At 35.7% G+C, this 72,089-nt stretch overlaps 1 protein-coding gene across 1 annotated transcript; it reads left to right on the forward strand.

Annotated features, from left to right (window-relative positions):
• The first annotated feature begins 44,446 nt into the window (after positions 1-44,446).
• LOC139873558 (histone H4) lies at positions 44,447-44,906 on the forward strand. Its single transcript, XM_071861479.1, has one exon. It carries the CDS (start codon positions 44,488-44,490, stop codon positions 44,797-44,799), a length of 312 nt encoding a protein of 103 aa, XP_071717580.1. The 5' UTR covers positions 44,447-44,487; the 3' UTR covers positions 44,800-44,906.
• Positions 44,907-72,089: the final 27,183 nt, after the last annotated feature.

Below are 72,089 nucleotides of genomic sequence, written 5' to 3' on the forward strand. Positions count from 1 at the left end.
GTTGTTGCATTGCTCTATCAACTGAAAAGGTAACACTCTCATCCTCTATACTTAGGGTCAGTTTCTTACCGAACACGTCTATCATTGCTTTAGCCGTGTTTAAGAATGGTCTTCCTAATATGAGAGGAACTTGAGAATCTTCTTCCATGTCTAAAACAACAAAATCTACTGGGAATACTAAAGTACCAACTTTAACTAGCATGTTCTCCATTATCCCTCTAGGATATTTTATTGATCTATCGGCTAGTTGTATGCTTATTCTGGTTGGTTTCAATTCTCCAAGGTCTAGTTTAGCGTATAGTGAATACGGCATTAGATTTATACTAGCACCTAAATCAGCCAATGCTTCTATTGAACTAAGGCTACCCAGAAAACATGGAATTGTGAAACTTCCTGGATCAGATAATTTTTCTGGTATCTTATTCAACAGCACTGCTGAACAATTAGCATTCATAGTAACAGCCGAGAGTTCTTCCATTTTCTTTCTATTCGTGATTAGATCTTTCAAGAATTTAGCATATCTTGGCATTCCTGAAATCACATCAATGAAAGGAAGATTTACATTTATCTGTTTAAACATATCCAAGAATTTGGATTGCTCGGTTTCAAGTTTTTCTTTCTTCATTTTACTCGGGTAAGGAAGTGGTGGTTGGTATGGTTTAACATAAGGTTTATCCTTAACTGTGTTATCTTCATTAACCTTTTCAACTACCGGTTCTTTTTCCTTATCTTGATCAGGTTGTGGTTCTTGTGTAGTAGGAATAGTTTCATCAGAAGTTACAGGTATTTCAGGTGGTTTAAGTGTTGTACCACTTCTTGTGGTAATAGCTTTAGCTGTTTCATTCCGGGGGTTAGCATTCGTATCACTAGGTAAACTTCCCGGTTTTCTTTCACCTATTAACCTTGCTAGGTTACTTACTTCTTGTTCCAGATTTTGAATAGAAGCTTGTTGATTTCTAAATGCTTGAGCATTTTGTTCATTGGTTTGTTTTTGAGATGTGAAAAACTGCGTTTGAGTTTCAACTAGCTTCGTCATCATATCTTCTAAATTCGGCTTTTTATCATCGGTTTGTTGTGGTGGTGTAACAACCCAAACCGTAACCGACCAAACACGACGAAATTGCAAACAAAAAAAAAAATTTTCTGGTGCAGCCCATCTGCGCGGCGCGCCATATGGCCGCGCGGCGCGCCAAATCCCCTGGACAGCCCGCTGTCCCCGGAAGTCTATTTAACGAAAATGTTTGACTAGTTCCCGACATTTTTAGCCAAAACGCTTTTAACCATACATTCATATATGTAAAACTAGCACATAACTAAGGTTTGAGCGAGTTTTACAAAGTGGGGCCCACACGTGCCCAAAACGCCACTAAGTTCAAAATACAATGTTTAATACAAATTAGAGTTTCGACCACAAAAAGTTTAATTGCCAAACGACACAACGAGCATGGTGTTTGGGATAAACTACCCAAGTCTCGGTCAAACTCCAAAATCATCACATCCCAAAAGCGTCACTAAACAAGACGGGATCTCTAATCCAACCGGATGCCCTTACCCTTGTCCACACCGGAACCTATAAAAATAGTAAACAACGAGAGGGTAAGCAAAGCTTAGTGAGTAAAACATATATATACATGCATATACAACTTACCCACACGCATCCACGATATCAAATAACACATAACAAATCTCGATAAGCAAGCTAGTATCACCAAACGTATCACTAGCAATAATCATAGCATAAATACTCATAACAATAATCAAATGCTAGTATGAACAACAATAAATCATGGTTAACCAATCTCTTCGCTAGGGAACGACTTCGCGAAACAAGTCATCGATGTTCATAACATTCGTTAGCTTCCAAAAACGGCTATGGCATGCTAACCCCCCGAGGTGTTCCAAAAACGGCTATGGCATCACCCCTCAAGTGTTCCAAAAACGGCTATGGCATCACTTGCTCAATGTGAGTAGAACACGGCTATTACTCACGCTTTCGTACACCAACACGGCTATGTGTACGGGTAACTCAAATAACAACGTGGGAGTAAAACACGGCTATTACTCGCCACTAAATGCACAAACACGGCTATGTGCCTTAATACAAAACATGGACTAATACGGCTAAGTCCCACAACCTTGGTCACAAAACGGCTATGTGACACCATCAACACGGTACATAAATCATATACATACATATATAGATATTCCACTCACCTTATGCCGTCGATGATTACTAAACCAAGCTTGAATTCCGAGGTAACGTACCTATTTCACAAGCACATAATCAATCAATCGACTTGGCCTAAACTCATAACACACATCATCCTAGGTCATCTTGACCCATTTTGACACTTAACCCTAATTTGGGTCATTCTTACCAAAAACCCTAACTCTTGGCACTCAAGGCCTTCATACATTTCAAATCACTAGATTTTAACACAAAACACTAACGTTAACCAATCTTGGTCCATTTTGACCCGTTTGACTCAATAAAAGTCAATACACCCATTTTGGGTCATTTATACCCAAATCACACCCATTTACACTTCCCTAAGGTGTTCTAGCAAATTATTAGCCAATTAGGGTTTCATAACAACAATTAACACTTCCAAAACCCTAGTTAACTCAATATTGAGTCTATATGACCCAAATTACCCAAGAATACCCAAATTAACCAAAAGTGGGTTTTATGTTCACCTTTGACTCAAACCCTAGGCCTAAATCAAATTAAACAAAGGAATTAAGATTAGAGCATACCACAACTACCAAAACGAAGATAATGACGAGATGAACAACTTTAGAACTTGGGCTTTAGCAAGAAACCCTCTTCTTCCTCTTCAAAATGAGCTTTCCCTCTCTAAAACTCACTCTCTCACTAAAATAAATTGGGAGGTGATAAGGTTGGTGAACAAGGGAGTAAATGAGCTCCCAAACTACTGAACCAAGCATTAAACTCGGCCTTGATGTGAATTTACCAAAATACCCACAAAATATCTAATTTAAAAGAAAGGGAGAATCTGCCAGTCATATGGCGCGGCGCGCCACCAATCCGCGCGGCGCGCAACCCTCCCAGTCCAGCTTCTTTTGCCTTTTTTAATATATACAACCAACCCCGATTCGAGTACCGCACAATACACTTATTTACACATATGTACACTTCAATTATTCGGGTCTTACAGGTGGTTTGTTTTGAAAATTCGGTCTTTGCTGATTGTAAGTATTATTGGATACTTGTTGATTGCTAGGACCTTGTTGGTTGTTGTATGGAATATTTCGGTTATAATTCTGGTTTTGATTGTAAATCGGTCTTGGCGGTTGATAATTATTCTGATAATTATTTCCAGGCCTTTGGTTTATGTATGAAATATTCTCTCTTTGTTCCATTGTTAATTCAATACTGAGACAATCTTTTGTCAAATGTGGTCCTCCACACTGCTCACAACTAATTCGTATAGCATGAATATCTTTAGTCATTTTTTCCATTCGTCTCTCGAAAGCATCTATCTTTGCGGAAATGGAATCTAAGTCATGGCTAGAATCGGCTCTAGCTGCTTTAGATGATCTAATGATGTCTTTTTCTTGGTGCCACTCATGTGAGTGGGAAGCAGTATTATCAATAATTTTGTAAGCATCAGTTTCGGTTTTCTTCATAATAGAACCACCAGCTGCTATATCTATGTCTTTTCTTGTAGTGATGTCGCATCCTTGGTAGAATATTTGTACTATTTGACAGGTGTCTAAACCATGTTGCGGACATCCTCTTAATAACTTTCCATATCTTGTCCACGCCTCATATAGAGTTTCATTTGGCTTCTGTGTGAACGTAACAATTTCTGCTTGAAGTCTTACGGCTTTAGATGCAGGAAAGAATTGTTTAAGAAATTTGTCAATTAAAACATCCCATGTATCGATCGCCCCTTCTGGTAACGATTCCAACCAATCTTTGGCTTCTCCCTTTAAAGTCCAGGGAAATAACATGAGATATATCTGTTCATCCTCGACTTCTCGGATTTTAAATAGTGTGCAGATCCTATTAAAGGTACGTAGATGTTCATTTGGATCTTCCTTCGGCGCACCACTAAATTGGCATTGATTAGTCACCATGTGTAGAATTTGTCCTTTGATTTCATAATCTGGCGCATTAATGTCTGGATGAGTAATTGCGTGACCTTGGCCAGTGCGTTTAGCTCTCATTCGGTCTTCCATACTTAAAGGTTCCAGATTCTCCATAATTGAATTTGTTGACTCGGTATCACTAGATGGTTCTGATTTAATAGTTCGTTCCTCAACAATCTCTGTTTGAATGATTGGTGGTTCCGGAGGAAAGTTTAATGGTTCAGGATCTATGAACCGTTCCTGAATATTCTCTGGATTCTCAATTGTGAGGTTGGGTTCAAAAAAATGGATTATCGGAAATTTGAACTGAAGTACTTGGTCGACTGGATGACGATTCTAAAGAAAAATCAACGGCGGTTATATTTGTTAAACGATGTCTTGATCGAGTTACAGGTGGTGAACGTACAAAAGGTGGTGAACGTCTTGCTCGGTGCATTCACAGAATATCCTATTAGTTTTAAAAAGGAAAGAAAAATTATAATAAGTTATCCAATCAATAGACTTTTCTGATTTTGCCCACGTTTCGAATAGCCAAAAGATGCAGCAGAGGGGCAGGATTCGTTTGGTCTCAATATAATTGAGGACTGTTTGGCTCCAATAACCCGGTCCACGTACAAATCCAACTATTACTACGAACCAGAAAATTTTGATGTCTATCAATTTAACCACTCAAAATAAATTTTCGTAATTTTAAGAAATTTAGATAAGAAGTAGAAAAACAATTCTAAGTCCTAAAAACTAGAATGGCGAGAAATAAGAGAGAAAAAGAGTTCGTCGAAAAAGGTTGAAAAAGAAAAATTGGTTGAAAAATAAAAGGCGACGGAAAAATAAAAGAAACTTATAAAAACTTAAAAATACTTTACTAATTTAACCTTATTACTACAACTAACTTAAAATTATAATCGCAAATTGAAATTACTAATTGGAATGATAATTGATACATAGTAAAGGTCTAAAAATATTAAAGCTTACAGGAAAAACTAAATCCCAAATGGAAATAACTTAAAAAGAAACTAAAACTTAAAAAGGCGTCGCAAAATTCTAAAGCACCTAAATCTTAGTCTAAAGAAAAAGCACTTAAGGAATTCTACGGCAAAGCCTAAAAATCTAGGAGTAAAAATAACTATAGCTAAAACTAAGTTTAAAATTAAATATGAGCTAAAAATACAAAAGTTACGCTACAACGATTAAAAAGGTACAAAATATAAAAATATACAAAAAGTTGTAAAAAGTACAATTTTTATAAAAATATTATTTTTATATTATTATTTAATAAAACTACTAATTTTACAATTTTAATAAAACTAATTAAACAAAATACATAAATATAAAGTAAAAAGTAAAAAATAAAACTAAAATTAATAATAATAATAATAATAATTAAGTTAAATAATAATAATAATAATTAAAATCCCGTAATTAATGCGGTTTTAGGGTTTTTGTCCGTGTGTCAGAAGCCCTCCGCGAGTCGCGGTAAAAAGAGAAGAAAACCCCGCGAGTCGCGGGGTTCAGAATTTGAGCTGACAGGTTTCACTTTTACGCGTTTTTCTTTATTTTTTTTTTTTTTCTTTTTATTTTGTTTTCTGTTTTTTTTTATTAAATAAAAGATATTAAAATTAAAACTTATATTTTTATAAACTAAAATAAAAATAAAGAAACTTATAAAACTTAAATATTTAACAAAATCTTAAAAATGCTTATATTTTTGTTTTTTATATTTTTGAATAATTAAAACGTATTTCTACAAAAGCAAATTTTTAATAAAAGTAACTAAAAATCTTGTTTTTTTTTTTTTTTTTTATATTAGCGTTGCGCTTCCGGCTTTTAAGATGTTCCCCGGCAGCGGCGCCAAAAATACTTGATGTGCAACGAGGTGTATATAAAATAGCTTATATTTTACTAGGAAATACTATTAAATACGATACAATTTTACACAAGATATTTATTTATTTATAGAATGGATATACTTAAACCTTGCTACAACACTTATAGGCAGTGTACCTAATCGTACAGTAGTGTAGTTTTTAGTAAGTCTGGTTCGTTCCACAGGGAAATCTTTAAACAAAGCTCAACGCTATATTAGTTTACTTTTATAAAAATACAAATATATATATAAGTAATATTATTATTATAAAGGGGGGTTTTTACCGTTTAATGACCGGTTTGTCGATTTTAAAACTTTTAGTCGCAGTTAAAACCTAATGTAAAATATAAAATAAATACAAGACTTTAAATTAAAGCGTAAAGTAAATAACGATAATGAAATTGCGAATAATAAAAATGCGATAAAATTAAATTGCGATAATTAAAAGTACGATAATTAAAAGTGCGATTAAATAAAATAACAATAAATAAAAGTGCGATAATTAGAAGTGCAATTAAATATAAAATAAAAGAAATTAAATATGAAATAAAAGAATTATGCTTATTTAAACTTCCGTAATCATGATGTTTGACGTGTTGATTTTAGTTTTATGCCCATGGGTTAATTGTCCTTTGTCCCGGATTATTCAATATGTCCGTCTGGTTTTTGTCCATAACAGTCCATCAGTCATAAATATAAATTGCAAGTGTCCTTGTCAAATTATTATTATACCCGAAGATAAATATTCCAACTAATTGGGGATTCGAATTGTAACAAGGTTTTAATACTTTGTTTAATGAATACACCAGGTTATCGACTGCGTGTAAACCAAGGTTTTACTACTTTGTTAACAATTACACCAATTACCCTTGAATGTAATTTCACCCCTGTTTTAATTATTCTAGTGGCTATTAATCCATTCCCGTGTCCGGTTAAATGAACGATTATTCGTACAAATAAATACCCCGCCCATCGTGTCCGATCGAGTGTATATGGTAATTTATAGGGACGCCCAATTGTAAATCTTTATATTAACATTAACAAACTTTCATTTAGTTAAACAAATATAAAGCCCATTAATAGCCCATAGTCTAGTTTCCACAAGTGTCGTTCTTTTGTCCAAACCCCAATTATGGTACAAAGCCCAATTACCCAATTTTAGTAATTAGCCCAACATCATGATTACTTCGTTTTAAATAAGCATAATAATAACTTAGCTACGAGACATTAATGTAAAAAGGTTGAACATAACTTACAATGATTAAAAATAGCGTAGCGTTACACGGACAGAATTTCGACTTACACCCTTACAACATTCGCTAACATACCTTTATTATTAGAATTATAATTAAAATTAAAATATAAATTATAAATATAAATATATTTACGTTGAAGAGGAAGAGAAAAAGGATGTTTAAAACTCGGCAGAAAACTGGCTTTATATAGGACCTGACCAGCAATCTCACACCATGCGACTCGCATGGTTTTGTGCCTCTGGCCATGCGAGTCGCATGGCCACCCTGGATTCAGCCAACTGCTTTTGTTTTCTTCTTTGTCGACGTAATATAATAATAATAATATATATAATATATAATTATATATAATTATATATATATTATATTATATTCTTGTGCATAGTAGACTAGATATTTTTGGTCCGTTGCGTCGGGCGTTTCTTCTTGGCTCAGGTCCCGGTTCCGGATTTTCGGACGTCCTCGCGTATTATTTTAAATCGCGTACTTTGTGTTCCGCAACTTGTACTCTTGTCATTTTGAGACGTTTCTCATCAATATTTTGAACCTTTTTAGTTGTATCTTGTACTTTTTAGCTCTTTGGACCTTTTTGTCTTCAATTTGTCGAATCTGTCTTTTGTCTTCACCTTTTATTATTTAAACGAATATCTCTTGTAAATAGAACAATTGCAACTAAAAGCTTGTCTTTCTTGAGGAATAATGCTATGAAATATATGTTCGTTTTTAGCATTATCACTTACATGACATACTTTTCAAGGAAACGTTGCATTCACCAAATTATCACCATGTATCTTATTTTGACTGCATTGTCAACGGAAGTACTATTGTAAACTATTATTTACGGTGATTGTCTATATGTAGAAATCCTCAGATGTCGAAAACCTTTGATTTAAATATTCATTTATGGTGTGCCTTTTCAAAAGAATGCAATGTTTACAAAACGTATCATATAGAGGTCAAATACCTCGCAATGAAATCAATGAATGACGTATTGTCCATATGGATTTGGAGCGATCGTCACAACCTTCTTCAGCCAGTCCATGCCAACTATTATATCAAAACTTCCTAACTCTACTGGTATCAAATCAATCTTAAATATTTCGCTACCCAGTTTAATTTCTCGATTCCGACATATATAATCTGCTGAAATTAATTTACCGTTTGCTAATTCGAGTAAAAATTTACTATCCAACGGCGTCAATGGACAACTTAATTTAGCACAAAAATCTCTACTCATATAGCTTCTATCCGCACCTAAATCAAATAAAACGTAAGCAGATTTATTGTCAATAAGAAACGTACCCGTAACAAGCTCCGGGTCTTCCTGTGCCTCTGCCGCATTAATATTGAAAACTCTTCCGCGGCCTTGTCCATTCGTGTTCTCCTGGTTCGGGAAATTTCTAATAATGTGGCCCGGTTTTCCACATTTATAACAAACTACATTGGCATAACTGCTCCGACACTACTTGCTCCACCATTACTCGTTCCGACACCATTTGTTCCTTTCGTTCTGTTAACCCCTGGTCCGTAGACCTCACACTTCGTCGCGCTATGACCATTTCTTTTACACTTGTTGCAAAATATGGTGCAGAACCCCGAGTTATACTTTTCACACCTTTGGCATAGCTGCTTCTGATTGTTGTTGTTGTTGCGGTTGTTATTGTTGTTGGGATGATTGTTGTAGTTGCTGTTGTTGTTGTTGTTGTTATTGTTGTTGTTGTTGTTGTTGTTGGGCCGTTTGGTGTAGTTGCGATTGATGTTGCGATTGTTGGGATAGTTGTTGCGATTATTGTTGTAATTGCTGTTGTTGTTGTATTGGTGATTCTTATCACCGTTTTCCTCCCACTTTCTTTTGACTTGCTTCACATTGGCCTCTTCAGCCGCCTGTTCTTTAATTCTTTCCTCAATCTGGTTCACTAGTTTATGAGCCATTCTACATGCCTGTTGTATGGAGGCGGGCTCGTGTGAACTTATATCTTCTTGGATTCTTTCCGGTAATCCTTTCACAAACGCGTCGATCTTCTCTTCCTCATCTTCGAACGCTCTCGGACACAATAGGCACAAATCTGTGAATCGTCTTTCGTACGTGGTAATATCAAATTCTTGGGTTCGTAACCCTCTAAGTTCTGTCTTGAGCTTATTGACCTCAGTTCTGGGACGGTACTTCTCGTTCATCAAGTGCTTGAATGCTGACCACGGTAGTGCGTAAGCATCATCTTGTCCCACTTGCTCTAGATAGGTATTCCACCATGTTAACGCAGTACCTGTGAAGGTATGTGTAGCGTACTTCACTTTGTCCTCTTCAGTACATTTACTTATGGCAAACACCGATTCGACCTTCTCGGTCCACCGTTTCAATCCGATCGGTCCTTCGGTTCCATCAAATTCCAAAGGTTTGCAGGCAGTAAATTCTTTGTAGGTGCATCCTACACGATTTCCTGTATTGCTAGATCCAAGGTTATTGTTGGTATGTAGCGCAACATGTACTGCGGCTATGTTTGAAGCAAGAAAGGCACAAAATTCCTCTTCGCTCATATTCAAGGTGTGTCGAGTAGTCGGTGCCATTTCCTTCAAAATAGTCAAATGAAACAAGTTAATCCTATACAGAATATTAAGAGTAGTCAATAGTATCTCGTAGCATAATATGAACTCATTTATAAAAGCATTTTCTTCATATTAGCGTTTTATAAGTTTAAATTCGGGTAGTACCTACCCGTTAAGTTCATACTTAGTAGCTAATATACAATTCAACTACTACAATTCTATATGAAAAACTGATTATAATAATATTTCGCGTTCAAACTTTTATACAATATTTTACAAACTTACAATACCGCTTATTTTGCATATAGCATGAAATATAGCACACAATAACTTTGATACAAGATAGTTGTGAAGATAATTCTAGCTAGTACACAAGTCGTTCAGCAAAGGCAATAAAGACACGTAATTCATACGTCCAGAAACAAGTCATGCATTCTGGTTTTACTAGGACTACTTCCCATTCTTGGTCTTGTGGAACATAACCGTTGTGACCGATAGTAAGACAATGTGTTGTAACGGCGTTAAAAGGATGAAGGTTACGTAATGACCAACAGTCTCGTAACAACCTAAAAACCTCATTTCTTACCCCAATTACCGACTCCGTCATATGTGGGAACATTTTGTTTAATAGTTGTAGCCCGATGTTCTTTTTCTCACTTTGGTGAGAAGCGAACATTACTAACCCGTAAGCATAACATGCTTCTTTATGTTGCATGTTAGCCGCTTTTTCTAAATCATGAAGTCCTATGTTCGGATACATTGAGTCAAAATAATTTCTTATCCCGTTGCGTAAAATAGCACTTGGGTTCCCCGCAATATATGCGTCAAAGTAAACACATCATAACTTATGGGTTTCCCAATGTGATATCCCCCATCTTTCAAACGAAAGTCTCTTATAAACCAAGGCATTCTTGAAACGTTCTTCGAATGTCTTACAAACTGATTTCGCCGTAAATAGTTGTGCCGAAGAATTCTGACCGACTCTAGACAAGATTTCATCAATCATGTCTCCGGGTAGGTCTTCTAAAATATTGGGTTGTCTATCCATTTTGTGTTTTTATACTGTAAAATAGACAAGAGTTAGATTCATAAAAGATACTTATTAATACAAGCAGTTTTTACATATATCATAAAGCATAAGCACACTATATTACATATATTGCACCGCACGAATACAATTATCTTATTCCGACTCACTCGTTTCTTCTTCTTCGAACTTGGTTCTTTTTGCTAAGTTTTTAGGAATATATGATGTTCCTCTAATACGAGCTGTCGTTTTCCACAACGGTTTAGAAAAACCTGGTGGTTTAGAGGTTCCCGGGTCATTGTTACAACTTAAGGACTTCGGGGGTTGACGATACATATAAAGTTCATCGGGGTTGGAATTAGATTTCTCTATTTTTGTGCCCTTTCCCTTATTATTTTCTTTTGCCTTTTTAAATTCAGTTGGGGTAATTTCTATAACATCATCGGAATTCTCGTCGGAATCCGATTCATCGGAGAATTGGTAATCCTCCCAATATTTTGCTTCCTTGGCGGAAACACCATTGACCATAATTAACCTTGGTCAGTTGGTTGAGGATTTTCTTTTACTTAACCGTTTTATTATTTCCCCCACCGGTTCTATTTCTTCTTCCAGTTCCTCCTCCTCCGGTTCCTCCTCTTCCGGTTCTGATTCTTCTTCCGGTTCTGAATCTTCTTCCGGTTCCTCTTCGGGAACTTGTGAATCAGTCCAATATATATTCGACTCTTCGTTATTATTAGGTGAGTCAATGGGATTTGTGCTAGAGGTAGACATCTATCACACAATATTAAACATGTTAAGAGATTAATATATCACATAATATATACATGTTAATAATATATAGTTTCCAACAAAAATGTTAAGCAATCATTTTTAAAGAAAATACGGTCGAAGTCCAGACTCACTAATGCATCCTAACAAACTCGATAAGATACACTAATGCAAATTTTCTGGTTCTCTAAGACCAACGCTCGGATACCAACTGAAATGTCCCGTTCTTATTGATTAAAAACGTTCCATATTAATTAATTTCGTTGCGAGGTTTTGACCTCTATATGAGACGTTTTTCCAAAGACTGCATTCATTTTTAAAACAAACCATAACCTTTATTTCATCAATAAAGGTTTAAAAAGCTTTACGTAGATTATCAAATAATGATAATCTAAAATATCCTGTTTACACACGACCATTACATAATGGTTTACAATACAAATATGTTACATCGAAATACGTTTCTTGAATGCAGTTTTTATACAATATCATCCAAGCATGGACTCCAAATCTTATCCTTATTTTAGTATGCAACAGCGGAAGCTCTTAGTATTCACCTGAGAATAAACATACTTTAAACGTCAACAAAAATGTTGGTGAGTTATAGGTTTAACCTATATATATCAAATCGTAACAATAGACCACAAGATTTCATATTTCAATACACATCTCATACATAGAGATAAAAATCATTCATATGGTGAACACCTGGTAACCGACATTAACAAGATGCATATATAAGAATATCTCCATCATACCGGGACACCCTTCGGATATGATATAAATTTCGAAGTACTAAAGCATCCAGTACTTTGGATGGGGTTTGTTAGGCCCAATAGATCTATCTTTAGGATTCGCGTCAATTAGGGTGTCTGTTCCCTGATTCTTAGATTACCAGACTTAATAAAAAGGGGCATATTCAATTTTGATAATTCAACCATAGAATGTAGTTTCACGTACTTGTGTCTATTTTGTAAATCATTTATAAAACCTGCATGTATTTGATATTGCTCAATAACATCATATATATCTATCGCAATATCATTAAAAACGCTCTAGAATCAAGGATGATGAAGGTGTTCTACAAATAATAAACCAAGATGCGCAAGTTTATATCGGAAGAATGATTTACAAAGAATTTTGATGATTTATGACATTGGTTGATCCCGATACGAGTTAGGGTCAAGATAGCACTCTAAAATGATAAAACAAAGCTTCCAAGGTGTTAGGCTTCGTCTAAATGAAGTAATATTGAAAAGAAAACGAAACAGTCAAAATTAGCACAACAGGACGCCGTCCTGGAAGGTGGGACGACGTCCTGTCTTTCAATTCGGGACGCCGTCTCGGCAATTGGGACGCCGTCTAGCCCTTTATACCGGGACGCCGTCCTTCCCTTTGGGACGACGTCCCGTAGTAGGTGTAGCCGACTTTTTAGCTTTTTACCTACTCTCTCCACTTTAAAACTTCAGTTTTTGAGGGACTGTTGCATCAGAATACGAACCAGAGAGTTTAGAGGCGATTTTCAGGAGCAAATTGGAGAACTCCAACCTCTTTGAAGAGGCTCAACATCAAGGCATCATCCATCAAAACCTTTTTCATCCAAGAACTCTTGTTCTTGTAGGTTATTTACTTGTTCTCAGCAATGATTTCAGTTAATAATTTGATTGTATTGTTGTCTGTTACAATGATTGTTGGCTAGTTTCTATAATGTTTGTCTAGATTAATAACCAAGGTATTGGATGTAATCTTATTGATTGTATTGTTGTCTGTTACCATGATTGTATTATGCGTGATAGATTGAAGCTTGAATTAAGAACCATGCTTATTGTTGTTAAAATCATTTGTATCTAGTTAATTGATATGTTGTTGATAAAGAGAACTCTTGTTGATGTATCATATTGATTTACAATCAACTTGTCTTAGATTGATTGTTTGCTAAACCGGACCAAGGGGTAAACTAGATTAAAACGGTTAAACAAAATAGGAATGAATTGTGTAGAGCGAACGCAAAGACAATTGTTATTCAAGTCTTTGATTTTGTTGATCAACTAGTCACAAACTAAAAGGTCTAAGTTATAGGGAGCCCTCGCTTAGTAATTCTAGTTTGAGTACTTGCTAAAGAGAACTCTTGGCGAGTCGATTTAGGTGATTAGCATGCTTATAGTTATTTGATTACAAATACAAGAACCATAGTGAAAAGGGAACCCTTGATCTTGTTATTGTATTTGCGTGTTTATCCGAGAGAACTCTTAGTGAACCTATTAGATAACTACACACATAATTATTCAATCAGGACTTAATATCTAAAAATACATCCAATACCGAGGGTAAAATATCTAGATAAATATTTCATCTCTTTGATTTAATTCAAAACTATCTTACTTGCTTTATTTGCATTTATTATCATTTCATAAACTTAAAAGACAAAAATATTGTTTTTACATTTAACCTTCTTTGATTTGGCTAAATCGTTAAATAGCCACCAAAACATAAAACTTGTACTTTTAACTTTCATTCACTTAGTTAATCATAATATAGTTTCTAATTTTAGTTTGACTGATATAACTGTCCTTGGAACGATACACGGAACTAAACCAGTTACTATACTACTACACGATCGGGTACACTGCCCGTTAGTGTGTAGCAATCTCTAAAACCGGTATTTTCCATACGATAATTCATATACCACTTTTCGCACATCAAGTTTTTGGCGCCGCTGCCGGGGACAGTTTTGTGTCAAAATAGAATTATTAACTGATTTGTGATTAAGTAGTTTCTTAATTATTTTAAATTTTTAATAATCTTTGATTTTTAAACTTATAGAATCGGTATGTTTAATAATTTTTGTTAGTTGTGTGATTGACAGTTTATAGGTCGCATATGCCACATACCCGAAGTTCAGAATCTCCATTACTTACACCGTTTACAGAACCTGATAGAAAGCTTGGTAGGATTTCAAAAGAAGTACTTGAAATTTTTGAATCTTCATCAAAGCAAGAAACCTTTGATTCAGAATCAAGTACGACCAAGCCTCGATATTCAGACTTTGGTAAACCCGTTCAACCCCCAAATTTTGAAATAGAAGGAGAAAGACCGTTGGTACCACGACAATCAATGGCAGCAAAGATGAAAGCAACCCGGACCGGACAAGGTAGTGCTATTACTCCACCTACTGGTGAGGTAACTTTTGAAATAAAAGGACCTATTCTTCAAATGATTAATAACAGGTGTCAATTTGGTGGTGGTCCAAATGAAGATGCAAACGAACATATTCGTCTCTTTCAAGAGATATGTCTTCTATTTAAACTTAAACCAGAAACTGACCAGGCCATATTATTAAGACTTTTCCCTTGGACACTCCAAGGGGAAGCACGAAGTTGGTTAGATTCATTGGCCGAGGCTACGATAGAAACGTGGGATGGTATGTTGGAAAAATTTCTTAAGAAATATTTTCCAGCATCCAAGTCCGCGAGACTCCAACACGAAATTACCCAATTCTGTCAAAAGCCGATGGAAACCCTGTACGAAGCATGGAATCGATTTTCCAAAATGCTAAGAGGTTGTCCAAACCATGGTTTGGATACCTTTCAAAAGGTCCAAATCTTTTACAAAGGTTGTGATGTAGCAACCCGAATTTCAATTGACCAAGCGGCCGGTGGTTCTCTTATGGACAAAACCGAGCAAGAGGCTTATGAGATAATCGAGAAACTAGCCGATTATTCTCATGAGTGGCATCAAGAACGCCCAATTACTCGAAATGCTCAAGTCCAAAGCGCCAGTGCTTATGATGACTTAAGCTCCCTAGGTGTAAAAATAGATGGTGTTGTCCGAAACATGGACAAAATCACCAAGAAAATCCATAGTATGAAAGTAGGTTGTGAATACTGTGGAGGTCTCCACTTAGGAAAAGATTGTGATGCCGGGTTAACCATGGCTCAAAAAGAAGAAGTGGCTTTCATAAGCCAAAGAAATAATAACCAGTTTCAGGGAAGAGCCCAATTTAACCGGAACTTTAACAACCCCTACAACCCTCAAGGTCAAACTTCCAATTTTCAACAAGGGTCAAGTAGTGGGTTCCAACAACAAACTCCGGGTTTTTACCAAAAACCCCAACAGGAAGAGAAAAAGTCAAATTTAGAGAGTATGTTGGAAAAGTTAATTACATCACAAACTCAGCTTGTCACAAATATAAACCAAACCAACGAGAAAAACGAACATCAATTTAGAAACCAACAAGCATCAATTCAAAATTTAGAAAAACAAATGAGTGGTTTAGCCAATTTACTGAGCGAGAGGAAACCAGGTAGTTTACCGGGCGATACCAGTAAAAACCCACGAAATGAGCACGCAAAGGTTATCACCACACGGAGTGGTCTGGCATACGATGCTCCAAAAATGCCCGAAAATTCTGATTTCAGGGTCCCATTGAACCAAAATGATGAACCGGTTAAGGAGCCGGAAAAAGTGGTTGAAAAGGAAGAACGGGAAAAACCCGTAGTAAAACCATATCAACCACCGCTCCCATACCCAAGAAAACAACAACAAGAGAGGCTAGAGGCCGAAAGGTCGAAATTCCTAGATATGTTTAAACAAATTAACATAAACATGCCTTTCATTGATGTAATCTCAGGTATGCCCAAGTATGATAAGTTTTTAAAAGACTTACTTACTAATCGGAAGAAAATGGAGGAACTTTCATCCGTCACCATGAATGCTAATTGTTCAGCAATTTTGATGAACAAAATACCGAAAAAGTTAGCTGATCCTGGAAGTTTTACCATACCATGTCTCCTGGGAGATTTGGAATGCATTAAAGCATTAGCGGATTTAGGGGCTAACATAAATTTAATGCCTTATTCATTATATGTTAAGCTAAACCCCTGGGAACTGAAACCAACTCAAATGGCAATCCAACTAGCAGACCGCTCTGTTAAATTCCCTCGTGGAATTTTAGAGAATATGTTAGTAAAAGTAGGTACCCTAGTATTTCCGGCTGATTTTGTAATTCTAGACATGGAGGAGGACACACGTGTGCCTCTTATATTAGGTCGACCTTTCCTCAATACCGCTAGAGCTATGATAGATGTTCATGGGCAGAAATTGACCCTTAGTATTGAGGATATGAAGGTTACCTTTTCCGTTGACCATGCCTTGCAATACCCCGAGTCTACTGATGATCAATGTTATTATTTGCAAACCGTAGACACGTATTCGGAGTTATTGCAGGAATTTCCAGAATTGCAAGGTACAGGAGAATGCATTTTTGTGGAAGGTGATGATGAAACAATGGTGGAAGAAGTGGAGATGTTGACCACTTTGATGGCTAACGGGTATGAGCCAAATGATGAAGAGTACAGAAAGTTGGATTTAGGGAATGAATACCGATGTAAAACATCGATTGAAGAACCTCCCGTTTTGGAACTAAAGCCACTTCCAAATCACTTGGAATATGCTTACCTACAAGAAGGTTCTACTCTCCCGGTGATCATTTCATCCGAACTCTCTGTAAGTGAGAAATTTAAGCTTGTTTCCATGTTAAAAGCCCATAAAACGGCTCTAGCATGGAAAATTCATGACATCAAGGGTATAAGTCCCTCTTATTGTACACATAAGATATTAATGGAAGATAACTATAAGCCGTGTGTACAAAGACAAAGGTGACTCAACCCCAATATGCAAGAAGTTGTTAAGAAGGAGATTGTAAAACTCCTAGATGCGGGTCTTATTTATCCAATTTCGGATAGTCCTTGGGTGAGTCCGGTCCAATGCGTGCCCAAAAAGGGTGGCATGACCGTTGTCACAAATGAAAACGACCAATTAATTTCTACCAGGACTATCACGGGTTGGAGGGTATGCATTGACTACAAGAAATTAAATGATGCTACCCGAAAAGACCATTTTCCCCTTCCTTACATTGATCAAATGTTGGAAAGATTAGCGGGAAAGAATTTTTATTGTTTTCTTGACGGTTTCTCGGGATATTTCCAAATCCCTATAGCACCCGAGGACCAAGAGAAAACGACCTTTACATGTCCTTATGGTACTTTCTCCTATCGGCGTATGCCTTTTGGCTTATGCAATGCTCCTGCTACCTTTCAAAGGTGTATGGTAGCTATTTTTCATGACATGATTGAAGACTTTATGGAAGTATTCATGGATGACTTCTCAGTCTTTGGTGATTCTTTTGACTCATGTCTTAAAAATCTTGAGCTTATGTTGATTAGGTGTGAAGAATCAAATCTTGTACTAAACTGCGAAAAATGCCATTTTATGGTAAAAGAGGGAATTGTATTGGGTCATAAAATTTCTTGTGCAGGTCTTGAGGTGGATCGGGCTAAAGTGGAAGTAATAGCCAAATTACCACCACCAACGAATGTGAAAGGTGTTAGAAGTTTTGTGGGGCACGCCGGTTTTTACCGGCGGTTCATTAAAGATTTTTCCAAAATTGCAACCCCCATGAACAAACTTCTTGAGAAGGACGCTCCATTTGTCTTTACGGACGAGTGTCTTACCGCCTTTAATCTTCTTAAAGCAAAGCTCACGCAGTCACCGATTCTCATATCGCCGAATTGGTCAATACCATTCGAACTTATGTGTGACGCCAGTGACTTTGCTATTGGTGCCGTCTTGGGGCAAAGAATAGAAAAACATTTCAAGCCCATTTACTATGCTAGTAAGACACTGCAAGGAGCCCAACTTAATTACACTACCACCGAGAAGGAACTCCTTGCAATCGTCTTTTCGTTTGACAAATTCCGATCCTATTTAGTGCTAGCAAAGACGGTTGTCTACACCGACCACTCGGCTTTAAAGTACTTGCTTTCTAAGCAAGATGCTAAACCCCGTTTAATACGTTGGGTCTTGCTTTTTCAAGAATTCGACATCGATATAAAGGATAAAAAGGGTGCCGAAAACCTAGCTGCCGATCACCTTTCTCGACTTGAGAACCCGAATCTTGGGATTCTACATGAGACAGTTATCCAAGATAATTTTCCTGATGAAAATCTCATGAGAGTTGAGAAAATTGATGATCCATGGTTTGTAGACATTGCCAACTATCTTGCGGGTGGATTCCTAGAAACCGGTATGTCACACCAGAAAAGAAAGAAATTCTTTAGTGACTTAAAATACTATTTTTGGGAACACCCATATCTCTTTAAACAGTGTCCCGATGGGATAATCCGTCGGTGTGTTTCGGGGAAGGAATGCACCGAAATTCTGCTTGACTGTCACCTTGGTCTAACAGGTGGGCACTTTGGTCCTCAAATCACGGGGAAGAAAGTTTACGAGGCCGGTTTCTATTGGCCTACCATATTCAAAGATGCCTACGCTGTCTGTAAAGCTTGTGATGCGTGCCAACGGGCCGGTCAAATAACTAAACGGGATGAAATGCCTCAACAAAGCATCCAAGTATGCGAGGTGTTCGATGTTTGGGGAATTGACTTTATGGGCCCCTTTCCAAAATCTCATTCTTACCTCTACATACTTGTCGCCATAGATTATGTTTCTAAATGGGCGGAGGCAAAACCTCTACCAACAAATGATGGCCGAGTAGTGGTAAACTTTTTGATGGAACTTTTCTCTAGGTTCGGCACACCAAAAGCTCTTATAAGTGACCGGGGCACCCACTTTTGCAATAAGCAATTGGAAAAGGTGTTGAAAAGATATGGAGTAATCCATAAAATTTCGACATCTTATCATCCCCAAATGAGTGGGCAAGTAGAAAACACCAACCGGTCATTAAAACGCATACTTGAAAAGACCGTTGGTGCCAATCCAAAAGAGTGGTCAACCAAGTTAAACGATGCATTGTGGGCCTTTCGCACGGCCTACAAAACACCAATTGGAACAACTCCTTTCCGTATGGTATACGAAAAAGCATGCCATCTCCCATTGGAGATTGAACATAAAGCACATTGGGCGCTAAGGGCATGCAATTTGGATTACCAAGAAGCGGGTCGGTTATGTTTGACCCAACTAAATGAATTAGACGAGTTGAGGCTTGAAGCCTATGACAACTCTCTAATTTACAAGAAAAAAACCAAACAATGGCACGACAAAAGATTGAAACGTCCAAAGGAATTCATGGAAGGCGATCGTGTCCTTGTTTATAATTCCCGTTTCAAGTTATCACCCGGAAAGCTTAAGTCCCGATGGACGGGACCGTTTGTTGTTAGAAAGGTGTACCCTTATGGTACAGTCGAAATGGAGAACGGGAAGGGTGATATTTTTAAAGTGAATGGCCACTGGGTCAAACACTATGTTGATGGTCCCCTAGAAATTGAGGATGAGGTTAGCCTCAACTTCAAGAAAAACGCCTAAATCTAAATGGGGACGAGTTTGGTGAACGACTCGTAAAAAAAAACTGGTTCACAATTGTAATTAGGTTTGTATTGTGTGCGCGATAAATTTTAGTTTGGTACAAAATGATTAACGTATGACCTCTAAACGCGAACGACTCAGAAAAACAGGTCAGTGAGTTTTAGTGAAATAGGACGCCGTCCCAAAACCCTAGACGCCGTCCCACTTAACATACCGGGACGCCGTCCCAAAACCCTAGACGCCGTCCCACTTAACATACCGGGACGCCGTCCCAAAACCCTAGACGCCGTCCCACTTAAAGAATCGAGACGCCGTCCCAAAAATCAGGACGACGTCTAGACCCCCTGAGTCAGAAAAAAAAAACGTTTTTAAACCATATCCAACCCATTTCTTATCCACAAAACACACTCTTCTCTATTTTTCTCTACCCTAACACGAACCACTCTCCAAAAACCCTAATCTCTACCTCAAATTCGCGATTTCTTCTTCAAATTCAAGCTTCAAATCATGAACTTTTTGGTATGGATACTCCATTTTTACACTTTTCTTTATCAATTACTTGAATTGTATGTTTATATCTATAAATTGGTGAAGGATAAGTGTGGGGTGTTTGATTTGCATGATTATTGTTAAGATTAACATGCCTTAGATGTTTAAATTGCCTTTATGTGTTTATTTTGCAAAGATTACATGCTTTTAAGGGGTTTGTTCATGATTCTAGGGTTTGTAGAAATTAAATCCGAATTTAGGGTGTTTAACTTATGATGTTGAGTTTATGTATGATGTTTATGATTCTTGTGAAGTATTTGATTGTGTTGGTGATGTTGATGTCAACTTGGCCGGGTCATTTTTGAATGTTAGTGAATTTCTAAGCATATTGTTGAATTGTAATGAATTTATGAAATATGTATGTTTGATGTTCATTTGTATGGGCCTGTTGAAGCAAATTGATGGAATGAAATGCCCTAATGTATGATGTTATAATGGTCATTTGAGCTAAAAAATTGTGAAAATGCGTTATGATTTATGATGAATATGATTAGAATGCAAAGTTAAACCATATGACCTATGAACACAACATACTTGAATCTTTGAGTCCTAAGTTTGTGCTACATTGTGAAGTTACGATTTTCATTTTTTTTTTGAAGGTGTAGTAACGAATTCATGTTGACTTTGGTTGACTTTGGTTTAAAATTGTGAACATGCACTTTCGTTTAAATGAATCATAATGCTTTTGAACTAGGAATTGAATGATTAAGTTCTCCTGCTACTCGGTTATGTTTTTAGCTAACATTAACACAACGGTTTCTATGTTCTTTTGGTTTGGTGTATAATGTTTTGCAGGGACAACCAAGCAGAGGAGGACCGGCAAAAAGAGGAAGGACAGCAGGTTTGGCTCCTCCACGACAACCACCACCACCACAACAACAACATCATTCATCATCGTCTTCCGGAGAAGAAGAGGAGGAGGATCTAAACGATCCTCGAGTTTGGTTAACACAGGTTCAGAACGATGAAGACTATACGGAAACATTTGAGAGAATAAACCGTAGGCCGATTAATGCAATTTGGTATTTTATCTGGGGGCCATTGGAAGAGGCGGGCATGCGCCGACATGTTTCTAATTTACTCGCAATTCCTTACGGTAGAGTAGTCACCCACGCTTGGGAACAGGTTTTTAGCATCAATGAACCAATCTATCCGGTGCTGCTTAAAGAATTTTACTCTACCATGCGGTTTAACAATGTCAGCGATTATTTATCGAATGAGTTTCTACGGTTTCGTCTCGGGGGCCAAGATAGGGGTATAAGCAGTTTACAGCTTTGTAGAGTTCTGGGAATTTTTGGGGAATTCACCGATAATCAGTTAGGTGAATATTTGCGGGCTTCTGATTACGTTGGTAGGCATGTTTTTGATGACACCTCTTATTGGCGCAGAATTTGTAAGCCAGATATTGCGCCTGCACATTTTAGATCAAGCAAGCACAGGTACAACGAAATCGTAGCCCGGGATAATAAGCTGCTTCATCGACTCATCGCATGCACGTTTAATGCGAGGATTGAGGGTCATGAGAAGGTGAAAACATTAGATTTGTGGATTATGGATCAAATCAAGCGGGGTTCCTATACCGACATTCCTGGGCTAATCGGTAATTATTTCCTTGCCATTGCGACTGAGACACGGCTACGGAAGCCACTTCTGGGAGGCCACTACATCACCCGAATTGCCCGACATTTTAACATTGATTTCAGTAGATTACAGGAGTACACGAGCGTAATGAAACCATTAAAAAAGGTTTTTTATATTAATGCTGAAATCATTATGAAAGATAGAAATGGGCATTTGGTGCCTTTTGTGGCAGTTGGTGCAGGTGACGCAAGTGGCAGTGGTGTTCAGCAAGAGCAGCGGCAGGAAGAGGAGGCGGAAATGGAGGCACAGACTAATGTTGGTGAACAGGTTCCGTGGCATCCGTCCCAATCAAGTTGGGACAGTTTGGTTGGTAGTGTTAATAACATGAGGTTGAGCCCGAACGAACAAAGGATGCACAACGATCGAATGTGGGATAGTCAGCAGCGAATGGAGCAACGACAGATTGCTCAAGTGCACGATCAGGGATGGATGAGTTATGGTATTGATTGGAATAACCATAACTCAGAGTTGTTTTATTCCAACCCCGAGCAGTACTATGGGACGACACGTCTGACACCCCAATATTACACAGATCCTCAAAACCCACCTCCGCCTCACCCGATTTATGATAATACCGCTGCGTTGCAGGATGCTCGGAACAGATTTGAGCAGCAATATCCACAGGGACGCCCGTACAGAGATGGTTCGGGTAATTATTTTTGGCCGTTTGATAACTAGGCCTGCGTGCCTTTGATCATTTTGTACTTTGTTTTGCGACAATTTAATTTGTGTGGTGTGATTTTAGACAATATTTCGGTTTGTAATAATGTACTAATGGTGTGGTTTGATAAACGGTTGTGGTTGTAAAAACACCGTTATTTTTATTGTGATTTGTGTGGTTTATTAATTTGTGCAGCATGATTGAACTTCAAAGACTGGCATTAAGTTCAGCGACATTTGATATTATGATGTGTGTATGATGATAATCGCGGACTGGACGATGCTCTTATGCTGGCAGTAAGTTCAGCAGCATCCGTCTACATGTTCCACGATTTACAGGTTAAAAATTGAAAATTTCTACAATCACCCTATCACTTTGCCCTCTAAATTTAATCCTTTTTCTGATTTCATGCAATGAGGGCCTTGCATGATCTCAAGTGTGGGGTGGGGAGTAGAAATTTATCGGGAACTCGTTTTACTAAAATTAAGGCGTTCAAGGCAACATAACTTATTTAAAAAAAAAATTAAAATTTTCAAGTAGCCTTAAAAACGATTAAAAGCCCAAAAACCACGTTATACACATTATGGTCTTAAAATCTAGAAAATAAATGTTGGTTTACATTTTAAATTATTAATAGTCTTTGAAGTTGCACTATCATTCAATTATTTGAATGAAAATCCTACTAGTTTAGTAAGCTAACTTGTAGGTCACTTGTACCAAAACGAGTGTAAACCGTGAGAGAGCGGTGATTGTATAGTGTGGTCGGAAACCGGATCTCGCGCCAGATCGAAAACCCTAAGGACGATCCTCATTGTTTCTCCTAACAAGGACAATGTTGCGTCCGACCACTTATATGACCATACAGGATGTATCCATTCCATCCTAAAGGGAGTCAAGTCTCCCGAACGACACACTTGCTGATTTATTTCAGAAGTTGTAGTCCAGACCAGCTGTAGGGTGACGAAAAATCTTGAAAAGTCATTGCTAAAATCGACTGGAAATCTACCAGGCCTCAACATCAAACAGGGAAACTGGTAGTCAAAGCTTATCTCAATGAGGGAGATTTGCTAGCCAAATGGGAAGCGCACCATGATACACAAATTGTCAGTGATTGATCAGATTCCCAGTGGATAACCTCCGGAAAGGTAATATGTCAGCTTTTAAGCCTGATGAACTTCAATCTTTATGATTGACTTAACGGATTAGATGATTACCTCATGATTATCGATGATATCCGGACGTAATGTGTATCCTCCTAAGCACATTATTTTCTACCGACATCTCGCGATGTTAGGTACCGTGGGAGGGATTGGCTTGACCAATAGCGGGAAACCCGCACTCATTTTTCAAAATTCAGAAAATCCGACAAAATCGGAAAACGTGTCTAGTATTAAAAAACTAGCATGATATTTTCAAAAAAAACCATAAAACGTTTTCATCAAGGTCCTGATTTCCCTAGGATCAAATTTTTCGGATACTTGGCTCTAATCTCTCAAAAATGTGTGTGTGTGTTTCCATTGTGAATATAGCGTGCGTGTGATTTCAAGTGTGCTATACTTAAAGCGTGTGTTTCCATTGTGTATATAGCGTGAGTGTGTTACTTAAAGCGTGTGTTTTATATAGTGTGACTTGTGTTTCATATCAACGTGTGTGTTTTGTGTGTTACGAGTGATTCATGTAATGTTTGTAATCTATATTGTGTGATTATGTTTGATATTGTTCGACTTTGTAACGAAAGAATTGCTTGAGGACAAGCAAGGTTTAAGTGTGGGGTGTTTTGATATTGCTCAATAACATCATATATATCTATCGCAATATCATTAAAAACGCTCTAGAATCAAGGATGATGAAGGTGTTCTACAAATAATAAACCAAGATGCGCTAGTTTATATCGGAAGAATGATTTACAAAGAATTTTGATGATTTATGACATTGGTTGATCCCGATACGAGTTAGGGTCAAGATAGCACTCTAAAATGATAAAACAAAGCTTCCAAGGTGTTAGGCTTCGTCCAAATGAAGTAATATTGAAAAGAAAACGAAACAGTCAAAATTAGCACAACAGGACGCCATCCTGGAAGGTGGGACGACGTCCTGTCTTTCAATTCGGGATGCCGTCTCGGCAATTGGGACGCCGTCTAGCCCTTTATACCGGGACGCCGTCCTTCCCTTTGGGACGACGTCCCGTAGTAGGTGTAGCCGACTTTTTAGCTTTTTACCTACTCTCTCCACTTTAAAACTTCAGTTTTTGAGGGACTGTTGCATCAGAATACGAACCAGAGAGTTTAGAGGCGATTTTCAGGAGCAAATTGGAGAACTCCAACCTCTTTGAAGAGGCTCAACATCAAGGCATCATCCATCAAAACCTTTTTCATCCAAGAACTCTTGTTCTTGTAGGTTATTTACTTGTTCTCAGCAATGATTTCAGTTAATAATTTGATTGTATTGTTGTCTGTTACCATGATTGTTGGCTAGTTTCTATAATGTTTGTCTAGATTAATAACCAAGGTATTGGATGTAATCTTATTGATTGAATGTATTATGCGTGATAGATTGAAGCTTGAATTAAGAACCATGCTTATTGTTGTTAAAATCATTTGTATCTAGTTAATTGATATGTTGTTGATAAAGAGAACTCTTGTTGATGTATCATATTGATTTACAATCAACTTGTCTTAGATTGATTGTTTGCTAAACCGGACCAAGGGGGTAAACTAGATTAAAACGGTTAAACAAAATAGGAATGAATTGTGTAGAGCGAACGCAAAGACAATTGTTATTCAAGTCTTTGATTTTGTTGATCAACTAGTCACAAACTAAAAGTTCTAAGTTATAGGGAGCCCTCGCTTAGTAATTCTAGTTTGAGTACTTGCTAAAGAGAACTCTTGGCGAGTCGATTTAGGTGATTAGCATGCTTATAGTTATTTGATTACAAATACAAGAACCATAGTGAAAAGGGAACCCTTGATCTTGTTATTGTATTTGCGTGTTTATCCGAGAGAACTCTTAGTGAACCTATTAGATAACTACACACATAATTATTCAATCAGGACTTAATATCTAAAAATACATCCAATACCGAGGGTAAAATATCTAGATAAACATTTCATCTCTTTGATTTAATTCAAAACTATCTTACTTGCTTTATTTGCATTTATTATCATTTCATAAACTTAAAAGACAAAAATATTGTTTTTACATTTAACCTTCTTTGATTTGGCTAAATCGTTAAATAGCCACCAAAACATAAAACTTGTACTTTTAACTTTCATTCACTTAGTTAATCATAATATAGTTTCTAATTTTAGTTTGACTGATATAACTGTCCTTGGAACGATACACGGAACTAAACCAGTTACTATACTACTACACGATCGGGTACACTACCCGTTAGTGTGTAGCAATCTCTAAAACCGGTATTTTCCATACGATAATTCATATACCACTTTTCGCACATCAGTATTCTCATCCCAAAAATATTAGATTTTAAAAGTGGGACTATAACACACTTTCACATATTTTTACTTCGTCGGGAAGTAAGACTTGGCCACTGGTCGATTCACGAACCTATAACAAATATGTACATATATATCAAAGAATATTCAAAATATATATACAACACTTTTAATACATTTTGATGTTTTAAGTTTATTAAGTCAGCTGTCCTCGTTAGTAACCTACAACTAGTTGTCCAACGTTAGATGTACAGAAAAAAATTGATATATATTATCTTGAATCAATCCACGACCCAGTGTATACACGTCTCAGGCTAGATCACAACTCAAAGTATATATATATATATATATATATATATATATATATATATATATATATATATATATATATATATATATATATATATATATATATATATATATATATATTTTTTTTGGAATCAACCTCAACCCTGTAAAGCTAACTTCCACATTACTGCATATAGAGTGTCTATGGTTGTTCCAAATAATATATACACATGGGTCGATATGATATGTCAAAACATTTGCATAAGTGTCTATGGTATCCCAAGATTACATAATATATTAGAATACATGTATAATACAATATAAGTTAGCTAGGATATGATTAATATAGATTTGTTACCAATTTTCACGTTGCTACAACAAGAAAAATTATCCAATCTTGTTTTACCCATAACTTCTTCGTTTTAAATCCGTTTTGAGTGAATCAAATTGCTATGGTTTCATATTGAACTCTATTTTATGAATCTAAAGAAAAGGTATAGTTTTATAGTCGAAAATTTAAGTTACATGTCAATTACTAAAGAGGTAGTCATTTCCGTCGAAAAAACGACATCTTGATGACCATTTTAGAAAACATACTTTCACCTTGAGTTTAACCATGATTTTTGGATATAGTTTCATGTTCATAAGAAAAATAATTTTCCCAAAAGAACAACTTTTAAATCAAAGTTTATCATAGTTTTTAATTAACTAACCCAAAACAGCCCGCGGTGTTACTACGACGGCGTATGTCCGGTTTTACGGTGTTCTTCGTGTTTTCAGGTTTTAAATCATTAAGTTAGCATATCATATAGATATAGAACATGTGTTTAGTTGATTTTAAAAGTCAAGTTAGAAGGATTAACTTTTGTTTGCGAACAAGTTTAGAATTAACTAAACTATGTTCTAGTGATTACAAGTTTAAACCTTCGAATAAGATAGCTTTATATGTAGGAATCGAATGATGTTATGGACATCATTACTACCTCAAGTTTTCTGGATAAAGCTACTTGAAATGAGAAAAATGGATCTAGCTCCAAAGGATCCTTGGATGGCTTGAAAGTTCTTGAAGCAGAATCATGACACGAAAACAAGTTCAAGTAAGATTTCCACTCGAAATAAGATTGTTATAGTTATAGAAATTGAATCAAAGTTTGAATATGAGTATTACCTTGTATTAGAAAGATATCTTACTGTAAATAAGAAAGATTTCTTGAGGTTGGATGATCACTTTACAAGATTGGAAGTAAGCTAGCAAACTTAGAAGTATTCTTGATTTTATGTAACTAGAACTTGTAGAATTTATGAAGAACACTTAGAACTTGAAGATAGAACTTGAGAGAGATCAATTAGATGAATAAAATTGAAGAATGAAAGTGTTTGTAGGTGTTTTTGGCCGTTGGTGTATGGATTAGATATAAAGGATATGTAATTTTGTTTTCATGTAAATAAGTCATGAATGATTACTCATATTTTTGTAATTTTATGAGATATTTCATGCTAGTTGCCAAATGATGGTTCCCACATGTGTTAGGTGACTCACATGGGCTGCTAAGATCTGATCATTGGAGTGTATATACCAATAGTACATACATCTAAAAGATGTGTATTGTACGAGTACGAATACGGGTGCATACGAGTAGAATTGTTGATGAAACTGAACGAGGATGTAACTGTAAGCATTTTTGTTAAGTAGAAGTATTTTGATAAGTGTCTTGAAGTCTTTAAAAAGTGTATGAATACATATTAAAACACTACATGTATATACATTTTAACTGAGTCGTTAAGTCATCGTTAGTCGTTACATGTAAGTGTTGTTTTGAAACCTTTAGGTTAACGGTCTTGTTAAATGTTGTTAACCCATTGTTTATTAAATCAAATGAGATGTTAAATTATTATATTATCATGATATTATGATGTATGAATATCTCTTAATATGATATATACATTAAAATATCGTTACAACGATAATCGTTACATATAAGTCTCGTTTCGTAATTATTGAATTAGTAGTCTTGTTTTTACATATGTAGTTCATTGTTAACACACTTAATGATATATTTAAATATCATTTTATCATGTTAAATATAGTGTATCAATATCTTAATATGATACATATGTATTTAGTAGACGTTATCATAACGATAATCGTTATATATATCATTTCGAGTTTCTTAACTTAGTAATCTCATTTCTTATGTATATCACACATTGTTAATATAATTAGTGAGATACTTACTCATCATAATCTCATGTCAACCATATATATATGTCTATATATACCACAACATGTAGTTTTTACAAATTTGTAACGTTCGTGAATCGCCGGTCAACTTGGGTGATCAATTGTCTATATGAAACTTATTTCATTTAATCAAGTCTTAACAAGTTTGATTGCTTAACATGTTGGAAACACTTAATCATGTAAATATCAATTTCATTTAATATATATAAACATGGAAAAGTTCAGGTCACTACATCCAACGACCCATAAATACGTGAAAGTGACAATCTCGACCCATTTTAGTTTAACACAAAACAAAGACCGAGCATGGTGATTGGGGATACGCTACCCAATCATAATGAATCCAAAAGCACGTCTTCTAAGCGACCTACGCAAGTCCACTAGTTCTCACGCTTACCCGAGCCACTACCTCCACGCGAATCTATAAAAATGTAAACAACGAGAGGGTAATCTATGAAAGCTTGGTGAGCATAAACATGCTATATACATACATATGCATAAAATGAATACGTACAACCAACACATATAGTAAACACATACCACATACCGAGTATAACTAAGTAGAGCTATACATAACGTACCACCAAGTCAATTCCGCAAGATTAGCTACAACATACATTAAGTATACATACGCATATACAATATAACCAAGACACCAAGGTTAACCCTTAACCTTATACATATGAAGGTTGGTCGAACAACCCGAACCTTAGTTACCCGAGATTCACTTCCCTCATCGCTTCAACAACCGAGGTTGGCCGAACTACCCGTGCCTTAGTGAATTCGCACTACCCGAGATTCGCCACCTCATCACTAAGATGACCTAACTACCCGAGTCATCATGAATCCGAACTACCCGAGATTCATATCCTCAACATCATCAACATCGACGGGGTTGGCCCAACACGCCAACGTGAATCCGTATACTCCAAAGATTCACTATCCCAAGGGTGGTAACCCAAAACGCATAAGCGTACAACATGGACTCAAAACTCCAAGAATCCATCTTCCCATCACAGGTAGAGTGAATCCGAGCAAAGATAACTCTACCGACCCGCACCCATTCTATGCATGCATACGCACATAATATATTTACACTCACCTTAGCACCGTGATGAATGCAATACCAAAAATCCGTAATCGCCAATGAAACGTACCTATTCCATTTAACACATAACAAACAACATAATTAATGTGGATTACAACCCAACCCAAAGTGACGCTTACTGCAATTTCGACCCAAATGCATTTCCAAGCGCAAACCGCACCTAAATTAACCCATATTCACTAACACAAGTGAAAATGGTCCTAATACACCAATTTAACTAAATCATAAGTGTTAAACACTTATCTTACCCAATTTGACACATAAACCCTAAATTTGATCCATTTCAAAATTAGTCACCAAATACACCCAAATGGGTTCCAATACTTCCATAATCACTAAACTAAGTGATTACACCCAAAATCAAAGCCTAATCATGGCCAAATCATCAACCAACCCAAAACTCACCAAGTATCAAAAATAACTAGTCACAATAAACCCATTTCATCATCTAAAAGGGTTTCACAACTAAACAAGCTCAAACCCTAACTTAAATATCAAATCAACAAAATGAAATTCGGATTTGAGACTTACCAATACCACCAAAATTTTGTCGTTGACGAGATGAACAACCTTGCCTCTTGCACCTTAACCCGAATCAACCTCCTTCTTCTCCAAATGGACCTTTCTCTCTCTAAAACTCTTCCTATCTCTAGGGTTTGAAGATGAGAGTGTTTGTGGTGTAAAATGAGGATAAGGATGATCCATGGATCAGTTTTATGGCTCAAAATTGACCCTCAAGTGAAATGACCCAATTGCCCCTTTAAAAACTTTAAAATAACGAACCAATTCTGCCAGCTGGTTTTGCGCGGCGTGCGGCCCTTTGCGCGGCGCGCGTTTGTGCTGAACCGAAATTAGGGTCTTACAACTCTCCCCCACTTAAATTGGATCACGTCCCCGTGATCTCCATCACTTAGCGAACCGGACCCACCCTCAATGGTCCTCAAACATACGTTCCAATCTGACTTCCACCACATTTATCGTTAATCTCGAAGATTATTCCATTTACCAAATACACACTTGCACGCATTCCGATACATGCAATGCACACAACATTCGAAGTCTACTATGATCACTTAGCATACTTGGAATCATCTTGTGTCCTTCCAACTTCTCTAGGCAATTCTTCTCAATGAATCACCTTTAACAGCTAAATCATCGCCCGCGATTTATCAAATCCACGACCCCGAGCAATAAAACTTGCTCAATCCCTCACATCGGGAAAAACTCAACCAATCTCGTACCGAGATATCAACCCTTTAGCGTACCCCTTACCAAGTACAATGCTAATAGTAACCACGTCCCAAAATAAGGTCAACAACCCAAACGATGAAGAGCGAATAAAAGCGAATCCTTACGGATGACACTTACCACTTAACATCCTTTGAAGTGCGCAAACACGGCTATTACGCAACTATCGTAAAATCGTAAGCAACGGCTAAATCCGCTAGCGTCCCAACGGCTATGGCAACGCAAATCCCAAAGTGTACAAAAACGACTATTGTCACACCCTCAACAATCATGTGAGCGAAACACGGCTATCGCATCATTAATCACACCAAAGATGGCCGAAACAACCCGAGCCTAAACATATATGGAGGATGGTTGAAACAACCTAAACCTTAGTGAATTCGCAACAACCCGAAATTCACCAACCCAATCTATATTTCCAAAAAAAGGGATGACCGCAACAACCCGAGTCATTGTGAATACGCGCAAACCGATATTCACTACCTTCACTACATAGTATAACCGAGGATGGCCGTGCAAATCGTGCCTTAGTGAATCCGAACAACCCGACACTTACTACCTCAAACTATGAGTCCAATTAAAAGGGACAATCGTACTACCCGAAATATTGTGAATACGAACAACCCGATATTCACGTCCGAAATCACAACGCAAGGAATGGTACTCTCATTTCTCGATAATGTTTTACCATGCCGATATAACACTACTCCCAACACAACACAAGGAATGGTACTCTCATTTCCCACCGGTACTATCATTTCCCGATAATGTTATACCATGCCATTATAACACTACTCCCAACATGAAGTTAGCGGACCGAGTCAACGATCGCAACTCACCAATCTCACACACGCTCTTTTGGCCTCAATCAACGAGTAGTGTAGCATCGCGCACTGCACACACCATAGTGAATCCTAACGGAATACACTAACCATCCACCCTAAGCAACAAATATATACACATACTTAGAAACATTCCACTCACTTGGAATCTTTGCACACTCATCATACGTTCACGTGCACAACGCCATCACAATCGAGCAAGAACCACCTATATCGCACATAGGCACAAAACAATAATTCTCTAGAAGAGAATCCGACACGCACATCCCTTAACTGGGGATCTCACTTTGCTCGTCGAACACGTCCATCATCTCTTAATGATGTTCACCATATTACCACCTCAGTGATAATTTAAGTCCAACTTAATAGGTACAATTTAATCCAAATCGTACTCTTACTACAATCGACCAACGTAGATGTCGACACTAGCCCCGAATCTATACGGGCTCCGTCTAACATCAACTCATTAAAAACCACTTCGTGCGGGGGTACCAACTCCCCCGCTTAGAACATCCGTCCCATAACCACATCATTGAGATAATAGTATCCCGTGAAATTACTATCCACTCATGGTTGACTTAGTTAACTGTCAAGTCCGTCTCCGTCTCACCGAGACTCATACAACCAACACGCTAACGAGAGACAAGATCCAACCGTCTTGTATCCCATGATATACACCTTACAATACCTTGCTCTATCCTTGAGCATACAAAGGGTTTCGGATTATCCTTCGCTACTTCAACCGAAGTACTTTACCAAATCGTACAAGTGTTACTCTAACAATCATCGAGTTGCTATCACTTGTAACCTCCACACCGTCACACAAGCACCTAAGGGTTTCTTGCCGGTACCCTAAGTTCAATGTAACCGCAACACCATAGGAGTCGAATACCACGCTAGTAGGTATGAAAGAGGCACCTAACATTGTGTCCCGTAGACTCCATTATCACATTCATTGAGATCAAAACATCCGATCTCAAGGGTCCCATCCACCCGAGAACCTCATGGTTCATCAACTTCAACACGAAAGCAAACACGCGCTAACATTCGAACACCAAAACCCATCTTCATGAATTGGTAGAAGCATCCTCCCAAACACTAAGGAATGCTTGGTTGCACCACTTCTTGCACCCTTCGTCCATCAATCAAAATGTCACCATAGGGTAATTCAATTAGAAATGTCACCCATAACAATAATACGCACAATACAATGCATTCAACAAACCTAAACTCATCGGCCATAATAAATAATCAAAGGACATAGTACCCGAACTCAATTAAAAACGAAAAGTACCTTAATGTCTCCTCGCGGCAGTCACCGCCGCCAACTCGGGGCAACCCGGCTTCCGATGTCCCTCTTTATGACAATAGTAGCACGTTCCGTCATCACTTCTCGGCATTGTGCACTCCCATAACTTGTGGTCCCTAACACCACAATTGAAACATCTAGGTGTACGAGAACTTGTCGTGCCTTTCCCCACATTACCCGTACTCGCACTTGCACCTTTAGTTTTCTTACTTGGAGCACCATACGAATCAACCCTTATCTTACTTGAAGGTTCACTAACTATCGATCGCGAATGTGATTCGAAACCCCTAGCCACGATGAATAACTCTGCAAACGAATTCACTTGACCTCTACTAATTTTGTTCCGCATGTCATCATTCAAAGTTCGATAGAAATCTCCCATCAACATACGATCATTCCCGATATACTCCAGGCAAAAACGAGCCTTTGCCATAAAGGTCGTCTTGAGAGTATTCAAGTCCATAGATCCTTGTCGTAAATTTCGCATCTCGTCACGCAAATCCGACAAATCGGCTTGTGTCCGGAACTCCTCGAAGAATTCCTTCTTAAAATCGTCCCACGATAACCCCATAAACGAGCCACCACCAACAATATAAATTTTACCATCCAACCAATCCTTCGTCCTACCTCGCAACAAGCTAGCAGCGAGTCTTCTCCTCTTCTCGGGAGGGCATTCGATAGTGCGAAAACACCCTTCGACATCCGAGATCCATGTTGTGCTTATCAAAGGATCCAGTTTTCCATCATACATTTGAGGGTTAGTCCTCATGAAGATCTTATGACAACGCTCCATTTCACCACTACTTCTAAATTTGGAATACTTCCTATCCATTTCTTCTCGTAACACTCCCAATTGCTCCCCAACGGCGGCCGCAACTCTAGTGTTAAACTCATCGTCGTCGCTTTGATTCGCCCTTGAAGTCCCGCTCCTCGTATTCATTCTAAAGAATGCAAACGATTAAACAACGAACGCATAAAACCACATAAGCAACATCGCCCCATCTTGCTCAACAATCGTCTTACATCACTTGTTAGACACGATTTGTACTCGTAACAATGGTAGCTATTCATTATTACGTGCATACGCCGTCTCAACTCGTTAGTACAACGACTATCTTGCTCGATGATATTCACAAACGTAAATACAACGCAATATAAACACATGTAAGAGTAATATCACGATACAAGCCACAATCCTAGTTAGCTCACCTACACACTAAGGCACTAACCAATTTCCCGTTCCGACCCGTACTCCTACAAGTCCCGCAGCAAATAAGCACACATAAAAGTCTAAGTCTAGGGCACCTATCTCAAGTCACCTAAATCCCTTAGATCATACTCTGATACCACTTGTAATGACCCAAAACTATTTACGAGAAAACACGTTATATATTTTTTTTTAAAGCAACAATAGTTTCAGCCTGACCAAATGCGCGGTGCGCATTTGGGTTGCGCGACGCGCGCTACAACACGAATCAAAGACAGAACCTGGCAACTGAACAGACCACCAGCAAATGGCCATTTGCGCGGCGTGCAAGGCCAAGCGTGGCGCACTTTACAGCTGGGAAAACACTGCAGCCCATTTTAAGCATGAAAAACCATTTTTTGCCCAACCCGAGTTCCGTTAAACCCCAAAACCAATTCCAACACTTTTCAACATTAAACAACCGAGTTTTTAATCGACAAAAGTACATTACAACCTTTGGGACTCCAACGACCCATAAATACGTGAAAGTGACAATCTCGACCCTTTTTAGTTTAACACAAAACAAAGACCGAGCATGGTGATTGGGGATACGCTACCCAATCCTAATAAATCCAAAAGCACGTCTTCTAAGCGACCTACGCAAATCCACTAGCTCCCACGCTTACCCGAGCCACCACCTCCACGTGAATCTATAAAAATGTAAACAATGAGAGGGTGATCTATGAAAGCTTAGTGAGCATAAACATACTATATACACACATATGCATAAAATGAATACGTACAACCAACACATATAGTAAACACATACCGCATACCGAGTATAACTAAGCAGAGCTATACATAACGTACCACCAAGTCAATTCTGCAAGATTAGCTACAACATACATTAAGTATACATACGCATATACAATATAACCAAGATACCAAGGTTAACCCCTTAACCTTATACATATGAAGGTTGGTCGAAAAACCCGAGCCTTAGTGAATTCGCACTACCTGAGATTCACTTCCCTCACCGCTTCAACAATCGAGGTTGGCCGAACTACCCGTACCTTAGTGAATTCGCACTACCCGAGATTCACCACCTCATCACTAAGATGACCGAACTACCCGAGTCATCATGAATCTGAACTACCCGAGATTCATCTCCTCAACATCATCAACATCGACGGGGTTGGCCCAACACGCCAACGTGAATCCGTATACTCCAAAGATTCACTACCCTAAGGGTGGTAACCCAAAACTCATAAGCGTACAACATGGACTCAAAACTCCAAGAATCCATCTTCCCATCACATGTAGAGTGAATCCGAGCAAGGATCACTCTACCGACCCGCACTCATCCTATGCATACATACGCACATAATATATTTACACTCACCTTAGCACCGTGATGAATGCAATACCAAAAATCCGCAATCACCAATGGAAAGTACCTTTTCCATTTAACACATAACAAACAACACATTTAGGGTGGATTACAACCCAACCCAAAGTGACGCTTAATGCAATTTCGACCCAAATGCACTTTCAAGCGCAAACGGCGCCTAAATTAACCCATATTCACTAACATAAGTGAAATTGGTCATAATACACCAATTTAACCAAATCATAAGTGTTAAACACTTATCTTACCCAATTTGACACATAAACCATAAATTTGATTCATTTCAAAATTAGTCACCAAATACACCCAAATGGGTTCCAATACTTCCATAATCACTAAATTAAGTGATTACACTCAAAATTAAAGCCTAATCATGGCCAAATCGTCAACCAAACCAAAACCCGCCAAGTATCAAAAATAACTAGTCATAATAAACCCATTTCGTCATCTAAAAGGGTTTCACAACTAAACAAGCTCAAACCCTAACTTAAATATCCAATCAACAAAATGAAATTCGGATTTGAGACTTATCGATACCACCAAAATGTTGCTGTTGGCGAGATGAACAACCTTGCCTCTTGCACCTTAACCCGAATCAACCTCTTTCTTCTCTAAATGGAGCGTTCTCTCTCTAAAACTCTTCATCTCTCTAGGGTTTGAAGATGAGAGTGTTTGTGGTGTAAAATGAGGATAAGGATGATCCATTGATCAATTTTATGGCAGTGAAAAGACCCAATTGCCCCTTTAAAAACTTTAAAATAACGAACCAGTTTTACCAGCTGGTTTTGAGCAGCGCACGACCCTTTGCGCGACACGCGTTTGTGCTGAACCGAAATCAGGGTCTTACATATTATTACTGCAAAGCTGCAACCTATCATGTCATGGTTTGAGTATGAATTTGAATTTGCCGGAAAAATATTGTATTTATAGAGTTAAGAGTGGAATCAATTAATCTCAAAACCATTACCATTAAATGTTTCTTTAATCACCAAAACACCTCATATTATTAAAACACTAAAACACCATTATATTCATCACATACAATGACTGAATTTACTGGTTTTATGGTTCATTTTATTTGGGGAGGTAGAATTACATTCAAAATGGGTGGTTAACTGGTGATAAAACATCACTTAGAACCAGTTTTTCACTATACCAAAAGATTAATTGCATGCAGTTAAACAAAATGGCTTATAAATGTGTGGGCATCTATATCCCAACAATATGGTACACCCTTTAACATAAACCTAACATTATTGTCTTCTTCAGAAAAGGAAAAATGATGATAAAGCTCACGTATACAATCAGAGTATACAGGGAAACTGTCAGTTATGATACACAACACTGACAAATCTTCAAACTGCTCGTATGTGATTTCATTATCTTCTCTAGGCTCAGTTCCTCTTAAAAAATAAACCTAATCGAGGATTGTCCTGTGAGATATTAGAATTTGACGACGACGATTCATAGTCAGAAAAACAAAATGTGAAAACTTATAGTTTGAGATACGACTTGAATTTGACGACAACACTCAATACTACTGTCCGTTTAAACAGAACTATAAAAAATTAAAGTAACATGCAAACCTATTTTTGAAAGCTTCGTTTGTCAGTAAAAGGAGCCAAACCGGCAATTCAAATGCCAGTTTCGGTGTTTGTACTGGTCCACATCCAAAACCCTAATTTCTGATACCAGTTTCGTATGAAAACATACAAAGCGACAAATGAAAAGCCGGTTTGGTGTTCAAACTGACAAACCGGCAAAAGATTAACCGGTTTACCTTTTTTAAAAAACAAAATTTGAAAAACTATTTCTGTAAAACCTATAAATATATTACCATTTTTTAAAAAAATTCATATAATTTTATTAATTTTTGGACAACTATTAGGATCACTCAGGGGGGACTTAATCACCCACGCGTTCATCTCCTACACTGTTATACCCGCCCCCAACTGCGTGCCCTAGAAGAAACTCGCACCAATCTCATACGGGCATGGACGGTAAAACCCCTATCCTTAACCCCACCCCCCACCCCCACACAAACACACACAACGCGATGCGGGGATTAAACTAAATAATAGGGAGAAAAAATAATGAATAAAAATGAAAAATAAGCAAAAAAAATACATGTGACAGCCATTTTTTAAAACTATATGTTTTTTGTCTAAAGACAATAGTGGAATGGAAAGAGTATGACCTTTTTGTTTGTCAGTTAATTAACACATAATGATTGCACATTATATATATATATATATATATATATATATATATATATATATATATATATATATATATATATATATATATATATATATATATATATGATCTTTTTCTTGTCGGTTTAATGTGATTCCATCACGGGCTTCATGTTTATCTCATATTGATTTTTTATATTATACACTATGAATATGACGACCTTCATGTTTAAACTCAAATTGATTTATTAGGTGTTTCTTTAAAGTTTCTAAGACTATTGTTAATACTAACGAGCTATGAAGGTTCGTGCGTTGCTCCGGATGAATTATATTACATTTTTGATTAAAATGTTAAAAAGAAAAGATTTTGAAGACAAAAAACCATTCACTTCAACTGGCTAACGAAGAAATTAATTTACAGATGAAAAATAAAAAGCTGACGAATGGAACTATAAAAAGTAAAACTGATAGTTCGAAAAAGAAAAACGTAAATTCAAGAGAAAATTGTAAACTCAAAAACTTAATTAAGAAGAAAATTGTAATTAATGTGATTCCACCACGACCTTTCAGTTTATCTTGTATTGATTTTTTATATTATACGATAGAAATATGATGACTTTTATGTTTAAACTCATTGATTTATTATGTGAATTTTTAAAGTCTCTAGGACTATCGTTAATACTCACGAGCAATGTAGCTTTGTGCGTTGCTCCGGATGATTTTTATTACATTCATGATTATAACGTTAAGAATAAATGATTTTGAAGACAAAAAATCATCCACTTCAACAGGTTAATAAAGAAATTAATTTAGAGATGGAAAATAAAAAAGTTGACGAATGAAACTGTAAGAAGTAAAACCAAAAATACGGAAAAGAAAAACATAAATTCAAGAGAAAATTGTAAAGTCTAATTATAAAGAAAAAATATAGCCAAGACGAAGGGTCAAACACTTAACCCCCAAGATATAGAACCCATAACATAACCATTTGATCTACCAAAAGTATGTGTGATATCTTTTATTACTAGCAATTGTAAATAAAAAATAAAAATAAAGTAGGAACGTGTGAATGAAGATATTACCCATATGAACAGTAAAACAACCTTCAAAAATTAGTACAAGAGTATAATACATATTATATAATTTTAAATTTTAAATTGAATAATCATAATTATAACATTAATAAATAGTTGTAGTCTATGAATTCTTTTAGGCTATTTACATCATCGCGTTTGGTTGAAAAGTCAGTGACGCGAGAATATCATAAGCTGGATTATAACTGAACGGATCTAAGTCAGAATCCGGGCTAGAAGCAATGTGTGGGTATACCGTCTGTTTACCGACCAGCAGTAGGGGGCTTCTGACAAATTCAATTACAAAAATATGTTAGCTATATTATGAATTGTATTCTTTTTTATAAAGATAGTTTCTATTTATTTCCTTGTTAAATGCGTTGTTACCGTGTTAGTTATGTCTTTTGATTATATTTACCGTTCGTGGTTGAAGTATGTTATATCGGTAGCATTGTTGATATTTGGATATATTTTAATCTCATTATATTAAAGAAAAATGCTAATAACAGCCATTAGAGCTGTCTTTAATAAATAATTTGTGTTGAAACATGTGGTACTTTTGTAAGTTATGGGTAGTTATTTGAAGGAGTTTTTGATTATTTCAAATGTACAATCAAAATTTGAATGATATTTATTTGTTAAATCAAAATTTGAATGATATTTATTTATTAAAGACAGCCTTAGATCTGTAAAAAAATAACAATAGCAGTGTAGAAAAAATGAATTCCTTTTTCTCTCAAAAAAACCACTCTTCTTCCCAAAACCACCCTTCCACCCAAAACCACCAATTCAACCATAACCAACCTTTTTCTTCTCAAAAATTCCAACCATCCTTTCCAAATTCGATTCCAATTAATCAACAAAAGTCTCCTTTTCAACCCAGTAACAAGAACACAGGTCACCCTATTTTTTCAAAAAAATCGACGGTCTTTTTAGGTTGACTCTCGAAATTCACCAACCCAAACACAATATCCAATGCTTTGAAACGCTTTGGTAAAATTCAAGGCATATCATGGCAACAAGATCGTTCATTTGCCTTCGTCAAATTTACTAACTCTAACCAAGCATCTAATGTGGTCAAAGAGATGAATGGTAAACTGCTCAACAATCGTGCACTTCGTGTGGGCTACGCTAAAAAAGAGATGGTCTTCAGTCCCCTTAAAGACAATCAGGTTCAATATTCACCAAAACCAATCTCTCCTGAGACTAAAATAGGTTTATCCTCAAATTAACAATTGGTTGATCGATTAAAATGGTCTGCCCTAATTGTGGATAACAAACCCATCAAAGCACTTAAGCTATTCAAGTGGCTAAAGAGCAGATTCATAGCTATTGATTTATTCTCGGCTTGGGGTTCTTATGGGTATATCGTTCAGTGTAGAGACGAAGATAGTTATAAAAGAATGATTATGGGTCCGACTTTGAATGAGTTGGAATTCACTGAAGTAATTCCATTGATTGAAAAACAAAACAAGTTTTTTAGAGTTACAAAATTGGCAATCAAAAGTATACCCTTTGATTGCTGTTCATCTAATTGCACTTTGGCAGTTGCTCAGTCCTTTGGAAGAGTTATACACATCGACATCCAAACCCATAGGCTTCAACGTACTGATATTTTGCACGCAATGATCGAAACAGACGACCCTGGTTTGATCAATAAGTATGAAACGGCAAGTATTGAGAACAATTCAAGTTGCAAACTTTGGGTTGAAGAAGTTTTCGAAGATGATTTGATTGAAACGATTGGAGAAAACATCATTGAAGAATATAATGAAGCCTTGAACATGGCTCTTAATGCCTTAGATGATAGGAAAAAGTGGCAGAAGTCGTGATCCTGGAATCGGATTCTAAATCGCCGGTTAAGATGAGCCAAAAGGAAGATGAAAATATTAACGTTGGGTTGGATAATTTGAAATTCAAAACTCCTCAAAAGTCAAACCTCCCAAAAGTTGATACAAGGTCAAAAGATATCCACAATTCTTTGGAGAGAGTAACTAATGCAGATAGATCCCAAAGGAACAAGTCTGAAAAGGTTAAAAAATTTGAGGATGAGATCAGGGTATCTTTGTTTTCTTCAAAAAGCATGGGTTCGGATACTGTACTTGATAATTCACCTAAAGGGGATGTTCTTCTTGTCCATACTTCTCCCAAAGCCAAGTCATTTACTCTAAATACGAATGACTATCCTACCCTTGAGCAAAATTCCCCTAATAATCCATCTACTTTCAACCTTAACCTGAACAAACACCCTGCAGTAAACAATTCATTCATTCAGTCTGATATTTCTTTTGCTAATAAGGTGTCGGATCCTGTAAACAACAATTCAATCGATCACTGTATTAGCAATAATTGCAAACAATCATGTGAAGAGATTAGGGATAGATGCATTAAGGTTGAAGAAGGAGATCCTTCTGTCCAAAACCCGAAAGTACAGAAAATCAAAAGCCAGAAGCCTGTTAATGAGAAAACTTGGATTGATGAGATTCTAACTGGTTCAGACATGTTTGATACCGCAAGCGAGATTAATCATATAGTCGGAAACAAATCTTGTACAAAAAAAAAGCAAAATCATTGAAACACAATTTGGGGCAAAAAAATTAACCTATAAAGAAGAGATGTCCAACTTTGGCGCTTTTATGGAGAACATGGTTGATGATGATTGTCCTAACAACGCTCAAAAACCATGAGGCTCGCCTCGTGGAATACCCGCGGCCTCGGCAATAAATCACGAGGTGGCATGGTGGGTTCTTAGGTTTATCGGTTTCAAATCCAATTCATGGCAACGCAAGAGACAATGGTAAAAGAAGTATCACAAACAACTCTCAATGCTATCTGGAAACATCATTCTTTTGATGCAGTGCAATCCGGATCAAATGGAAGGTCAGGAGGACTTTTGTCTATATGGAGAACCGATTACTTCTCGTTGATTCAATCTTGGGTCAGAAGGAATTGGATTGCAACCATATTGAGGTACTTACCAAATAATGCTATTGTTCACATTATTAATGTATATGCACCACAACAGGAAGATAAGAAAAAATTTGCTTGGTCACAATTAACTAACATTGCTCGCAATTGGCCGGGTCCTTTATGTATATTGGGTGATTTCAATTCGGTTTCCTCACCGGATGAAAGACTTAGAGAAGTGATTGATCTTAATAGCATCGATTCTTTTAACAATTTTATCCTCAGTGCTAACTTGTTTGATCAACATTTATCGAACGATGATTTTACGTGGGAGGGCCCTTTAGGCAAATTTTCACGCATTGATAGGATATTGGTTAATCTCAAGTGGGTTCAAGCATGGCCGGATGCCATTATGATTTCAGCTAGTTCGAATAGCTCGGATCATAAGCATATCATTTGGGGAAAGAAGTTGGAGGATTGGGGTTCTAAACCCTTTCGTTTTAATAAATCGTGGTTATCAAAACCGGGATTCTTAAAGTTATGTGAATCATATTGGCACAATTATCCTGTGTTTGGTTGGGCAACTTTCGTTATGGGAAAAAAAGCTTCGTTTACTCAAAGCATATTTAAAGGTTTGGAATTTATCGAATTTTGATCAGGAGACTGTGGCTTTAAAAAATTGTGTTTCTGATATCAAACGATTAAAATATTACTTCAAGCAGCGTGATTTGAATGATAATGAGCTGAATGAGCTTGCTAATCTTAAAAAGTCCAAAAAATTGTTGACGACCCGTATTGATACAAAAAGGAGGCATCATTCTCAATATTTATGGTTAAGATTAGGCGATAAAAATTCCAAATTCTTTCATGCCGTCTCTCGTATTAGGCAACAATCTTCTCATATATCGGGATTGCATTTCAATGATTTATGGCAGGAAGATCCTCAGGTGGTTAAAGAATTTGCAATTAATCACTTTGAAAATCTATTTTCAATCCAAAACAGCCTGTCTGATCTTATGCCGATTGATTGGGCCTCTCTTAACATAAGCCCTATTCTAGCCTACTCTCGAATTGCTTTAGAGGCTATGTTTTCGACCACTGAAGTCATTGAAGTTATCAAACTTTTCGATGGTAACAAAACTCCGGGACCGGACGGATTCTCTTTACAATTTTTCAAAAAACCATGGGATTTTTTAGAAGATGATATAATGAGGATGTTCGAGCAGTTTCATAACCACCATTCTTTTCTGAAAGGATTCAATGCCTCGTTCATTGTTTTGATCCCAAAATTCAATTCGGCCAAATGTATTGAACATCTTAGGCCCATAAGCCTTATCAATGCTCCTTATCAATGCCTCGTTCGTGTGGACTGCTGACCCAAGCAATGTTTATACGGTTGCTGATGCCATCAATGTTATTGTTCACTCAACAGATTCTGTTTATCCAATTTGGCCTAAGGTGATATGGGGTAACAAAGTTCCTCCCAAGATCTTATTATTTAATTGGTTGTCAATTCGCAATAGTGTTCCCGTTAGGGAGGTTTTATCTAAAAGGCATATTTTACCCATCAATCAATCTACCTCGTGTGTGTGGTGCGTGGATAATATCGAAAGTGTCAATCACCTTTTGTTACACTGTCAATGGTCTTTCAATATTTGGACGGATTTGTTTAGATGGTGGAATCTTAGATGGGTTATTCCGGGAACGATTGAAGTTTTTTCGTTCGATTGGTATTACGGTATGGGGATCAAAGCTTCAAAATTTTGGAAGTTGATTGGACCCGCAACTATTTGGGCAATTTGGATGGCGAGAAATGACATCATATTCAACAACAAGTTCACATGTCAGTCGGTTATTGTACGCAACATCAAATTGAAAGTTTTTCTATGGGCGACGAACCTCAATTATTGTCACGGATTACACTCGTATGTATGGGAGCAAAACCCCTCTCTTTTATGTTTTTAGTACTTGCTTTGTTTTTTTCAAGTTTAAGGCCGAGCTAGTCTTCGTCTATGTACTTTGTTTGTCCTTCATTGTTTTGATGAAGTGACCTTTTTAATATAATCTTTCTTCGCCAAAAGAAAAAAAAAGCCTTAGATCTGTCATTAGCATTAACATTTCTCATTAATTAATTATTACTTTATTATTAAATTAAATTAAATTAAATTAAATAATACGGAGTAAGTTTCTTTTGAAAACTGTAATAACCAATTACGATTTACGAAGTATTTATCATATCCTACAAATATGGATCCGACACATGCAAAGAGAACCAATCACATTCTCCCCTTACTCATCACACGATTCATAATCGAACGGCACTATATCTGTCACATCCTTTCCATCCAACGGATATAATTAAATGCCCCAAACATACAATCATAACCAAGCATATATATAAGCACACATCAATACGATCCTTTTAACCACAAACAAAATCCAAATTCAAATCAAATCAATTTTCTGATAAAAAAGTTAAAAATGTCAGGAAGAGGAAAAGGAGGAAAGGGATTAGGAAAGGGTGGAGCGAAACGACACCGTAAAGTTCTTCGTGATAACATTCAAGGTATCACTAAACCTGCCATCCGGCGATTGGCTAGACGTGGCGGAGTGAAACGTATCAGCGGTTTGATTTATGAAGAGACACGTGGCGTATTGAAGATATTTTTGGAGAATGTGATTCGTGACGCCGTTACTTACACCGAGCATGCTCGCCGGAAAACCGTTACCGCCATGGATGTCGTTTATGCTTTGAAGCGTCAAGGACGTACTCTCTATGGATTTGGTGGTTAAAAAGTAATTTCAATGTTCTAGCGTTTGTGTTTTCGCATATTAGGGTTAGGGTTTCATGTATGTCTCGTAGCTATTGTTTAGTCGATTTGAGTAATATTATGTGTAATTGAAGCTATTAATACAATATTTCTTTAGTGTTAATCAAATATTGTTTCTACAAATCTATAATTGGTTCATGTTACAGTGACAATTAAGTCTCTTCGAATCTCAATTTGATTCCTCAAAGTTGATTTGCATTTGGGGGTTTGGGTATATGTGACCCGGTCCGAAATAGTGATATTTATGTATGCTCTTAATATTACACGGAATACAATATTGAAATGCTAATAGCGAATCCACTTTATTTTTTGTGTAAATCCGTGCATTAATATAAATATACTGTAGTTCAGTGTATAAAGTACAACCTAGTAATGTACATATATTTTTGATTATGGTGAATTTATCAAAAATTCATATCGACAATTGCTCAATGTTTCTTCATCATTACAAGCAAATGAAATTCACATTGGGTGGTATGCTGTTTTTACATGACATCTTTAAGTTGTTAAGTGTGGCCATTGACCATTGTTATCTTGCAAGCATCTGATGAATATGGTGGTGTAGATCTTGTTCGACAATGGATAGCTCGTATAACAACCCAACTTTCTCGATCAATTTTATACTTAACAAACGAACTTGAAACATAGGTTGTCCAAAGCAAACGAACTCGGTTAGAAAACCGAAACTATTGAAAGTAACGAAATAGGTAACGAGGTTACCTAAACTAACAACCATGGCTCGTCATCATCAATAAAAATTTAACGAAGGACTAACACGAATAAAATGTGCAGGGACCAAAATGCACAATAATTAATTTAGTAAAAATTAAAGTATATAATATAATATAATATAATATAATATAATATATATATATATATATATATATATATATATATATATATATATATATATATATATATATATATATATATATATACTAGGTACCGAGTTGCCTAAATGTTCATCACGAGGTGTCTCTTCTAAATGTTCACATTTTCGTGTGATCTTGATGCCGGAATTTTTTTTTCAAAAAAAACGAATTTTTTTTTCTTCCCCCCGATTGGTTACTCCATTGATCCTGCCCTATATATATATATATATATATATATATATATATATATATATATATATATATATATATATATATATATATATATATATATATATATATATATATATATATATATATATAGCAGGATCAATGGGGAAGTAACCAATCGGGGGGAAGCGGGGGGAAGCAAAAAAAATTTTTTTTCGTTTTTTTTTTTTTTTTTCCGGCATCAGTATCACACGAAAATATAAACATTTAGAAGAGACACTTCATGATGAATGTTATTATTTAGACGGAAAAACGATCAACAAAAATAACATTCAAGATAATATTGTTCGTGAAGTATATGAACGTTTTTTTCTTCATGTTTTGTGAAGTAAAATTTAGCCCGATTTAGAGTTTAGGGTTTAGGGTTTAGAGTTTGGTGTTTTGGGTTTATTCCATAAACCCAAAACACCAAACCCTAAACCCTAAACCCTAAACTCTAAACTGTTCGTGTTAAAAACTCAATCTAAATCCTAAATCTAAACCCTAAATCTAAACCCTAAACCCTAAATTTTTAAACCCTAATATTTAAACCCTATAAACCCTATTATCTAAACCCTAATATCTAAACCCCAATAGCTAAAACCTCAACATACGCTCGAAAAACACGATAATTGTTATATATTATTTCTTCGAGCGTTTTCCCGCCAAAATAAAAATATTTATCACAAAGTGTCTCTACTAAATGTTCATATTTTCATCTCATCTATAATGTTCGTGAACAAGGTTTTTTCAAAAAACGAAAAAAAAGGTTTTTGCTTCCCCCCGCTTTCCCCCGATTGGTTACTTCCCTCTTGATCCTACCACTATATATATATATATATATATATATATATATATATATATATATATATATAACCGAAAAAAATATAAATAAATAAATATATTAAAATTTAAAATAAAATAAAGCTTCGATTTAAACTTAAACACTTATCCTAATCTAACTCCAATCCTTATCCTAGTTCAAAACTAATCTAATCCTAATCATAAAAGATAAAGACTAATCCTAAGTTAATCCTAATCCTAAACTAACTCAAATTTATCCATCCTAATGCTAATCACAATTCTAGATCATTCTTTAAAGAGTTTGAGTTATAATCTAACTCTAATCACCTACCCTATATAAGGAGAGCTAACCCTCACCTCATTCCTCACAAAAACACACACAAAACCTCTTCTCTTCTCCCTCTCCCTCTTGTGGCCGAAACCCCCCTCCCCCTCTCCCTTTTCTGATCGGCCGAAGGCCACCAAGCACCACCATCACCGCCACCCTGCTGCTGCCATTTTCAGCCCTACATCCGCCACTTTTTGCAGCCCTTTTGCTGCTATTTTTCGACCACCAAACCCACCCAAAATAGCCCGCAAAACACCACCTGCAGCCGCCTGTTTTGCTGCTGCTGTCCACCACAAAAACACCACCAAACCGCCACCTTTTGGGTCCCGAACTGCTCATGTTTTGCTGTTGCTGATGTCGATTTTATCACCACCATCAAACATCACTTTTTCCTTGTTAAAACACTCTTAAGGTACTCCATAAACATAATGATTTAATTATACTTTCATGTATTTAAATTCTTTATGTTTATGCATATAATATAAATATGGTTAATTGTAAAGATAATAAGTATGGAATAAGAACACATGAAGATGATAAAGAACATAAAATAATGCATGCAAGTGTATGAATATGCATATGTATATGTATATGTATATGTATGAACAAGAATATAAATATACACATGTAGGTATGATTATGAATATATCATGATGAAGATTATAATGTATGTATGCATGTGTATAGTATAATTAAACTTGATAATACTTTAGCGTGTTAATAAATTTAAATATGAGCTTAAAGAGATTAATGAGGCTGCTAATAATAATATGGATAATATAAAGACGATAAGTATTAATATGAACTATGATAGCTACGAACATGAATAAACTAGGTGGATTAAAAGTTGGTGAAAGACATGAAACTTTAAGGATAAAACTTGAATCATAATATTGAGTGGTAATTTGGATATGAATGAAAGTATTTTGATTATGAGATTTTGATAAACATTAGTTATTTACTAAACACAATAATGAAGATAATCTTTTGATAAGTATGAATAAGTAAATACTAAGATGAAAAGATTATGATTATGGAAAATATAAAGATTTTGTTTAAGAATGAAAAGTATTATGATTAAAATATTATTATGATAAGATGATAATGATGATTCTAAATTAATAAGATTTCAATTTAGATTAAGTAAAAGATAAGATAAAAGTGAAATAACTTAAAAGAGGATAAAACTTATCTAACTTATTAACTAATATAATATTCAAAATATGACACGCCTAATACTATAATACTAAATAAACGGTGATAATATTATATAAGATTACACTATAACTTATAAACTTATATTATAACACCCTAATTTAACTAAGTATAATAATACATATGATATATAATATTAAACGTGTTGTATTCCTATAAACACATTCGAAAGTTATAAAGAAACTATAATCACAAACGGATAACGTATGACTTTCACGAGTCTCACCGCTACTTATGGTCATGGATGGTGTCTAGGTTGCCAGTTGGGATATGATTGTGGATCTCGAATGTCACGACTTAAAGTCGGATCAAGAGTCCTAGCCCCCGGTTACATCTGGCTATCCATTGACTTATTTGATAGCAACGAGGATCATTTGAGTTATACAACATCTAAACTTTGAGAATGGTTAGTATTGAAAACTCTTAAAAGAACACCGGTAATATATATATGAACATATATATCAAACACATAACTATAATGATGATGATGATGATGACCATGATGATCCAACTAACTTAAACCTAATGATGATAGGTTGACAACTTTGGACCACCGTTGCTATTTGCTATCACACGGTGTTGTGCTCATAAGGTGAGTCATAGCCCCATATTTTAAACTATTTTATAAACTATTTTCGGGGTGAGAATACATGTCTTTTTCTGTTTTACAAGTAGACACAAGTACTAAACTTACATTCTATGCTGAGTTATAATCGAAAATCCCTTAGCTTTGGTAACTAGTAACTATCAGTTTATGAACTGGTAGGCGCGGATAGGTGTATATGGATCCATAGGGCTTGACATCCCTGTCCGTCCGGGTTAGAAACTAACCTAAACTTAACGGGCGTATACTATTTGAGGTGGTACATTTTGGTTAGGTGTACATAACAACAGGGGTACTAAACAAACGTTAAGGCTTAGTTACCGAGTGCTCAAACTTATAGAATCTTTTATTATTTTTAAAGGTGCTTGCGAGCATTAAAACGAAATCTTGTGGTCTATACTCTACACTTTATACTAATTAAACCTATGATTCACTCAACCTTCGTGTTGACGTTTTTAGCATGTTATTCTCAGGTAATCTACTTTAGCTATGCTTTCGCAATAGATGAAATGTTAGAGGTCAAGCATGGAAACTAAGGATTAAAGCATATAGAGTACGAAGACTGGACTTTGACCTCTGGTAATACAGCACGTCATAGCTTCATTTTGACGGGGTATTATAGTTGGTATCAGAGCTTCAGTTATAGGGAATTAGGTTGCATTAGTGTGTCTGCCTATAGGATGCATTAGAAAGCCTAATCTATAACTTAGTATCTAGAAAATTGCCCAACTACTTGTTCTTGCTTATACTTGAACTTTAATATGTTTCCTTAGATAAAAAGTTACGACTAAACCCTATCGTCATTTTGGACACTGAGAATGAAAGTCCTATTCGCTCACCCGCGTATCATCCCATGAGTTCCTGCGAATGGAGAGGTCATTCTGACTCTGAAAGCAAATCTTCCAAAGAAGAGCCTATTACTCCACGAGAGGATAACCCTTTGTGCGATTATCCTGACCGAGAGGAATCCGAGGACAAAGAAGAATCCGAGGAAGCACATACTGCTGTACCAAGTCCACAAGACTCAATTTCACCTATTGCTCCACCTACTACATATTTTGTTTCCCGTATACCTTCACTCCCTAAAAACCCACGTAAGCGTAAGGTTGTACCTAGCCCTTGTGCGCGTCAGGGTAACAAGACGTTGTGCGGTATTATGTTTTGGACGCTTCACCACCCCGTGTCATTCGCCGCCATCTTGATACACCATCCACTAGCGCTACAAAAACCTCACCTACTAACGAGGTTAAAGAATTGAAGAAGTTTGTGAAGAAATTGTTATTTAGAGTCGCTATCTTAGAGAGGAATTTTAAGGCCGCATCGACTGATCGAAGAAAGGTTTAAGGCGTAATTATGATCTACACGATAAGATGACTGCACTCGAGTCGCTAGTTATGCCGAGGTTACCCAGCCTAGAGCGGAGGCTTTTCGGAGAAAATATTTCCGACCAATAGGGATCAATCATATAGGTCTATTATTTATTTTACCTGATATTACGTTAGGTCTATGGGAGGTTATTCCTTTATTTTTGAGATATGTACTCTACCACTTAGGGAGGTTTATATTTTGGGATATTACGTTTTTCTTATTTTCCTAATACACGATTTCAATTGGTATTATTATTATTACTACTATCGTTATTTATTTACACTAAGTCGTGGGATATTTACATTATACCAACGTCAAATGAAAACTACACTATATTTTTATAAGAATATATTATTAATTATATGTATTTTTTTTTCAGTATATATATTTTATTTAATAAAGTGCAGAGTCAACTTCGAAAAAGTTTTTAGAATAAGTACAGCCCTGTTTGTTTTAAAATACGTGTCAAAGGTATCAAAATGAAGTTATCTATTAACATAAAGCCTCATATTTTCAGTTTGTGTCTATAAAAGTATATGTTTTCTGATACTTATACTTGTTAATTATAGGCGGATCTCGCCGACTTGAACTTATGGGGTAATGCCGAGATGGAAGTATGAGTTAGGGTAATATAATGACCGGGATTATATTACGGTGACTCATATAGAAGTTCTGACATTATAACATAAGGAATGGGAAGCGGAATGGAATTTAATTGAAATTGTTTAGGGTATAGTAACTTACAAACTTATGTATAATTAAAATTGAGCGTCAAAATTTAATTCTTTTTGTTATTTGTATACATTTGTTTTACTTCATATCTATTCAACACTACTCGATAGTACCCCTCTCTGTTTGACACTATTCACTACCACGCACTACTGAGAATTCTTATTAAATGACTATACGTTGCTCTGACATTATCCCGTACTATTTACTACCACTTGTTACGAATCGTTGCTTCTCATAACTACTCCAAATTCCATAAATACTTGAATTCCATCGGGATCGTGAACGTTGATGTAATGTGCTATTTGAAAGAAACATGTCGCCTTCAAGAATGTACCAGTCGTCAGAGAATTTTCGAATGTTTTCCCTGAAGAACTTCCCGGCCTTTCACTTCATCGATCAGAGGAAATTAGTGCTCACAGCTGCACCTATTGCTCGATCATCTTATAGGATAGCGCCGTCAAAAATTGAAGGAGTTGTTGGATGAAGGGTTTATTCGACCAAGTTCATCACCCGGGGAAGCTCCAAACCTAGGAAGAAGGATGGCTCTCTACGCATGTGTAACAACTATAGAGAATTTAACAAAACGACAATAAAAAAATAGATACCCGTTGCCGAGGACTGATGATCAGTTCGATCAACTACAAGGATCTTCTGTTTATTTGAAGATTGACTTAAGATCCGAATATCACCAATGGAGGGTGAGTGAGGAAGATGTTTTGAAGACAGCGTTTTAGAACTCATTATGGTCATTACCAGTTTTTCAATGATGCCATTCGGTTTAACAAACGCACCCATCGTGTTCAAGGATCTCATGAATCAAGAATGCAAAACCTTAATGGGACAAGTTTGTCATCGTATTTATAAATGACATCTTGGTATACTCTAAGAATAGAGAAGAAAACGACGAGCATCTGAGATTACTATTGGAGCTACGAGGGAAAGAGAAATTGTATGCTAAATTCTCCAAGTGCGAGTTTTGGCTATCGAAAGTGCAATTTCTCGATCACATAGTTAGTAATCAAGGAATCCAAGTAGACCCAACGAATATTGAAGCTATCGAGAATTGGAAAGTTCCCAAGATGCCGACACAATTACGACAATTTTTAGGACTCATTGGTTATTATAGAAGATTTATTGAAGATTTCTCAAGAATTGCTCGACCATTAATTGCCTTAACTCACAGAGACAAGAAGTATACATGGTCTAATGAGCAATAAGAGACTGCTACAATGAGCAAGAGACTGCTACTGAAGCAAAAGTTAACTTCCGCACCTATTTTATCATTGCTAGATGGGAATGATAACTCCATTGTGATGCTTCACGCCAAGGATTTGGTTGTGTATTGATGCAACGACAGAAGGTCATTGCTTATGCATCACGTCAACCGAAGATTCATGAGCAAAACTACACATCTCATTATTTAAGACGGAAAGGCTCACCCTGGAAAAGCGAACGCGATTGCCGATGCTTTAAGCCGAAAAGAGAGAGTAAAACCACTACGAGTACGAGCACTAAACGTGGTAGTTTATACAAACCTCGCTTCACGAATTCGAGATGCACAGCTCGAAGCACTCAAGAAGGAGAATGTGAGGGATGAATCTATCAAAGTATTGGAGAAGTAATTTGAAGTTAAAAGTGATGAAACCCGATATTTCACTGGACGAATTTGGACACCAAAACTACTCGGAACCTGAGTAAACGTTTAACACGTATCTGTGCTAGCTCCTTTGACGTTGTTATTACCGAAAGTAACTTTGCAATTCATTTCCAAAGTAGCCAATTTTGTCACAGCTCCAACAAGTCAACTCCGACTTTTCGTTCGAAACAACCTTATTATAACCTTGATATATATGCGTGCTTTTTATTGTTACCGGGGAACCTTTTATATTCCACCATATTACCAGCAGACGTACCAGCAACCTCGTTGCTCCTTGGCTTAAATCTCTCCAACAAATCACTATATTTATCTATTGAAGTCTTATCATGAACTCATCCGCACCTTGTAACGACAATTGCCATACAAATTACCAGAAATCAGCAATCAGTATTTTGAATCTCGCAACGTTTCTACATCAACAATTATATGTATGCATATAACATTTTTCTCTTAGAATTATGATCTTCCATTTTGAAATTCTGAAAAGCACTCAATCTACGAATCAATACTCCGAAGTTTGAAAAAGCGGAATGAAGCAGCAGAAAACGGTAGACAACCATAAACGACCTTTACCGTCGAAAATATGATGATAAGGAATGGAGTATTGGAAACGCTCAATAGAAAATTTAGTACCGAAAAGCAGATTATGCGAAACTATGAGGGAGGCCGTAGACAAATCATAAAGACTAAACCTGCCTTCAAAGAATCTAAATGATTCAGTATCCGCTGAAGACATTAACGAATACCTTGCTTCTGACTCTAAATCTTTACGAACAAATCTTCATCATCATTCATCGATATTAGAAATTCTAAGATATCATCGTATCTTTGATAATAAATATCCTCGTTATTTCTAAAGATATTTTCATAACTATTCTTATCTGAAATTATTTATCCCTTCGCGATATCAGTGTTATATCAGAAAGGAAACTGTTTAGGTTCTAAATTCTGTAAAACTTTGAATTGAAAATATGTATGTTATTGAAGTAGTGTTGGGAACTGAAGCATGAGTTAGTATAATATAATGACACTTGATCAACGTGATTATATTACAGTAAGTCATGCTGTGTTTCTAATGGAACGTGATGATTCACAGATCATAACGTCATCATGTGCCATATTACACGACTCTTACATTCTATCTAATTTATAAACATATCAAGATCATATTTTCTTGATAGTTCTATGTTTTCTCTTGAAATCTGGTAATTTAACCAATCAAGATCGTGCTATTACTATCTCTCTCTTAGAACGTTAGTCATGTTCATTCGAAACTTCATATCTACGAAGTCTAGACCATTATTCACTTGACTTAAAGTAGGGAAGAGAAAATAAAAGGATGGACTCCCAAATATAAAGGAAATGAAGAGGGTGGATTTATAGTGAAATATCTGACAGTGCAATCAAAACAGATTATCGCATTTAACCGAAGAGGATCCTAAATTCCTTAATTACCGAAGAATCAAATCTTATTACGAAGATTTTCTCTAAATCCCTTGAACTCCGAAAATCAATCCTATCTACGTCAAAAGATATGATGAATCTACATTTATTCATTTCACACTTTTGTAATAACTTCACTCGTACTCCTCACAAAATTGAATTGTTTTGTCTATATTACTCGATGATGATAAAACTCTATTTTACAACTCATATACATCATGAAAACATTCTTATTGTTATCCATGACTACCTCGATCAAATTTCGGGGACAAAATTTCTTTAACGGGTAGGTACTGTGACGACCCGGAAATTTTTGACCAAATTTAAACTTAATCTTTATATGTTTCCGACATGATAAGCAAAGTCTGTAATATTGAAATCTCAAAAACTTTAAAATATATATATATATATATATATATATATATATATATATATATATATATATATATATATATATATATATATATATATATATATATATATATATATATATATATATATATATATATATATATATATTCATATATTCAATTGACCTTCGACTGCTCTCGACGATTCACGAACAATTAATTGTAAATAGATATGTGTGTATGTATATATAAATAATAATTCAAAATATAATTTGAAGTATTATATGTTGTTGTTATTAAGAATTAATAAAATAAAAATAGGATATTATAATAATTTTTATTTAAAATATATCCATAAATATAAATAAGGTATATTAAAAATAAATATTATATGATTGTAATACCCGTTTGATGTTCCGATTGAGATTAAGCAAGTTAAATTCAAACTTAAGTAATTTTAAAATAAACGGTGATACGAAAATGAGTTCTATAAATTATAGGCTTATTAAATATATATTTAAGAACTATTTGTTACATTTTAACACTTCGTATATTTTACCTGGGTTTGAGCGCTAATAGTTGATTTAAATTTTATTTATATATATAATTCCGTTTATCGTCGAACAACACACTTAAATCTCTATCTTTATATTATTACTCAGAATATTATTATAAATTATTTTTATCATAGTTATTATCATTAATGATATTATTATTATCATTTTTTTTATTATTATTTAATAGCATTAACATTATTATTATTATAATAAAATTATTATTATAAATCGATATTATTATTATTAATATATTTATTAATATAAAGGTAAGTAATCATTCAAATTTGTAAGAAGATGCCATCAAATTCCCTTTTTCCTGTTGTTCATGTGATTTGTTGTCAACAAATGATTTACTAGAACAGCCACCTTGGAATTTAGTCTTTAAAATACTATCGTGTACTGCATGCATCGATCACCATTAGTTTTGTTATGCTCAAATTAAACCACCTATCTCTCCCTTCTTCTATTCTGTGTTCTATTCGATATCCCTCTAAACAAGAACCAAAACCACTTTTCTTCCCTCTCTATCACGACTTGCAGCCCAAACCCATCACCTTCTGGTTCGAATAACTTGTGTAACACAAGTTGGGGATGCATCCCACTCAGCGCCGTTCCTGCGCATAGGGTGACCACTGAGTGTACCTCAAAGCCTGGTTTTACAGCCCGCCTCTCCGCACAGCCGGCCAACCCTTTACACATAAAGGGATCGCAAGGGGTAAGAGCCAATGCTTCGTCACAGGTCGCCACTGTGAGAACCCCCTCTACGATTAACCTGCCAGTCAGGTTAAACCAGCTCTGATACCAACTTGTAACACCCTGATTTTTTTTATATATATCACAGCGGAAGACTGAATTGCATAAATACCCTTAGATAACATTTACAAACCATAGTTATCAATTTAACTTAGTTAATGTTATTACAATATTTCAAAACATTGGTGTTACGTGAAACATTATAAAACCAGAAAACATCAGAGTTAGGCACGTAGTCAAACTTGTCTTCAACCCAACAGCAACACCCATCCTAACCAGCAGTACCTAAACCTGCAAGGGGTGGAAATGTGGGGGAAATTAGCACACAACTAAGTGAATGGATACTATCTAACAGACTAAGCATAAGTAACTGAGCATGCAAGGGTCACAGTTATGCTAACGTCCCGAACTAGCATACAATAACTGACAATATGAGGATCGGCGGCTTGTACGAGCACACGACGTAGTTGATCAAGCTACAGTCTACCGATAGTCCGCTTTACTGATTTCACCGCATAACCGTCCAGACGCAACACATGCGTCCTTCTATGCTATACTGAACAATCAGTAACTCATGACCCGACCAGGCTACCACTGTCGACCTCACATCAACCCTTCCTTGCTGCCTCGGAGGGTTCCCAACCTTGCTGCCTCGGTTGGGGTCAAACTAACAGTGTGCACATAAGATCACAGATAAATAGTCATGCAATCGTCCTAACTAGCATGGCAATATCTAACTACGCATGGTAATCGTACTGAACATAAATATAGTAATAAAGAGTCTGAACAAGTAGCGTGTCAGCTACTTAATACTCTATCCGGAGATAGACCCACTCACCGATTACCAGCAGCTGAAGGTTCTCAGAGGTCTAATCTTTCTGAGCCTTCACCTTTTTGTTTATCACCTGTGAATCATCACATAATATCTCAAGTTAGTATTATATTCAAGTATTAATACACAACTTTACATTCAATGGAAAATATTCACATAACAGGCAAGGTTTTCGAGCAACATGGGGTTCTCGTGCAAATTCGAGTTTTACGAGCGAATTCGAGTTTTCGAACATATTCGAGTTTTTCGAGCAGAAGGTTCTCGAGCAACTCGAGTTTTTCGAGCAATAATATGTTTTCGAGCAAAAGGTTCTCGAGCACTGTTTTCGAGCGAGTCTCGAACACTGTTTTCGAGCGAGTTTTTCGAGCAGCTTCTTCTTCACCACCAGCTTCGCTGATTTGGTGATTTTAAGCCAAAAAACTCGATTTCAAGGTTTATAGTCCAAATTCAAGCATAAAGAAACATACCGATCATACATAAACACTTTTCCCAACTACAAACATTAAAATCTAGCATCTACAATCAAGATTTGGGATTAATTCATCCCAAAATACTCACTTTAACATAAACTCAAGTTCTAACACACAATTCATCATTTTTAACAAGTTCTTGCTCAATTCACAGCATAATTAGATCATATAAACTATATAGCAACTATTTCTAACATCAATTAAACATAACAAACACAAATCATGAAGATTCAAGCTTAATTTCATCAAAAACCCACTTTATACCCAAACCCATTTCTATAAGAATTAAATCACGAATCTAAGCAAACAAACCTGGATAAATGATCACAAGGATGATAAGATTCAGATCCTAAAGCCTCTTAATTCAATTTATGGCTTGGATTAGATTAGGGTTTGAGAGTGAAAGAGTTTGGTACGTACTAGTTTTGAGAATTATCTAGAAATGAGAAGAAGGAAGCATTTTACACTATTAAGATGGTATTAAAACCCATACCCCACAACACACGGGTATTTATCAGTTATCTGATATCTTTTGCACTTAATTTGGCAACCCTAACGGAGTCCAAATTTAACAAACAAACCATCTCTGTGACCCTTGTCACAAACTGGTCTTAACCACATATTCAATTAATAATAAACATATTATAAAATAAAAGCATATTTTAACCACAAATATAAACCTAAGGGTAATTAAGTAATCTTACTTCTAACCCCAATTTCAGTCTGTTACAAATCCACCCCCCTTAAAGAGATTCCGTCCCCGGAATCTGGTCTGGGTCAACAAAGGTCATGAGTACCATGAACCACCACAACAGGTCACAACTAGACCTAAACCAAAACTGGTCTTACGGACATATACCCTACAAAGCTCCATCCATTTCTCCTAAGTCAAAAGATAACTCAATGGCCCAAAGTCAAACACATCGTCTAATAAAACTACTACAAGGGTTGACCCGCTATACACTGAACTACAATTTCTTATACACTACACAACATCTGAAATGTTCCTTACACACCGATCTAGTTTATCTTTTGTCTATACTACCTACAAAAGTAATTCAATGTTGAAAACCTGCCGAACAAGTTTAATTCCGTCCGAATTCCAAACTTGATCAGTCATAAATCTTACGAATTACCACAAAATTTCCATCTCAAGTCTAAGTTTTACACACTAACCTGTCGAATCACCATTAATGACCCTCTACCTGTTATCTGTCAATCATGATTCGTGGTTATCTCCGAATCACAATCATCGAATTTCCCAAATCAACCCATTCTAAATACTGATTAACGGATATCATTTACCTCAGAACACACAACTTAATTAATTTCATCACTACAATATCGCTAAGTCAACTCGGACTACACTAAATTATCCAAATTTCATAATTTAATATCTGTCTCAAACCTGATAACAAGAATTTCATCGAAATTCGCTCAATCGTGACGATATTCACTCACTAATTTAATGACTAAAAATGCATTACTGGTCCACTCATCCAGCGTAGAACCGCTTACCAACACAGTTCCAAGTCAAATATAATTAATAGTTCACGAATCCTGAGTATAGAATAACCATCATCCTATACCGGAAGTAAATTATCTAATAGTTAATTGCTTCAAATAACTTTAATTCTTCTGTCTAACATCGCTAAAGTAATTCCTCATAGGTCATGACTAGGTTAAGATTTCATTAGAATTCACAATCCAAACTTATTAAACTAATAATCACACAAGTCTAGGTACATTACATTCGTCAGCACCTCGTCAGAAAAGTAAGCTTTTGGTCAAAATCCTCTAAAATTCAAAATAGACTATCAATCACTATATCTCATCCGACTCCCGAAACTACTGTATGATTTACCAAGATGTATTCCGTTGGCCAGGCGTAATACATCATTCCCAAATCATATCTTCATTTCGGGTATTTCGGTGCAAGACCCTAATCGAATCTGTTGATCAATCGTAGTCTTTATACTCTGATCACTGAGAGTTATAATCCACTAACTAACAAATATATTCTAAACTCAGGGTTTCTAATTTGTTATCTGATTACAACTATCCTGGAACATTTTCACTGCTCAAATGTACCCAATTAATCCTTCTATCGTAACCTACTAGTATTTTCCAACACTTCTCTCTAAGTCCTCTACTGTCATAATACCCCCTGAACATGGTATTAGCAATTTACATTGATTCATTCTTAAGTGATACTAATCACAACCTCACTCACTGCCGGATACTCACCCTAGTCTTATGATCAACTCATACGCAAAACTCAATCCTCAGTCTAGTCAAAGTCCGTCTCTTCCTACCCAAGAGACCAATACTAGGAAACAACCTGCACTTACATTCTAAGTACCACACATAAGGTCACGTCTGGCCAAGAAAGGAAGATAGTTCCTTATGACCACCCTACGGGTACTACACTACAAATCTAGTCATACAAGGATACTACTGGTCCAGTCACATCTATTGGTTCTACCATTTTCTATTAACCATACAGAATATGTCTCAAAAGACCCCTAACTAAGGCTCAAGTCTCTGGTAAAGACATAATGGAACTATGACCCTAATTATGTTTATTAATCCATCGAGGTCTTACCCACACAAACCATTCTTAATTATAGTTCACTAAGTAACTCTAAAAGATTACAAAGTTTGTTGACAAAAGCCTTATCACTCAACAATAACTATCCCAATCTGTTTACAAATCAGTCACCATCTATACTGTTCCTAGTCTATCCAAAAGATCACCTTTTACAAATACACTTGCAAATTTGATTCATAAGTCCACGAACACAATCACTAACCCTATCCTTACTATTCAAGTTCTGAAGTTTATAACCTTCACGCAAAGATGCCACACGACGCTCAAAGCATAGGAATATATTATGATACATCATTCCATCCTAATGATATACGAATCACAATTCCAAGCCTCAACCACTCATTTGATCAATCCCCAAGTCATAACACAAATCAGATACAACTCCTCATTCAGGTCAAAGGGTTCACTATCATCTAGATACACAACACAGAGAGCGCTACCCACACACATTTCTAAAAAAATCATAACAGAAGTCACGAGGGTACAGAAGGAAAACAATTCCTTGAGGCATTACTATGAATCTTACCAAGACTCACATTTATTCAATCAGGACAAAGTTCTTCCCTATATATCCGAGAGATAATTAGGGAACACCACCCATCCTTACATTCTAAGGGCCACACAAAAAGTTACGTCATCCCAATTAAGGAGATCAGTATCTTAGGATAATATTACGGTCCTACACAACTAGTCCAGTAATGCGATGATATAATAGGGTTAGTAATGCATAAAAGTTACGCCATAAACTATATGCATGCAAATCACATATAATATAGCGTTAGAACACGAGGTTCAAGCCATTCATCACTAACAAGTCGACTGTTAAGCGATCTTGATCCTTACGGCCATGACGTGTGTCCCGCCAATCAATGTTAAAGGAACCCATATCGTATTATCCCAACACAACACTCAGTGATTACAACAGTCAATACACAGAACACAAGACTACAAATCAAAGAAATAGATTTCAGGCTCCAAGGTCTATGAAAACTAACTTAAACCACTTAAGGTAGCTTCTAATATACACAGACAAACAACAGTCAACATAATACAATTCATAAGGTGTAATAACGGCAACGAAGACTTACTGGCTATCAAGTCATCAAATGCAGCATCCGTCTCGACGTATCTCTGATTTTCTCTCGCTGTAGACAATGAGGGATCCTTTCTTTTCTGTCCTACCGCAGAAGTAGAGGACTCTCCTATTGACATCAACTGCACCCCTGCCCCTGCCCCAGAACTCCCACTTTTGGAAGACGCACATTGTTTTGATCGGTGACCTACCTGATGACATACCCAACAAACATTTTCCGAAAAAGAGCATGTTTGGGACCCATACCCGATCACACCACACCTCAAACACCTTTTTGTCATTACTGAGCATGACCCATCATGTGAGGATTTACAACGTCGACAAGACTTCTTTCACCCTAAACCGGACCCTGATTCACTCGGACCACTAATACCTTTCACTACACTCGAGCGCTGTGCGAATTTATGCCCTACATGTTGACATCTCCAACACACATCCTCACTTAACGAACACATTTGAATCTCGTGCCCTACTATACCACATCTTAAACATCTTTTAGTAATGCTTGTGCACAGTCTGCTATGTAATGCCTTACAACCATAACACCATAAATTCTTACTCAACCCAGATCTATTTCGCTTTGACTTTGACTTTCGCTTACTATTCTTTCCCTGCAATTTCTTCAACTTAGAGCTCGACTGACCCACCTCTTGATTTTGCTGCGGCATATCATATCCTATCATACTATTCCCAGAAACCATCTGACGAGGGTATACTAACTGATTAGGAAACTGTGAATTGAATTGAGGTAGTAATTGATTCTGTTGAGAAAAGGAATATTGTGGTGGCAACATCGGCTGTTGAAGAGCATTCCCGATTTGCTGATACATGTTTGGTGAACCGAAGTATCCATTTATCACTGTCGAAGTAATCTGATTGGGGACACTAATGCTCGAGTTCTCTTGAACTTGTTGCTGTTCCAATCTGTGAATTCGATTTAGAGCCTTTTGTAATTGACTTTGTAATTCCATTATTTGTTCCTGCGTACCTTTATCTAGCACATGTCCTTCAATTGAAGCTAAAGACGTTCTAGGGGCATTGGGTTCAGTTGAATTTTTATCTTGTTCTGCCATACCTGTTCTACAAAACAGCTTACACAAAAGCTTAGTGGATAACCGTTAGTTCAGACACAACTAACACACACATGTATCCTACATTCACTTAACCCCACCCCACAGACATGTTTGACTTAACTCAGGGTTTAGGAACAAATACGCGCACGTACTTGCTGCTAAACCTGGCTCTGAGACCAACTTGTAACACAAGTTGGGGACGCATCCCACTCAGTGCCGTTCCTGCCCACAGGGTGACCACTGAGTGTACCTCAAAGCCTGGTTTTACAGCCCGCGTCTCCGCACATCCGGCCAACCCTTTACACATAAAGGGATCGCAAGGGGTAAGAGCCAATGCTTCGTCACAGGTCGCCACTGTGAGAACCCCCTCTACGATTAACCTGCCAGTCAGGTTAAACCAGCTCTGATACCAACTTGTAACACCCTGATTTTTTTTTTAATATATATCACAGTGGAAGACTGAATTGCATAAATACCCTTAGATAACATTTACAAACCATAGTTATCAATTTAGCTTAGTTAATGTTATTACAATATTTCAAAACATTGGTGTTACGTGAAACATTATAAAACCAGAAAACATCAGAGTTAGGCACGTAGTCAAACATGTCTTCAACCCAACAGCAACACCCATCCTAACCAGCAGTACCTAAACCTGCAAGGGGTGGAAATGTGGGGGAAATTAGCACACAACTAAGTGAATGGATACTATCTAACAGACTAAGCATAAGTAACTGAGCATGCAAGGGTCACAGTTATGCTAACGTCCCGAACTAGCATACAATAACTGACAATATGAGGATCGGCGGCTTGTACGAGCACACGACGTAGTTGATCAAGCTACAGTCTACCGATAGTCCGCTTTACTGATTTCACCGCATAACCGTCCAGACGCAACACATGCGTCCTTCTATGCTATACTGAACAATTAGTAACTCATGACCCGACCAGGCTACCACTGTCGACCTCACATCAACCCTTCCTTGCTGCCTCGGAGGGTTCCCAACCTTGCTGCCTCGGTTGGGGTCAAACTAACAGTGTGCACATAAGATCACAGATAAATAGTCATGCAATCGTCCTAACTAGCATGGCAATATCTAACTACGCATGGTAATCGTACTGAACATAAATATAGTAATAAAGAGTCTGAACAAGTAGCGTGTCAGCTACTTAATACTCTATCCGGAGATAGACCCACTCACCGATTACCAGCAGCTGAAGGTTCTCAGAGGTCTAATCTTTCTGAGCCTTCACCTTTTTGTTTATCACCTGTGAATCATCACATAATATCTTAAGTTAGTATTATATCCAAGTATTAATACACAACTTTACATTCAACGGAAAATATTCACATAACAGGCAAGGTTTTCGAGCAACATGGGGTTCTCGAGCAAATTCGAGTTTTTCGAGCGAATTCGAGTTTTCGAACATATTCGAGTTTTTCGAGCAGAAGGTTCTCGAGCAACTCGAGTTTTTCGAGCAATAATATGTTTTCGAGCAAAAGGTTCTCGAGCACTGTTTTCGAGCGAGTCTCGAACACTGTTTTCGAGCAGCTTCTTCTTCACCACCAGCTTCGTTGATTTGGTGATTTTAAGCCAAAAAACTCGATTTCAAGGTTTATAGTCCAAATTCAAGCATAAAGAAACATACCGATCATACATAAACACTTTTCCCAACTATAAACATCAAAATCTAGCATCTACAATCAAGATTTGGGATTAATTCATCCCAAAATACTCACTTTAACATAAACTCAAGTTCTAACACACAATTCATCATTTTTAACAAGTTCTTGCTCAATTCACAACATAATTAGATCATATAAACTATATAGCAACTATTTCTAACATCAATTAAACATAACAAACACAAATCATGAAGATTCAAGCTTAATTTCATCAAAAACCCACTTTATACCCAAACCCATTTCTATAAGAATTAAATCACGAATCTAAGCAAACAAACCTGGATAAATGATCACAAGGATGATAAGATTCAGATCCTAAAGCCTCTTAATTCAATTTATGGCTTGGATTAGATTAGGGTTTGAGAGTGAAAGAGTTTGGTACGTACTAGTTTTGAGAATTATCTAGAAATGAGAAGAAGGAAGCAGTTTACACTATTAGGATGGTATTAAAACCCATACCCCACAATACACGGGTATTTATCAGTTATCTGATATCTTTCGCACTTAATTTGGCAACCCTAACGGAGTCCAAATTTAACAAACAAACCATCTCTGTGACCCTTGTCACAAACTGGTCTTAACCACATATTCAATTAATAATAAACATATTATAAAATAAAAGCATATTTTAACCACAAATATAAACCTAAGGGTAATTAAGTAACCTTACTTCTAACCCCGATTTCAGTATGTTACAACTTGGTCACTATTGCATATCGTTCGTGTAAAATATAAATCTGCAGCTTACTATTCGTGTAAAATAGAACCATAAACCCACCACCCAAGTCGCCACCCTCTACAACCAAAACCACCGCCCTATAAACCGTCACCACTTTGAATCACCCTTCATCACCACCACTTCACAATACTACAACCACCAATCACTAACGTATGAACTATTTTCTGTCTCTCTCGTGTTCATTGAGCACCACCATAACAATCAACACCATCACTGACCACCATAACCCATCGATAACCACATATCACCACCATCAACCATGATCCACTATCGATAAAATAACCTGCAACTCTTCATGTATCCTATTCGATCAACATGAAACCCGAATGCCACCATCATCATCAAATCATCACCATACCACTTTTATCACATCTGCAACAACTGCTATGCGTACATGTTCTATGTCTGACTGCTCGATAACCATTAAACCTCACTAAAAACTATCAACCACCAACACCAAAACGTTAATACTGCTTCTTTCTTTTCTTTTATTCGCTGAAATTCCCGTTTTATTTTTCCTGCCACAGCTGGTACGCTTCTAATTTTCTTGTGATTGACAACCACCTTCTAATCAACCCATCAACAAGATTACTCCTGTTGCTAGTTTAGACCGCCACCATAACCACCTGCAGACTCCTATTTTTTTATGTTAAAAAGCAAGAAATAGATGGTTAATTAAAGTTGATAAAATGATAATAAAGTGGATGAATGCTACTCGATGGATTACAGCTATCTACTATTCGATCGACACTATGTTTCTTTTGTGATAATGGGCTGCTATTATTTGAGCTGTCATTGGACCCTCAGAAATCCACTACCGTTATGCTTTTTACAACTAATCATGCTTTTCGATTACTCATGCAAAAACCATACAACCGTCTTGTTTCTCCTACTCGAAAACTGTTGCAGTCACCTCATGTTTCTATATTATCGATAATGAATAGTTTATAATATTGATTATAATGCTGTGACGATGATGGTACGAATATGTTAAGATTAATGATACAATAGCATAATGATACGTGTTTATGATATTGATTGATGATGGTGTATTAAGGTTACATGATCGTAAGGATCATGAAGACAAGAATCATAATTAATGATGATGAAAACCAATAATAATAATAAGATTAGATGATAATGATATGGTTATGTGATGATATTTACGTTATGAAGATAATAGGTATGTCGATTATGATCATGGTGAGGATAGATAATAGATGATGATGATGATGACAGTGACGATGGTATAGATATACGGTTAGAGTGATGATGATGATGATTATGATTAACGGAGACAATCATGATCATGATAATGTATAAGGATGAGGATGGTATTTGATGATAATGATAATATGTAAGATTATGATAATGATAATTTTAAGATCATAATGATGATGATAGATGATATAGTTATGTTGAGAAGATGATGATCTAGTCGATATAATCAAAATTGATAAAGGTGATGATAATGGTAAATATGATGATGATATGATTATGGTAAAAAAGATTTAATGCGCGAATTAAAACAGAAATTATTAAACAGAGAAATGGTTGGGCGTTTATTTGTTAAGCGAGAGGTCTCGAGTTCGAGCCCAGTTCGGGGCATCTCTTTTTAGGAAAGCTTGGCAGGTAGTTTTCAATACTCAAATTATTATTATATTATTATTATTAATATTATTATTATTATTATTATTATTATTATTATTATTATTATTATTGTTATTATTATCATTATTTTTATTATTATTATTATCATAAGTGTTAGTATTATTATTAGTACTATTATTATCATTATTAGTAAAATTATTATCAAGGTTATTATTATTATTATCAGTATTATTATTATTATTATTATTATTATTATTATTATTATTATTATTATTATTATCATTATTACTAAAAGTATAATAATTTTTAAATTTATCATTTTTATTAAAATTCGTATTATGTTTATTATCATTATTAGTATTATTAATATACTAAATAAAGATTTTCTATATAAAAATATATTTATGAAATAAAACATAACAATATTAATATTTTTGCAATAAATATTAATTATCTATTGAAAGTATATAAAAATAAATATATCTAATTAAGTTATTAAAAAAACATATAAATAACAATTATATCACTATTAATATATAAACTGTTCGATTACAATTATATGTGTTAATACATATATATATATATATATATATATATATATATATATATATATATATATATATATATATAAATGATATAGGTTCGTGAATCTGAGGTCAACCCTACACTTGTTCAATGCCGTCATATGTATTTTTACTACAAAATACAGTATTGTGAGTTTCATTTGCTCCATTTTTAAATGCTTTTGCAATATATATTTTTGGGACTGAGAATACATGCGCTAATTTTATAACTGTTTTACGAAATAGACACAAGTAATCGAAACTACATTCTATGGTTGAATTGTTATACCGGATATCGCCCTTGTTGAACTTGGTAGCCTAAGAATTGGTTTTTATTATAATTGCCACCAATTGACGCGAATCCTAAAGATAGATCTATGGGCTTTGACATGCCTCAGTCAGAGAATTTGAACTGCTTTAATACTTCGATGTTTATATGTTTGGGGATATTCTAGATGCATTTTGTTAATGTCGGTTACCAGGTGTTTAATCCATATGAATGAATTTTAAACACTTGCGAGTGTATGATTATTGAACAAATGAAATCTTGTGGTCTATTAAAATTATGGAAATGATTGATTATGATAAATTAATAAACTCACCAACCTTTTGGTTGACACTTTAAAACATGTTTATTCTCAGGTATGAAAGAAATCTTCTGCTGTGCATTTGCTCATTTTAGAAATATTACTTGGAGTCATTTATGACATATTTCAAAAGACGTTGCATTCGAGTCGTTGAGTTCATCAAGATTATTATTAAGTCAATTATAGTTGGATATATTATGAAATGGTATGCATGCCATCAACTTTCGATGTAATGAAAGTTTGTCTTTTAAAAATGAATGCAATTGATGTGCGTAGAGGTGTATACGAAATAGTTATATATTTACTACGAAATACTAAATACGATACAATTTTACACAAGTTATTTATTTATTTAAAGAGGGGATATACTTAAACCTTGCTACAACACTTATAGGCAGTGTACCTAATCGTACAGTAGTGTAGTTTTTAGTAAGTCCGGTTCGTTCCACAGGGAGTTAGCCAAGTTTAAAGCTATATTTTTAAAACTATATTTGTATAAATATAAATATATATATATATATATATATATATATATATATATATATATATATATATATATATATATATATATATATATATATATATATGTAGTATTATTATTATAAAAGGGGGTTTTTACCGTTTAATGACCGGTTTGTCGATTTTAAAATTTTAGTCGCAGTTAAAACCTAATGTAAAATATTAAAAATAAAACTTAATTTAAAGCGTAAAGTAAATGACAATAATTAAAATGCGATAAATAAAAGTGCGATAAATAAATGACAATAAATAAAATTCCGATTTAAAAAGTACGATAATTAAAAGTGCAATAAATATAATATCAGTAAATAAAAGTGCGATGAAATATGAAATAAAGGAATTATGCTTATTTAAACTTCCGTAATCATGATGTTTGACGTGTTGATTTTAGTTTATTACCATGGGTTAATTGTCCTTTGTCCTGGATTATTCAATATGTCCATCTGGTTTTTGTCCATAACAGTCCATTAATCATAAATATAAAGTGCGAGTGTCCTCGTCAAATTATCCTTATATCCGAAGTCAAATATTCCAACTAATTGGAGACTTAAACTATAATTACACCAATTTTCCTTGTATACAATTCACCCCTGTTTTAATAAGTCCATTGACTATTAATCCATTCCCGTGTCCGGTTAAATGAACGATTATTAGTACTTATAAATATCCCGCCCATCGTGTCCGATCGAGTGTATATGGTTATTTATAGGTACATCCAATTGTAAATCTTTATATTAAATTAACGAACTATCATTCAATTAAACAAATATAAAGCCCATTAATAGCCCATAGTCTAATTTCCACAAGTGTCGTTCTTTTGTCCAAGCCCCAATTATGGTACAAAGCCCAATTACCCAATTTTAATATTTAGCCCAACATCACGATTACTTCGGCTTAAATAAGCATAATAATAACTTAGCTACGAGACATTAATTTAAAAAGGGTGAATATAACTTACAATGATTAATAATAGCGTAGTGTTACACGGACAGAATTTCGACTTACACACTTACAACATTCGCTAACATACCCTTATTATTATTAAATTAAAATTAATATATATATATATATATATATATATATATATATATATATATATATATTACGTCGAGAGATAGAGAGAAAAAGGTGTGTGATATTCGGCCGAAAACTGCAAAATTTATAGGATGTCACCAACTTTTTTGCTCCATGCGATCGCATGGCATTAGGTCTTGCTGGCCATGCGATCGCATGACCTGGGATTCCAGCTCACATTCGTTTGTTTGCTTCTTGCCGACGGTTTTATTAAATAATATAATATATATAATTTTAAGAATTAATTATATATTATATTATATTCATGTGCATAGTTGACTTGTAATTTTTAGTCCGTTGTGTCGAGCGTTGAGAGTTGACTCTGGTCCCGGTTCCGAATTTTCGAACGCCCTTGCGTACAATTTAATATCTTGTACTTTGCGTTTTGCGGCTCGTACTCTTGTAACTTTTAGGCGTTTCTCATCAATAATTTGAACCACTTTGATTGTACTTTGTTCTTTTTAGCTTTTTGGTCATTTGCGTCTTCAAATCGTTGAATCTGTCTTTTGTCTTCACCTTTTATTATTTAAACGAATATCACTTGTAAATAAAACAATTGCAACTAAAAGCTTGTCTTTCTTGAGGGATAATGCTATGAAATATATGTTCGTTTTTAGCATTATCAGAAATGTTTGTAAAATGTATCATATAGAGGTCAAGTACCTCGCGATGTAACCAAATGTAATGTATTCATCCAGATGAATTAGGACGGGGCATTAAACAACTCTCCACCATTTGAAGCACTTTATGGGAGAAAGTGTAGATCACCGATATGTTAGAACGAGGTAGGTGACCGAAAACTGGTTGGTCTCGAGATCATTCATGAAACCACCTAAACAATTTTGTAAATCAAAAAAAGGCTTAAGACGGCCCAAATTCGTCAAAAGAACTATGCCGACGTCCGAAGGAAACCGTTAGAGTTTCAAATCAATGACATGGTCATACTAAAGGTGTAACCTTGGAAAGGTATGATACGCTTTGGCAAACGAAGAAAATGAAGCCCGAGATACATAGAGCCATTCGAAGATCGTCGAACGTGTTAGGCCAGTAACCTATCACCTACAACTATCTCAACAACTCGTGGGAATACATGATGTGTTTCATGTATCGAACTTTAAAGAAACACCTGGCGGAAAAGGATATTGCTATTCGACTAGATGAACTACAAATTAATGAGAAACTGAACTTCATAGAATAGCCTAGAAAAATTATGACCGTGAGGTCAAACGACTCAAACATAGAACGATTCCTATTTTCAAACCTCATTAGAACGCTCGTTGAGGAGCTAGGTTCATGTAAGGAACGTAAAGACCAAGTAAAATGAAAATATCCTCACCCGTTTTCAAACGCAACGCTGACTGATGGCCACAACTAAATTTTGGGACGAAATTTCTAATAACGGGTGGGTACTATAACAACCCAACTTTCTCGATCATTTTTATACTTAACAAAGGAACTTGAAACATAGGTTGTCCAAAGCAAACGAACTCGGTTAGAAAACCGAAACTATTGAAAGTAACGAAATGGGTAATGAGGTTACCTAAACTAACGATCATGGCTCGTCATCATCAATAAAAATTTAACGAAGGACTAACGCGAATAAAATGTGCAGAGACCAAAATGTACAATAATTAATTTAGCAAAAATTAAAATATATATATATATATATATATATATATATATACATATATATATATATATATATATATATATATATATATATATATATATATATATATATATATAACCGAAAAAATATAAATAAATAAATATATTAAAATTTAAAATAAAATAAAATAAAGCTTCGATTTAAACTTAAACACTTATCCTAATCTAACTCCAATCCTTATCCTAGTTCAAAACTAATCTAATCCTAATCATAAAAGATAAAGACTAATCCTAAGTTAATCCTAATCCTAAACTAACTCAAATTTATCCATCCTAATGCTAATCACAATTCTAGATCATGCTTTAAAGAGTTTGAGTTATAATCTAACTCTAATCACCTACCCTATATAAGGAGAGCTAACCCTCACCTCATTCCTCACAAAAACACACACAAAACCTCTTCTCTTCTCCCTCTCCCTCTTGTGGCCGAAACCCCCTCCCCCTCTCCCTTTTCCGATCGGCCGAAGGCCACCAAGCACCACCATCTCTGCCACCCTGCTACTGCCATTTTCAGCCCCACATCCGCCACTTTTTTCATCCCTTTTGCTGCTATTTTTTGACCAACAAACCCACCCAAAACAGCCCGCAAAACACCACCTGCAGCCGCTTGTTTTGCTGCTGCTGTCCACCACAAAAACACCACCAAACCGCCACCTTTTGGGTCCTGAACTGCTCCTGTTTTGCTGTTGCTGCTGTCGATTTTATCACCACCATCAAACATCACTTTTTCCTTGTTAAAACACTCTTAAGGTACTCCATAAACCTAATGATTTAATTATACTTTCATGTATTTAAATTCTTTAAGTTTATAAATATAAATATGGTTAATTGTAAAGATAATAAGTATGGAATAAGAACACATGAAGATGATAAAGAACATAAAAGAATGCATGCAAGTGTATGAATATGAATATGTATATGTATATGTATGAACAAGAATATAAATATATACATGTAGGTATGATTATGAATATATCATGATGAAGATTATAATGTATGTATGCATGTGTATAGTATAATTAAACTTGATAATACTTTAGCGTGTTAATAAATTTAAATATGAGCTTAAAGAGATTAATGAGGTTGTTAATAATAATATGGATAATATAAAGACGATAAGTATTAATATGAACTATGATAGCTACGAACATGAATAAACTAGGTGGATTAAAAGTTGGTGACTTGACTGACTCTTAGATCCTAAATTAAATTCCAGGCAGGATTTAAAACCCATGAAAATTTTGATTCTACCATTTTCATGGCTTCTATTATTATTTTTATTCTGTATTTTTAATTTATTTTAAAAAAAACTTTTTCCTACTTAAAGGTCGGAGTCCTCTCGGAAGCAATCTATTTATCCGTCGAATAAAGAGAGGGATGACTTTCTCTAATCTTGAGAGTGTTTCACTCTGGGTGGAGAAATGACCTGTCTTTATTGTAGTGACCCGAACTTTTCCATGTTTATATATATTAATTGAGATTGATATTTACATGATTAAATGTTTCCAACATGTTAAGCAATCAAACTTGTTAAGACTTGATTAATTGAAATATGTTTCATATAGACAATTGACCACCCAAGTTGACCGGTGATTCACGAACGTTAAAACTTGTAAAAACTATACGATGACATATATATGGTTATATATATAGTTAACATGTTTTTATAATAAGTATGTATCTCATTAGGTATTTTAACAATGAGTTATATACATAAAAATGAGACTATTAATTTAAGAAACTCGAAAACGATATATATAACGATTATCGTTATAACAACGTCTTACTAGGTACATATGAATCATATTAAGATATTGATACACTTGGTTAATTAT

The sequence above is a fragment of the Rutidosis leptorrhynchoides genome, chromosome 10 (genome assembly GCF_046630445.1).
Source record: "Rutidosis leptorrhynchoides isolate AG116_Rl617_1_P2 chromosome 10, CSIRO_AGI_Rlap_v1, whole genome shotgun sequence".
Taxonomy (NCBI): domain Eukaryota; kingdom Viridiplantae; phylum Streptophyta; class Magnoliopsida; order Asterales; family Asteraceae; genus Rutidosis; species Rutidosis leptorrhynchoides.

Excerpts from the sequence above, each read along its gene's own strand:
- LOC139873558 (XM_071861479.1), top strand. The coding sequence starts at position 44,488 with ATGTCAGGAAGAGGAAAAGGAGGAAAGGGATTAGGAAAGGGTGGAGCG.